Below are 72,089 nucleotides of genomic sequence, written 5' to 3'. Positions count from 1 at the left end.
GTATATTGATTGCTATTGTTCATGTAATAATCATAAAATTAATTAGAAATTAGATAACTTGTATATCAGCTTGGGCCAAGATTTAAAAAAAAAGTAAATAGTATACATGTTTTTTTAAAACAGTCACTGATTTAATTTTACGATTTACTTCATTTTTTTTTTTTTTTATCTTATACTGCGAAGACCTACATCTGAATGTGCAACCCCCATCATTCATCGTATTATAAAAACGAACACTTGAAGACCACTTTAGATACGGCCTTCAAACACGAACTTAAACTACTGGTTAACCGGTTAACCGGTCGAACGATTATCCGAGTAACCGGTTAGTCAAAACTATATGATTTGACAACACTAATTTTTGAAAATATTTTTTTTGGAGTGGATCGGTATTAATAGATATTGTTAGTGTGGTAATGTGGTATGGTTATTATTTTTTTTCTTGTCGTTCATTTTCGCTTATGAGTGTTGTTTTTAAAGTATAAAAAAGAAGATGTGGTATGATTGCCAATGAGAAAACTGTCCACAAGAGACCAAAATTGCACAGACATTAACAACTATAGGTCACCGCACGGCCTTCAACAATGAACAAAGCCCATACCGCATAGTCAACTATAAAAGGCCCCAATGAGACAATGTGTCTTTGAGTGTCTACATGCTTTTTTTATTTTTTTTAACGTAGCTTGCTATGAAACCAGATTTAATCAAACATTAGGGACTTCCTGTTATGAAAATTTCTCGGAGTTCGGTATTTTTGGTAAATTACTTTTTAATTCACAATTTTGACCATAGGGAAATGCCTTTACCAAGTCAGTAAGATGACATTGTTTTTTTTCAATTCGGATTTTGCTATGTGTTAAGAGGTTTTCCGTTTTGAATTTAACATTTAGTTCAATTTTCTTATAAACACAGTACAATATAACAAGCTTTTTCATTTCATGAATGCTTCAGATAGTCTCAACAGATTCTTTTACTGGCGGTATTAAATATACACAGAACAATCAAAAACACTATGGATAAAACAGTTAAATATACATTTCATGGCGATTATTCTGTATTCGTATGACCAGAGAAAACAACACAGATGACTCCGAGTGCCTGAAATTCCTTATTAGCTAATTAGACTTTATAACTGCTTGTATCTCAATAAGCTTATTTAGGTATAGTGTATTACTGTTGGGACAATAAACTAATCATACACACCAGGATTAAAACGTTGTACGCCAGACGCTATTTTCGTCTACAAAAGACTCACCAGTGACTTTAGAATTAAAAGAGGTAAAAAGGCCCATAAAATGTTTAAGATCATTGGGGACCTAATTATCCGAAAGGTGTTGCCAAAAAAAAAAAACTTATGTATTCCTGTAGACAAGTTATAGCACTTTTATAGACAATTCTATAAGCTCTAACTCAAAATATGGTCAATCTTATGTTAAGGGGATTTATATTTCAGTTTGAAAGCTGCAAACATACTATAAATATATTTTTATGGTTATCAACTGGTCCAAATCACTACTTTATTATTAGATTTTTAACCTAAATTTTTGTCTCATGTATTCTCACACCCATAACTTACTATTTTATGCATACCATATAAAGAAAATAATTTGGTATGTAAAAAAACATGCAAGTTGTACACTAGTTACTGTATTAAATGAAAATTGATATCGCCGGACCATATACATGTTATAATTCACATTACAAAAGAAAACGAAGTTAATTAAAATCGTAAAAAATGTCGTTGAAACAGAAAATACCACATTTCTAGAGCTATAGTGAACAGTTTTGCACACATATTTACATTTTGGTGTAAAATTGATTCCTATTACATTGTGGTGCGGCCACAGTTAGAAATAAATCAATCAATTAATAAAAACTTATAAACGTTCGACTTATCGTTCAATGTACATTTAGCGTCATTGAAGAGACATGTATAGCCGAAACTCTTATTTGGCACCGTTAATGTTTTACTGGGTCAATTATGTATAAACTCATCATAGATATCAGGATTAAAACAAAATATTTGCGCCACACGCGGGTTTCGTCGCCAAAGGACTCAAATCCCCAAAAAGTTAGTTTAAAGCACAAATTTGAAGACCATTGAGGATAAAAAAATCTAAACAGTTTGACAAATACATCTAAGATTATCTATTTTTGAGATAGAAAAGCCTTGGTATTTCAAAAATTCAATCTTTTGTTTAAAATTGATTTATTATTATGATCATATCAATGATAACTTTTGTCAACACATAATTGCTGACTCTGCGTGTTGGCTATTATAATCTTAAAGAGAATCAACAGCTCAGTAGGCAGTATCTCGGTAGTGGCATGAACCTACGGATTAAGATTTGTTGTTACAATAATTTGAAAGTTATTTCAATTAAAGGAACATATCTCTTTCTTGAAAATACTGGACCGATTTACCATTTTTTATGTTTAGTTTTTCGAATATTTTTTTATCTCGTGCATGACTGAAGAGACATTTATCGTCGATTTGCGGCTCTGGTCCAGTAACATTTTTACTGTTAACGTTATAAGCCTATCAAACAAAATCATTCTGAAACACAACGGGGAAAACTAGAACTCGTTAATTATCAGAATTACTGTTTTATTTTAAAAGTTAAATGAATGGTTTTAAAGAAAAATGTCTTTAAAATCTATTTTGACACAAGATTGATGTTTCACAAAAATGAGGAATAAAGGTAGAAACTTAAAATTGCATTTTATTGGGTAATTACCAGCGCTCCTTCAGATCATGCTTTCAGATAAAAATATTGGACTCCAATTTAACACCTGGATAATTCTTTTAACCCATGTAGGATTGATTACCTTCCTTTACTTCCGTTGTAGACTTCCCCGTAATAAACCCTTACACTTTCCCCTTTATGTCTGGAGTGCAAACCCTCTTACATGTAAGGCACATGACATATGTATGGTCGGTGACCATAGATACATTAAAAACCTAAAAACATAATTACAAGGATACGCTCAATCATTTTCTACTGTTTTATCTTTTTTTTCTTTGCATGTCATTATTTCATTGCAAATTTTTACACTTACACATAATCAAATACATAAATCTTCTACACATAACACAGGATTCCCGGGCATGCCCCCCTTTTTTTAATAAACATTTTTTTTTTTAACTTATTGACACATTTGTTATGTGTTGTTGATCTTATACATCAGATTTTACAATGACAGGAGTTAATATATCCTTTTCCCCTCTTTGTCGAACAATATTAGAGTGTAAATAAGTGAAATGATAAATAAAATCAAAACTTGGAAAAAAATGTCGTAAATATCTTGAATGTGCTAAATAACACAAGGACGAGACAGAACTAGTGCACATTTAGGTTCATAAATATACTTAGCTTGTATTATCATGTTTTTGGTATGTTAAAATATTGCTCTCTAGTGCCACCTTTGTAACTGTTCATACTAAAATATAGCAACACCATTATATCGGAACAAATTTGATGCATCAAAATGTGCCATTAGAGATTTATTTCTTCTCAGTGAAGCTATTAGTATAACTACATTTCTCGTTGCATTTGGCCATTATTTTAGACCTATCTTCATCATGAACGGACGACGTATAACACTATGCCTTTTATGTTGATGAAAATGAAAACCGAAAGTGTTGTCGAGCTTTATGACCAAAATGGCTCGAAAATAATAGTCATTTCATCTAAGGTCAACTTTGTCTGATAATTTTCTTATAATTTATAAAGGAGTAGGTTCAGTAAGAACCATTTTTTACCCCAAAATATAGCAGTTTTACAAAATTGTGAAATTGTAATCTTTCAGCTTTTTGTTTGAAAGTAGAATGCTTCTGCTACATAAATATAGGCTGTTTTGACAATATAATGTACTTATATCGGGTACTAGCATCATTAAGTCATGCTAAAATACTGAAGTCTTCACAATTTTAGCGTTTTAGTTAAATTTTAGACGGTTTCCGTCTCAAATGAAAGTGGTCGCATTCGTGTTCATTCATTATATTGAAACGTAAGTTGTATTTGATGATAATGCATAACATATATAAAGGTTGATGATGAACACGCTTGCGGCCACTTTCATTTTTGACAAAAAACATATGAAAAGTGACGTTTTTTTGCATAATTGAGACATTTTTCATCTTAAGATTGAATCGGAACGTTTTTAATGACTAAATCAGTTATAACCTTTCAGAAAATATAATCAAATCAATTGAAATAGACACTTAAGTGTTTAAAAAGTGTCTTAAAACTTTCGTTGATGAACCTGAAATTTGAGGCCGAAATCGGCCATTACCAGACCTAATATAGATTGATACTTTAAGAAAGATTTGTTATAAATCATGCAAGGACCAAAGTTTTGAATACTGAGTTGATGATACAGAGCTATATGACCAACAAGAAGCTAAAATAATAGCCGAAGTTAAGGGTATAATTAATAGCTAGACATTTGATTTTAGTTGTTTTTGGCTTTGAGATAGCTCTCATGATCAGGTATGTACTTTTGTGTTTTTGATCGTTAATTTTGTGCATTGTGTGAATCTTACGAGGTAAGCCATTTCAACTGATTTTTTTATGTTTGTTCGATCGACAAATTCAGTATCAATGATTTTATAAACAACTTTTACCTTTTTATATTTCATCATCACAAAATGAAAAATGAAAGCATCATTACACCCACGTTTAATTATTTGAAAAATATTATGTCATTAAAATGACGACAGCACTCAAACTATTTCAATTCCTTTTCGATTTTTGATATCCACGAGAACGATAATCTTTTTTATAATAGGCGTGTTCTAATGTCACCTTTGTTAAACCAGCTTTTCTGCGAATACATTGTTTATTAAACATGTCTTTCAATATAACGAAAGCAGTGATTCGTGTACTTTGTAGTAACCTCATTTAGATCAGAAATCAATAAAAAAAAGTCGGGGAGAAGTAACTTAAACTAAGGAATGCAGTTCTGAAGATATAGAAGAAAGGAAAGGTCAAGTTCTAAAATTTGTGTTAGACATTGCCAATAATTGTCTGGTAGACTCAAGTGAATAAAATATAGGAAAAATTAAGAGTTGTTATTTTCTTTGACATTGACAATGACGAGGGAAAATGTAGGATATTTTGAATATATAAATTTCTAAATACATTTTTATAAGAAATAATAATAAAAATAAACGATGGAATAAATATTTTTGTAAAAAAAAAATCACTAAATGAGAAATACATTCATCTGTAACTTTATGTAGGTCACCGTCAGAACCTTTACTTCGTTTACAAATCTATGAGTGAGCAAGCAAGAAAATGTTCACATACATTAATAATTGGAGATATAAACTTCCCATATCTAAATTGACTGTGAAAAAAATTGGGATATCAAAGAGTCAGATGACTGCAACACATTGCTTCCAAGATAAATATTTACACCTTCATGTTACAAAACCAACAAGATTGATGGGACTGGACACATTGTACCTCTTATATACCTTATATTCACAAATGAGGAAAACGTCTGGTATCTTTCACCCCTCTTTTATCAGTGATAATGAGTTCCTTTGATTGACACATGAAAAATGAAAATGATTGAAAATAGACAATAGAACAAGAATATGATGTGATAGAGGCACCTATTCAGACTTAAATAAAGAAATAACAGAGATTAAATAAGAGGAACCAATGAACCAAAAGTCAATATCAACGAGAACTGGACTGAATTGCATAAGAAAATATCAGGAAGGGAGAAAAGGTATTCCCTGTTAGAAAAACAAGAACTTCATCTCAAAGGAGGAGTGGCATCTATATGAAAAAAATCACACATTTGAAAAAAATTAAGAAGAAACATACTTTTATGTAAGTTATGAAATATCTACATACTCAGGCTGATATTGAAAAAGACAAGGTTGAAATCCTAGCAGTATTTATCGCAAGTGGTTTTACTAAATAACCCGAATAGGAGGCTCCTACGTTATGGATGAGAGACGCTCAGAATCAAATGCTACAAATCAGTATAAAGAAAATTTATTTAAGATAAAGAGGGTTCTAAAAGTTTATAAACCACCAGGACCAGATAGATTATACCCTACACTACTGAAATATCTAGCCAAAGATATATCAGTACTCTAATGTCTAATATCTATCAATCAGGAAGTGCCAGCACAAGTCTTCGCTGTTGGAAAGAAATTCAAATACAATTTTTCAAAAAGGCCTAAATAGTATTACCGGTACCTATATAAATGTGAGCCTACCGTCTGTTGTATACTAAGTAATTGAACCATAAGTTTGTGAATACATTTGAAAAATTTGAAAATCCACTAATTTTAACTGTTCAAATTTTATTAGGAGCAATATCCCTATAATTGTAAAAATGCCACAGACAACTGTTAGCATACCTTGTACTTTTTGTTAGCTATTATTCGTGGGTTTCTCTGTCCTATATGTTTTTTCATTTATTTGTACAAATGTATTGTAGTCCTGTCATGTAATGTTGTCATTTTAATGTTATATTTAACATTGCCATAAAAGCGGGAGGCTTGGCATGCCACAAAACCAGGTTTAACCCACCATTTATTTTCTTAAAATGTCCTGTACCAAGTCAGAAACATGTTACATTTTAATGTGGTGCTTTTGTTGTGTCGTAGTTCTCCTCTTATATTTGATACGTTTCCCTCAGTTTTTGTTTGTAACCCGGATTTGTTTTTTTTTCTCTCAATCGGTTTATAAATTTCGAACAGCGGTAAACTACTGTTGCCTTTATTTAGCAAATATTTTATGTGAAAAATCTGTGTGATGTTATAACATGGAACACAGGAAAGTATTTGCCACTGTATCATATAAATAAATATTGGACAGTAAATTCAGTATTTAGATGGATAAATAGTCTCTTAATCGACAGTATACAACATATTACAATATATAACATTACTTCATTAACCTCACATATACCTCAATTATTTTTGTTCGATCTTTTTTTCTGAATGACTAACCTTACCGTTTGGACATTTTTGCAAATGATGCTAACACAATAAGTCAAACAGATGAAATGGTACTAAATTTACAAACTTACAAATAACAATTATATTACAAAAAGTTAATGAAGAAAATAATATCAGAGTAACTATTCTTTTTGCTCATTCTTTGAAGTTTATTTTGATTTTAATTTTGGTATCTATTTTTCTTTGTCATAGTGTTGTCATTTTAGTTCCGACTTTGGGTTTTGAATGTTCCTTTGAGATATTTGTCTCTTTCTATTTGACTACAAATTAAATTTTGGGAAAACACATCAGTGAAAATGTAAATAAGTCAGATTCTATGTGTTCACTACTGATAAAGACGTTTTATTATTTGGATAAATATATCTTGGTGCTTTTCAGAAATCACAGTATGAACACACTTATAATTTGCAAGCTCAGTGTGTTATTAAGGCAATGTTGATGTGATTGAGATTGTGCTGCAACAAACAGTTCGTGGTCCGTTCTTAAACTCTGCTGATTTTTTTAAAATTGAAACATCAACATGGATTTTAGCAACTAAACATTTAAGTTCTGGGTGTTATTTACAGGATGAATACAATTAATATATATAGTGTCGGTATGGAATTTATTTGAACTTAATTGTTTCTAAAGCTCGTACAAATAGTTTATATATAGTAACATCACTAACAGTAAATGCGTTCTGTTGCATGCTTAGTACATACTGAATGAACCAAGCATTGATAATTAAGGACTTTAACATTATTATCTTCTCTAATGAAAAAATGTAGATGTCAAGACTGATGAAGGGGAATCAAGTGGCTTTGTTCCGGTTACAGCTAGTTTAACGACCAAACAAGCGTGAAATTAAATTTTGTTTTTTATTTTTTAATTTGGTCATAATAATCATAATCTTGTATTAGATAACGATGTTTAATGGGTAAAAAAAGGTTTATAACAAATTTGATATATTACTTTCTTGATGGATATACTATTAATATCAAGTAAAATGCGTGCCTAAACTATTTTAGCAATTTGAGATAACATGTTCAACAAATTATTGTTATGAACGCAACGACTTAAATGAGGGACGAAAGATACCAGAGTGACAGTCAAGCGATTCCACGAAATTATTAATTTTCGGTATTTTTTTTTAATATTTAGCTTCCCTTAGTACAGTACTTAATAGAGATGCATGTTTTACATTGTTCATAAGGAAACTGCTATATGGTTTTGTGTTTTATGCTCTTGTCGGTTGTTTTTGCGGTGTCACGCCACATGAACACATGGGTTTTCTTTCCCATCCCAGTTTTGTTCATAACATAATAAGGCGGTGGAAAGGAGTATTGGATCATGTGAATGAGGGGTTGGAAGCGGGAGTCAATGATTGGATCCGGGGAATAGGTGGAGTCAAAATTAGGACATGCCAAAGAAAAAAGAATTAAGCATTTTTTACCTTGGAGTTAAAAAGAGAGAATTGGGAGTAGTGATGAAGGAATTGGAACAATTAGGGAGTAGGATATGCGGTAGGGAAATATAAATGAAGGACCCCCTGTCCACCCTCTCATAAAACGTTAAGTAACGATGTTTGATGGGGAAAAAAGTTTAACAATTTTGACATATTACCGTTTGATGGATTTTATATTTATATCAAGCTTAAAACGTGCCTAAAATATTTTATTCAACTAATGTTTCCTAAATTATACATATGAACACTTCCTTCCTGAAAAAAAAGCAGTCTGGTAATGACAAATCAAGTTCCGGAAGTCATCTACTCCTACACAAGGCACTCTTGTCCTAATTTTTTTAATAAGAGTACTGTGTACCATATTTATAATTAAGTTAAGATGCATATTTATGCACATGTAAATTTTGGCTAAATTATAAAAAAAAAAATCAGCTAAAGGTCTTTCTTGTACAACATTCTTCGTAAGTTGAATAAAAAAAACAAATTCAAAAACTCTATTTAAGTCAGAGTAGGACTACTTGTGACACCTTGAGAACTCGTGATATGTGTCGTATGTTATAATGTAACTATTTAACATAAAGGTTATTGTATTGTATGGTATTGCGTTATTCTTCATTCATCAATATTGCTGGAAACCAGATGTTATTAGCGGCAAACTTTTTTTAAGAATTAGCGTCTCCAAAAACAATCATTAACGCATGACAGACAAAAAGATGATTGTCGTGTGAATATTATTCCCGGAATGTTTTGTTGCTTATAATTTCTATCCAATTTCATGATAAGATGACATTTCTACATTTTTTGGGTCTAATGCTTGTTTGACGTCGAGTCGAAGAGGATTCATGTTGCTCATAAAAGGGTATACGTGCTATATGTTCATGAGACAATCCACCAACAACTGTTGACATAAAAAAAGTCACTTGACAAAAGGGCAAACGATATGACGGATAGAGATGTATGGAAATATTACTGAATCCAACAACACATGGTCGACAAAAAGACTTCTTGAGGTCACACAATCGAAAAGTGCACCGTAAGACAAAATCTTCTAGCGTCTACACAATTTGTGAAAAACATGACATTAAAATGTTTGTATTGTCTCTTTTATGCTGTGGGATATATCGAAATTAAACATGTATCAAATGCCTGTCCCTAACTGTTCCTACAATTTCGTCAGTGTTTACAGATGATAGCTACAAAATGTTGACAACTGTCATACAAGTTGAAGGTTTACCAAGCTATAAAACCTGGTTTAACCCACAATTTTCTTTGGGACGTGCCTGTACCAAGTCAGGAGTATGGGAGTTGTTTTTCAATTATTCTGGTTATTGAAAGCGGTTGATTATGTCGGTTTAAGCCGTATTTGGCACAACTTTTTTGAATTTTGAATCCTCAGTGCTCTTCGGTTTTGTACTTGTTAGGCTTTATAAATATTATGATATGGGCGTCGCTGATGGGTCTTGTGTAGACGAAACGCGAGAGTGGATTATAATCCTGGTACCTTTGATAAATATTTACGGACTTTCCCTTTTGAATTAAAGTTCGGTAATATGTTGTACTTTTCTATACATCTAATATTTTCTATCATTATACAATTATCTTACCTTTTTTTTACAGTGATATCTCTTCATCATTATTTCACTTTCAGGCAAAGCTGTGGTTAAGCCTATCCATTACCATTGTCCATTTCAACCCCATTTGTCACTGGTTTACCGTCAAAGATTTTGGGAATGCCTTGTAATTATTTGATTTATCATAACTTAATTTTTATTAAAGGTAATATAAAATAGGTAATTGGATATTGTTGGTGTGAATTTGCAATTTCGTGGAAAAAATATAGGTTAATCAATCGATTATTATCTTAGTTATTAAAATGACGCTCACGTCTTGGATAGATTATGACAACAAAAATGATAGATGATATTTTTATTGAAATAGAAGACTTCTAAAACAGGATAGTGAATTAAGAAAGGTACAAAGAGTTCAAACTTATTATCGAGATATACTTATATAAAAAAAAAATAAGGAGATGCATGCTTGTGTATCATTTTCAATGAGACCAATTATCCACAAAAGTTCAAATGAAGGTCACCATATGACCTCACCATATGACCTTCAACAATGTGAAAACTCATATCATTTAATCGGCCCCGACATGAAAAATGGGAACGATTCAAATGAGAAAACTGACGGCATAATTAAGTGTCGTAGTGCACCTGTCTCGTTTTGATTTGTCTTCCTCGTATATATAGTCTCCTTTAATCTCGATATGCATTTTTATTTTCTCTGTCATCGATAAATCATGTTATGAAATTATTTTAGAAATTTTAATCTTAAAAGATACTTTTTTTTAACTCTTTTTCCCAACCTCAGAGCTCGTAGATGAATACTTTTACGCAAAACATAAAATGCAACCATATCTTTTGCTTACAATAATTATTTAGTATGGATTCCTAAAACAATAACTTGGTTAGTAAAAACGTAAGCAATTTTTATGACAAATAAGAAACAAAGAAGCAAATCTTTAAAAAGATCTCAAACAAATAGAATTGAGAATGGAAATGGGGAATGTGTCAAAGATACAACAACCCGACCATGCATAGAAAAAATAATAGCAGAAGGTCACCAACAGGTCTTCAATGTAGCGAGAAATTCCCGCACCCGGAGGCGTCCTTCAACTGGCCCCTAAACAAATATATACAAGTTCAGTGATAATGAACGCCATACTAATTTCCAAATTGTATACAAGAAACTAAAAAGAAACTAAAGTTCCCAGGGATGTCTGGTTATGATTGTAATGCTATTCTCATGGCTGTTTCTCTTTAGATCTGATAAAGACTTTTAAAGTCTCTTTTTAATAAGTCGCACCCCGTCTATGCCAAAGTTACAATACTAAATCAGTACTTAATAGGTACATAATGTATCCATTTCATCTGTATATTGTATCACCCAAATAATAGGTCGATAATCGACAAAAATCACCTTTTTAGCGGTTCTCTGGCTTTTTTTCTTACATATTTCTCGTAAGCATTTTATTCCCAACAAAGTTGTTCAGGTACTTTCAATTTTTAGTAGATACTTAAATGATGCATAAAGTAGCATAAAACAGAAATATGTTAAACTATTTAATCCCACTTCAAGGTTGTTATTGTAAAGTTAACTTCGCGATCCATCTTTTTTACTGTCCATTTCAACCTTACATTTCTTTGGTTTATTTTTTCACAATGGACTTTTCGTGCATTTGCAATCGCGAACATTAATCTTACATAGAGAGCAATGTGTATAGGCCATCATTCTATTTTTGTTTTCTAGAATGAGAGAATAAATATAGAATTCTGCCAATGCATTATATAATTAGTTATTCAAGGATATGTGGAGTAAAGGAAAGTAAGTTGAATATATAAGAGTATGTCGAATTTCAATGTTACCACTTTTATGTAATAGTTCAAAAGATAGAAAAACGTGTAACCATAACCGGACACGAGGGGAGGATCCAGGATTTTCGAAGGGACGTTATTCCATTAAATGGATTAGATATTATAAAAAAAGTGGACGATTTTATGCAAAAAGTCATAACTGATGATGAAAAATGATATGATAAATAAAATTGACATTATTCTGATTCCCAATCTTCTTCTTTTCGCTTTCTTCTTAATGACTTAAGCTTAACGGGAAAAAACAGTACATAATAGTTGACTGGTATTTAGACGAGGATCGAATCCATGATATGACCTCCCGCACTCTAGTTATGCACAACTAGAACAGAGAGGTGGTTAAACTTTTTATTATTATTATTATTACATAGCTTTTATGTAGCGCCTATCTAATAAACATAATACTCTAAGCGCTGAACATATAAAATTGAAGGAAAATATATATCACAATGCATACAATAATAGCAATTATATATATATAAATATATATACATAAGTACGTCTGAGTCAGTGACAACCCTACAATAGATGTATCCATCGGATCACCATCAATGATGGTGATACATGGCTGTGTACATAATGTATATACAACTCGTCTGAACATCAACCCAACAATGTTAGATCTGTAAATTTGCTTTCGCAAATTTTTGGTTCTTACCTATATATATATATATATATATATATATAAACGAGTCTAAATTGAAAACTACGTTCAAACCTATGATTGCGTTGGATAAAAACCGCAATTTTTATACGTGTGCATGTTAAACAAATTTCGTTGAAGAAGGGTCTAAAACAGCACAAACAACATTTTCCAAAAGACCAAAAAAGTGAAAAAGTATATTTAAACAAAACGCATTTGACTAACAAGTCGAACAACTGATGTTCTTTAACCCTGCTGACTGCCATTGGCGATTGCCAAATAAAATTGATCACAAGATGTAACAAAATGGATCTTAAAATAAATATATATATATGAACATAAGAATAAAACAGAAATTAAATAGAATAATGATGTAAATTAAGAGCATTGAAAGGGGAAATATATATCACAATGAATACCATAAAACATATTAAATATAACAGTCAATAAAAAAAAATAATGATGAAAATTATAAGTATTTACATTCCAGTAAAACACAGAGAAAAGATAAATAAAACTTTAATATATTATATAATTATATATCAAATGACTGCTTACTTTTTGTTTTTAAGCATGCATGTTATTATCGACAGAAAACGTTTTGTGGAGACTGAAATTTTTTAGTAATCATCTTTATATCACTCTGAGTGCGCATGTACTAACTATTTTGCGATGGACGTTTGGCGGCCGCTAATCAATCAACATCCCATTTGTGGAAATGATTTTTCCCTTTTGTGATTGAGTACCTTATAAATCTTGGTAAATATAAACAAATTTTGAGAGAAGCTCATAATATAAAATCATTTATAACTTTTTACCAGTATCTGTCATAATTATACACTCTACTTCTGATAGACAATTAAAGATGATCCTTGTTTAAAAATGATGAATTAACTTGAATAAAAAATATGACTAAAACAAAACATTGTATGTGTGATCTACCGACCACTGACTTTTAATGACACAAAAATAACTTTTAACATTGAAATAAGTGTGCGGTTCTAACTTTCTAACTAAAAAATCATTACCGAGACCAATGTGGCTTTTATCAGCCGTTATGACACACATTGCAATGCAAACAAAAATAGATACTTTGTTCAATCAAATTATATGTTAAGACTATGTGATAATTGCATTCTGACCGCTGATTGTTTTAATGTTTTAAAACCCAATAAATCTCTCAATAATTTGAAACACCCATTTCCTATTGAGTTTAATGTGAGCTGCTACATGTAACACAACTTCATGTTCGCTTTGTTTTGTTTAATATAATATCTAGGGTTCAGCTATGTACATGTAATTACAAATCGAATGCATATTTTCTGTAGTTTTATTGGCGTGTAAAGACATTCAGACAGTAAATATATCATTTGAAAAAAACCTGGATCCGCAATGATTACTCATGTTAAAAAATGTTACGTTAAATAGAGCAATACGAATCCTAATATAATGCGTCTATATAATGCATCTCATGGGACGTTTAATCTGTGAAAAGGCATGAACAAGGGTTGAATGACGGAATTTTGTGTTTGGCTAAGGAACAAAATGCCATGGTCATTTGTTTTAACAGTAAAAACTGCTATATCAAGTTAGATAACAATTTTAGTTTAAACGTTATATTGGAAGTTTTCATGAAAACAACATACTAAACGAGTTATACATAGACGGATTCAAATAGAGGTCGGACACCCTCTATTCTGATATCAATAAAATTATACCCGAGTGGTTAAATATACTGCATTCTTATAAAATGTTAATGAACAATACAAATACAAATACAAAGTTTTTTATTGTCAATTATGACGCCCAATAATTTGAGCAGTACAATTAAGTTCAATTTCATACAAGTGATTACATATTGATTACATTGATTATTTAACAATTAAACAAAGTCAAGTCTTTTTCACCCGAATAACTTCTGCAGAAAAGGTGAATATATACATATATAGTTATACAATATAATATAAATGGACAAACTACCGGCGACTAAACTGTATCTAGAATTGAGTTTCTCTCTTTGAATAAAGTACACAATAATTAAACTTACTTTTTTAATTATAACATTATCCTTTGATGACATTAACCATATTAATTTTGATTTATTTGGGAGGCTTTTAAAGTTTTTGTTAATCTTATTTAAATAATCTATATATTCAGATCTTTTATTTTCTAAAACAGGACACTGAAGAAGAAAATGAATTTCATCTTCAACTTCAGTGTTACATAATTTACATATTCTATCCTCCACCCGAAGCCCCACATATCTGCCTCTTTCAATTTCTAATTTATGTGAACTGACTTTAAACTTAGTGAGCAGTCGCCCTTTATCCTCATCTAAAATTAATAAGTATTTTTCCATATAAATACTTTCATTAAATAATCTGTAAGTTCTTAGTTTATTTCCATGCTGTTTATTTTGTCTATCAATTTAAAGTTCAGATTTCCAAATACAAGAATATTTCTGTTTTAATTTCCGGTGAATTAGTGATTTTAAATTTTTAACAAGTTTAAGATCTATATCAAGATATTTCATAAGAATAGCAATATTTAATATATATTTATAATATCTAAACATATTTAAAATTACTTCAAGAAATAAGGGAAATCTTCCCATTTCACCCAATACAGCTATATTTGTAGATTTTTTACCTAAACCCAAAATTTACAGAATTTGACATGAATACTTTCTTGTTTCACGTCCTTGCATAGTTTAAAAAGATTATGTTCATTTTTATTTTGTTTATTTATTACTGAAGATCCCCATATTTCACTCCCATATAACAACACAGGTTTCACAGTATGATCAAATATATGTGAAAGTGTGTTAATTTTAGGTTAATATAAGTTAAAACTTTTTTTATATTTAAATAAAGCTTTCAGTCCCCTTTTATATAAATCATCTTTAGCCTCTGTAAAGCTTCCACTTGCGCTCACATAAATTCCTAAATATTTATAGCCCCTAGAAAGAACAAAGAAAGCCAAATAAGTGTATTCATAATAATAAATACACATGTTTTGAACTATATAGTTAAAATAAAGACACCAAAAGGACATTTAAGCTCATAAGTCGAAAATAAACTGACAACGACATGATTAAGATAAAAATCAAACAAACAGACAATCACCACCACGTAAAACGCAACATACAAATCCAAAGATTGAAAAACACAGACCCCACCAAAATATGTAGATGATCTCAAGTGTTTCGGATGGATAAGCAAATCCTGCTTCACATGTGACACATTCATCATGTTACATATGTTAGTACAAATCTGATAAAAAGGCTAATTAGGTGGGTCACGTCAAAAAATTGAAGCCGTAAATGATTTTCAATCAATTGAGAAAATTATGTAATAAAAGTAAATATCAAATATAAAGAAATTTTTAACAACTATAAAATCTAACTGTAATGTGCTGAGAAGTTACGTGACATTAGTATGGTCTAATTTTATAAATTATATAAAACTACTTTAAAAATATATTATAAAAGAGGGACGAAAGATACCAAAGGGACAGTCAAACTCGTAAATCTAAAACAAACTGACAACGCCATGGCTATAAATAGTATAGTAGTTGATTGCATGAAATAGTCAAGAACTTTTCCCCGCCCGACTTCACCATAATATGAAATAGAATGTACTCTTAGCTTCAAAATTCCGGAAATGTATGATTTAAAAATCAGACACATACTAACCTTTTTAAAGAAAAGATCCATTAACTTAAAGATGATTTATGGCCGAGAGACAGGTCATCCAAAATCCATCTAACAAACTTTCTGTTAAAATGAAAACGATTATAACTATTATTTATAAGTTAATACCATGCATGGTAGAAGGGTCAATTTGGGTCTTTATATGATACAGAAATTCTTCAGCTACAGCGTAAAACTGATTTTTAAATTGAAAAAAAAAGCAGGAAGGCAAAGAGTCAATATTCTGCAAATGTATAATGTGATTGCCAAAAACCATGACAAATAAAACAAGCATGCAAAATCCAATTATTACAACCATTTACCATCGGGCCTCATATTATGATTTGACATAAATTAAAATCAGTAGAATATTAGCATAAGCTAATTCCATCTTTGATGACCTAGATTCCGCGCCAGTGATATATGGATGAAAAATAAAAATGCTATAAAACTATCGGTATGATGAGGTTTTATAATTAATCAAGACCTTAATGCAACTGTCAACATGACAGACAGATTTCCAAGAAAAGACGTTTGGAAAATAATCAATTAAATATCCACATTTAGATGTTTATAGAGAGAAAGGCCTTTAGATTTTGTTCTGATTTACTTTTCGTCCATCCCTTTTTGTTTCTTCTGCTGACTTTTAGTATATTACAACAGATGTCAATAACATAGTTACTGCGACTTTTTAAATATCCTCAAACTTATTACTCCTCTCCTTCTATAACAAAATTCCGACTAAATTTATCTTTTTAAATGTTCGGTACATCCAAGGAAGCGTAGTTCAACTTTGATCACATCAATCCGGTAACATATGTTCTTCTTCACTATTTATAATGCGGTAGGTTGGTGTGATCGCATATCCTCTAAAAGTATTATTGATTGGTGTAATAGACCCTAGCTAGTGGTGCAAAATGTGGGGATATTGAAATGTAGATTTTGCACATTTTTCAAAATGTCTTTAAGAGTTACTTTGTGAATGACAGTGTTATCGTACCGGTATTTTCAGGTTAAGCAGGTACTTAAAAACATCTCTTATTCGGTTGTAGTGAAAAGTTTAAAGTATTTTTGGCAAATCCAATTAACACGTTTAATATAAAACAAACTAAGAAGGTGTGGTATAATTATGACACGCTTGTTAACCTCGGTGTTACATAGGAATGGTATCAGGGGAACTAGCTGACTAATGTCGACGACGATGTTGCCAAGATTTTATATCACTCTTAAATGTTCTCATAGTGACTGACTCTTGTGCAAAGTAACATTTTTAATTCCATTTCAGTATAGGAAATTATCTTTTATAATCTAGTAATATGTGTGTACAGTTTCAACTCAGATTAACAACTGCCCAAGCATAATTATTTCTTTCTCAATTCCCACGATCGCAACTTTACCTTTTTAACTCTAACACGTGTTTCTTTAAATTCTCACTCATATCTAGGTCTTACCAACTTTACTCTAAAGTGCACTCGCCACAATTGCCAATGATTTGCCATATTTCAAACCGGGTCACAAAAACGTGCATTTGAATTAAATAAGAACTCAATTTATGACCAAAAAAAATAATGAAAAAGATATATAATCGAAAAATAAAAATTGAATAACCGTTATACAGGCCCCCGACTTGCAACATGCACATATAAAATGTGGTATGTTGAACATGTTCGTAGGCGTTTTGTCCTTCCAATAACCAGGAGCAGTGATGATATAGAACATCATAAGTTTTCACTGTAAATATATAACCAATAGGGCTTTACTATTCCGATTGGCACGAAGCACAACACTAGCCCAACTTACATAAAAACAAAATACACGAAGTACTGATCTATGAGAACTCGCAGTTGTTGGAAAGTAGTTTAAAGCCAATAAAAACAGATAAATAAATAATGTTTTTCTCAGACTTAATTATTGAACACACCCATGATATTACCATCAAACATTTCATATTGTGACAATAGCACGTGTCCATGTCCATCATTGTTTTTTGAATTTCAGAAAAGATTTTCTATTTTTTTGGAATGATGGCAATGATTTTTGCGAATTCGTATTGTATAATGATTTTTGCTGTTTCGGGTTCAGAATGAGCACAGTTTTATTTGATATATAATACATCGTACACGTAATTTCATCTCTATTTTTTGAGATATGAATTACATGTAATCATGTAAACTCCTTCTATTCATTTCCATTGTTGTTGGAAGTTTTTGCTTCTCATTGTATTTATTTTTTCTACATCCTGAGATATTTATCACCCCTGTAAAACAGAAAAGGTTTTTTAGGGGAAAAAATGTACATAACATTGTCGGCAATAACGCCTTTGAAGTTTACTCTTAATTTATTCACAATTCCACTGTACTTATAAATACAAAATACGTTTGTTTCTGTTTCTGGTTAAAACTAGCTTTAAGTATTTTATACAATGTATAGGTTACATATTGTAAATTACGGGGTTTAATTTCTTCTTTGCACATGAATTAAGTGTCCTTAAACAACTAAAATGTGATTCGGAAGGGATCCATATGTTGATCAAAATATTTTTCTTAAAAAAAATCTCTCAAAATCAGTATTATTGCAGAAATATTAAGACTTTTACATCTATTTAGAGCAAAGGTAATTCTTTTATAGTGTAGTTTATATATTTGGTCTACATAATAGACGCATGGTTTTAGGGGTGGAAATTATGTCATTATGACATAGTTTAGTTAAGCCTCGGTAAAACCTTAAAGCCTCGGTCACACCTTACCGGATAGCTCGAACGGATGCCGAACGGATAATCTTTTTGAATCCGTTCATGTCAGTTAGTCGTCCGTTCTTATCCGTTAGACGTTTATGCATATCCTTTTGATGTCCGTTTAGCGGACGTTTTATCCGTCGACGTCCGTTCTGTCCGGAGGAAAATGTTTACCGTGTTCAAAACTTTGAATGGACGTTCAATGGATTAAGTGTCCGTTGACAGTCCAATAGTCTTCCGTTTTGTACGGTTCTCGTTCGTTTCTATGAAATTGGTACCGATCTGCCAACATAATCATCACATTGAAATTTACCAGGGCCAAGAAATGAACTTGTTGCTCTGATTTGTAATTAATCAAGTCCATTGAAAGCTGTTATGCCTTATACACTAGAAGCATGATCTGTTATAGGGGTGGTGATACATTCTAATAGTTAAGTGTGCGAGTCGAAAACCATACCATCTGACTTGAAAAGCTTAATATGTACCAATGATATAAAAGCACGTCTACCTATTGTTAAGACTTCTTTTACACCAACGGAGTAATGGAAAGCTTTATCCATTGTAAAAACCAGGTATTCATATTAGGGTGTGCAATTTACTGTTTCGCTTAGCTTAAAACAATAGTCACTGAAATACTTTTTTGGTGTGTATAAGATTGGTATGATCATTGTCCATTTTCAAAATCTATTGTCTTAATCAAGTACACCGAAAATGTATTATTTAATAATCAAACAAAAGGGAGAAGGTTTGGTACCATTAAAACGTTTAATCCCGCTGAAAATGTTTGCACCTGTCCTAAGTCAGGAATCTGATGTACAGAATTTGTTGTTTGTTTATGTGATTTATACGTGTTTCTCGTTTTTGGTTTTTTAGTTAGATTAGACCGTTAGTTTTCCCGTTTGAATGGTTTTACACAAGTAACTTTGGGGCCCTTCATAGCTTTTTGTTCGGTGTGAGCCAAGGCTCCGTGTTGAAGGCCATACATTGATCAACAATGGTTTAATTTTATAAATTGTTATTTGTATGGAGAGTTGTCTCATTGGCACTCACTCCAGATCTTCCTATATCTAAATACTTACTTCTGTTAAAGAATAGATCTATTAAGATGATTTATGGGCAAGAGACAGGTCATCCAACATTCATCTAACAAAACTTCTATATCTGTTAAAATGAAAACGATTATACCTGTCATTTATCTAATCATAGATGTAATTGGTATTACATCTATTAGTTTAAGTTACCATGGATGTTACAAGGGACAAATTTGGGTCTTTATATGCTACGGAAACTCTACAACTACAGCGATAAAACTGTTTCCTGCTTTTTGTTTTGAGGCTGATGTTGAGAAAAAACTTCATGGGAACAGTATATGTGATTGCCATAACTCATGAAAAAACCAAGCAATCACAATCAAATTACTGCAACCAATAACCCTTTGAAGATCATCGGGCCTCATATTATGATTTGACATGAATTAAAATCAGTATAATATTAGCATGAGCTAATTCCATCATTGATGAACAAGATTCTGCGCCAATAATATATGGACGAAAAATAAAAATGCAATAAAACTATTGGAATGGTAATCAATCACGACCAATTAAACTGTCAACCAATTTCCAAGAAAAGAAATTTGGAAAATAGTCGATTAAATATTCATATTTAGCATATTATGTATACGGAAAAAAGGTCTTTATACATGTTTAATTACTGTTTTTTTTTGTGTCCGCCACTTTTTGTTTCGTTTGCTGATGTTTTGTTTCAAGAATTGTCGATAACATATTTTCAATCACGACCTAAATGCAACTGTCAACAGATTTCCAAGAAAAGAAATTTGGAAAATAATCGATTAAATATTCATATTTAGCATATTATGTATAAGGAAAAAAGGTCTTTATACATGTAAGGTTTTTTTTTGTCCGCCGATTTTTTTTGTTTCAAGAAATTGTCGATAACATATTTTCTGCGCCTTTTCGATATCATTCAACACTAAACGTTCGGTACACCCAATGAAACGTAAATCCATTTTGATCACAGCGATCTGGTGACATTTATTATTTATAATACGGTAAGTTGGTGTGATCGCATTTCCCCTGACATTAATATAGATTTGTCTGATAGAACCAAGTAGTGCAAAATGTTTGGATTTTGAAATGTAGATTTGGCACATTTGGTCAAAATGTCTCATACAAGTTACCTCTAGGAATGCATGTGTAAACCAGTGTAATCGTACCTGTATTTTCAATTTTAAGCAGACGATTAATAAGGGCTCTGATTCCGTTATATAGGAAAGCGTGTAGTATTTTTGGCGATTCTAACTTTTGCGTTTAATATAAAAAAAAAAAAAAGGAACTGGGGTATGATTGCCATTGGTTTCAAACTGGTTGAAATGACGCACATTTGAATTAAACAATAAATCAACTTATGCCAAAATGATAAAGGAAAAGATATATAACCGAATAATAACGACTGAATTACCGTTATACAGGCCCCTGACTTCTATAGCATATTTAGAATGTGGTATGTTGGACATTTTTTTAAGCGTTTTCCCTACCCATAACCACGGACAGTAATGTTATAAGATTTCATTGAGAAAATAAGCAATAGGACTTTACTCTTCCGATTGGCACGAATCATGAAACCAGCTCATCTAACATAAAAACAAAATACGCGTAGTACTGATCTATCAGAACTTGCGGTTAATGGAAGGTAAGTCAAATCCAATAACAAATTGCGAATAAAGTTTTCCTCAGACATTTAGTAGTCGACACACCCATGCTATCACCATCAAATATTTTATTTTAAAACAGTAGCATCATTGTTTTTTGAATTTCTGAAAAGATATTTCTTTATGTGGAATGATGAATCATTGATAGTCATGATATCTACGGATTTGTACTGCCTAATGTTTTTGCTGTTTCTGGTTTCATATTGACCTGACCTGTCACAGCATAGTTTTATTTGATGTATAATACATAATCGTACATGTTATAATAATTCTTTTTTTTTTTCGATATGAATTAAACCATGTTAACTCCTTCTATGGATTTCATTGTTGTGGGAAGTTTCTGCTTCTTGTTGTATTATTTTTTGTGTTCTTCATCGTGATGTATTTATTGCTAGTGTAAAACAAAATAGGTTTCACAAATTGTTTAGAGAAAGATTGTAAATGACATTGTCGGCAATTACGGCTTTGAAGTCTAATCTGATTTACTCACTATTCCACTGTATTTATAATAAGGTTTTTTTTTTGGTTCAGGTTCAAACTAGCTTCATATATCTTATACAATATATGGGCATTGCGACATATTGTAAACTACGTGCGCACATTTAATTCATTTGTGCATGATATGATTGTCCTTAAAATGGTAAAATGTGTAACTGAAAAAGTCCATTTATTGTTTTAACCTTTATAAGTTTCGTTGCACACATCTCAAGACTTTGATTATATTTTTAGAGTTACTCTTTTTGAGTCTTTGATTTGTTGTAGTGAACATAAACTGTCTACATTACAGGTGAGTGGTAGTCGTAGGAGCTTAAATGGCTGCGAGTTTGTCACTCGAGAGAAATAAAGTCTGTGAGTACATGGATGGGTTTAAGGGTGAAAATTACTATGACATTGTTTGGTTAACCTATTATGTATAAAGTTGTCACATGTTTAGACGTATATGATGAAGTTTGACGGCATGGTAAGATGTATATGATAAAGTGTGACGGCATGGTTAGACGTAAATGATTAAATGTGACGGCATTGTTAGAATATATTCATCTTTTACGATAGCCAAAGCATAGCATATCTGAATTTTACATCATCTCCTTGCCGATAAGTCGAAAACACACTGACAATTAATACCTTACCACAAACTCAACAAACGACATAAAGACAAACAAAATAACAAACACCACAACACATAAAACTAAAGACTGAGCAACAAAAATTCGAGCTGATCAAAAAAGTACACAATCTACAATTCCTAATTGTATATCTTTTTTCTGTTTATGTATTAGCGATGATAAAGTTTCATAATTAGTATATGCCTTTGGAATCCATCACATTGGAATTTGCATGAATTTACCAGCTCCCAGAAACGAATTGATTGCTTTGATATAAAATTTATCAAGTTCACCGAAGGTTTTTATGACTTATACACTGCCTGTTAATTTTCTTAAATGTTTGAGAGATTATGCACTTGACAAAAACATTTTCTTCAATATACAGACTTGTCAGTATTATTTGTGATGTAGCTCTTTTTCGTCTTTTTAAACCAGTAAGATAGGAACCTTTACATGAAGAAAATATGAAATTCCTTCCTGTTCACTTTACCAATAGAGAAATTGATGCGATCTACATCTTCAACGTTCTACATCACAAGGAGGTAACATCTAAAATGTCTATTTATTTTCAAAATAAGTCTGTTCCTATTATATCCTACAGTTACACCAAAAACCATGTGGACATTGATAATACATTAAAAAACCTCTGACATGTGACTGGTCTCACTCGTCTGTCTCATAATTACAGCCTTTCTGGCCATGTTATAACTGGGGATCTAAACATAATTCAACATTAAAATCTCCGAAAGGTGATTTCTCATGGTCTTAAGTTTAGAGAACCCGAACACATCAAAATAACTATGGATTCCATTGAGACTACACCAGAGCATGGACTAAACGAGAAAAAGTTGAACTGGACACTTTGTCAGAATGGGTCAAAACTATCAGGTCTCTGATAAAACGTCGCATTCATAAGTTGAAAAATTGTGTGAATGACCGACAAAAGTCCGTTTTCAGAGACAAAGACGTGAAATGTCTAGTATGCTGTTGTTCCTGCCGACAAAGCTTCAAATAATATTGTCTTTGTATGTAAATCGTAATACTACGAATGTCTTGTAAGAGAATAAGGAATAAATGAGCACTCTGGTCATCCCACCTACAAAGACAAATCATTTGACAAAAATGAGATTTTGGCAAATCATACGTCATTCATGGCTTCAATGAAATTTACATTGAACAACAAATCGGAGGACTTACCTTGTTTGTATTGGATACCTAAGCTTCACAAAATTCCGTACAAACAACGGTACATTACCGGCTCATTTGCATATGACATTAAAGATTTGTCCATTAGATTTACTGAAACTCTGACCGCAGTCAAAGAGGGTATTTACCATATGTGGATTAAAACTTTGGTTTTCAACCCTGCATACCACCATCTCATGTGAAAATGAAAAAGTGCCTGAAAGAAATAATCCACAATGCCTTTCAACATAACAATAGAGCTTACGCTATAAATTTATAACTTTGGGATATCATCAGGCATATTTTGTTAATAGTGAGCAAAAGGGTAAAACATGCTACACAGAGGAATAAGTGATGTGTATGTTGGATTTTCTTATTGACAATTAATTTGTTGAATTTGGAAGTAGACTTTTTCAATAAATTGTTGGCATTCCTATGAGATACAACTGTGCGCCTCTCTTTGCCGACCTCTTCTTATTGTTTATATGAATCGGAGTTCCTTCAGACACATGTCAAAAACAAGAATATCAAAGAAGACAGATTATTTAATGTCACTTTCAGATAATTGATGATGTTCTTTCCATTAACAATACGAACTTTTCTGATTGGGTTCCATTAATATATCCGCAGAACTAGAAATTAAAGAAATTACAGACACGACTTCCTCCGCTTAATTTTTAGTCTTATATCTCGAATTTGACATACAGAGTCATCACAGTACCAGAATATATTACAAACGAGACGATTTTAATTTTGAAATTATAAATCCCCCCTTTGGTAGCAAAATACCTACTTCACCTGCATATGGGACATACATTTCCCAACTTATTCGATATTCAAGAGCTTGTAGCTCTTACTCAGACTTAGAAAAACATCACCAATGTATGAGCAGAAATTTTATGAACCAGGGGTATGTGAAGTAATGTCTCGCCCTTTTTCTAACAAGTTCATCGGAAGGTACAAAGACCTTGTTGATAAATATTCAGTATCAACTTCACAAATTATACATAAAGGTCTTGATGTATATATTCTGCATATTGACGTTGTTTATCATTTTAAATACGTGTTATATTGTTCTTTTACTTGCCTTTGTTCAAATATTCATGTTACTTTTACTGTTTGGTCTGTTTTGATGTGATGTCCATTTGACATGGCTCGATACTTTTACCTTTGTAGACGAAACGCGTGTTTGGCGTATTAAATTATAATTCTGGTACCTTTGATTACTAATTATACATCCCGTCAATGTGTTTGTATTATCTTTTTTTTTACTGATGTGTTTTGTTAATGCGACTTTATATGTTTCTTTAGTTCTCATAACGTGACTCTGTATAAGATCATAATACAAGATGTATAAAATGTTGTGTGTCTGTTGTGTCGTAGTTCTACTCTTATATTTGATGTGTTTTCCTCAGTTTGAATTTGTAACCCGAATTCGTTTTTCGTCTCTCAATTGATATATGAATTTCGAACAGCGGTATACTACGGTTGCCTTTATTTCTGTACTTTAAAAGATCCCGACATTTTGTTATTGTTTTAGTATATGTCATTTATTGCTCTATTATAAATTTGATAAAACTTTGAACGACAAATGACAAAATTAGTTTACTTGTGTATTGGTTTTAACCATATATGGATTCTTAAAAATTCTAAAGAACTTCTAATATTGAACAGCAAAAATTCTTTCTATGTGACGTTTATAATTTTTGACGCCAAATAGTTATCAAAGGTACCAGGATTATAATTTAGTACGCCAGACGCGCGTTTCGTCTATATAAGACTCATCAGTGACGCTCAAATCAAAATATTTATAAAGCCAAACAAGTAAAAAGTTGAAGAGCATTGAGGATCCAAAATTCCAAAAAATTGTGCCAAATACGGCTAAGGTAATCTATGCCTGGAATAAGAAAATTCTTAGTTTTTCGAAAAAATCAAAGTTTAGTAAACAGGAAATTTATAAAAATGACCACATTATTGATATTCATGTCAACACCGAAGTGTTGACTACTGGGCTGGCGATACCCTCGGGGACGAAACGTCCACCAGCAGTGGCATCGACCCAGTGGTGTAAATAGTTATCAAAGGTACCAGGATTATAATTTAGTACGCCAGACGCGCGTTTCGTCTATATAAGACTCATCAGTGACGCTTAAATCAAAATATTTATAAAACACGCGAAATAATGCATGTGTTTTTTTTAATTTGATAGATGCATTTTGTGCTTTTTGTAAATGTTTGTTTGTCTTGAAATTGTAACACAGTGATAACTGCTGTAACCATATTTTGACTATTTTACCGATTATGTCTGTTCTGTTTACGCACGCTATTTTTTTTTTACAGAAACTGATAAGGCGAGCCTTGCGTGATATACCGGTGACAAACAAAAACAAGTTTGAACCAGACAATAAGGTTGTTTATGTTACTACAGTTGTCGATGTAGATTTTATGAAATATCTTCTTGTTTAAATTTCTATTTTTTTTTGGAAATTTATATAATGCTTTTTTGTTAGCGTTTATAATTTGTTAAATAACATGGCTGGTTGTTTTTGTTAGATGCTTTTTGTGCTTCTTTGTTAATTTTTTGTTGTTGTTCTAATGAGATTGTGACACAGTGATGACTGCTATACCACTATTTTAACAATTTTACCTAGTATATCTGTTTTATTTACGCATCGTTGTAAAAATAACTGAATTTGAAGCGATTGTCATTCAAATGAGAGGTTTAGCGCCATAAAACCAGGTTTTTATCCACCATTTTCTATATTTAAAAATGCCTGTACTAAGTCAGGAATATGACAGTTGTTATCCGTTCGTCTGATGTGTTTTGTCATTTGATTTTGCCATTTCATTAGGATTTTTCCGTTTTGACTTTTCCTCGGAGTTCAGTATTTTTGTGATTTTACTTTTTATACACCAGAACTATATGTTTTCATTAGAGTAGTGGTATAGCATATAAGGCGAAATTTATACTATCTTACTTAAAACTTAGATCCAAATGATCGGAGAGTAAGTCTATTTTTATGTTAAGACTGTGTGCACAATAACTGAATAATCCAAAGTTTCTTCAGTATAAATTCAAGTTATCAATATTACGATGTGTAGTCTACTGTTTCACCAAGAATGGAACAGTCGTCGCTATACGCACCAGAGATGCTTGTCTGACGAGAAAGACATCAGTCTGATCAATGTTTACTTTTAAAGTATATTTGGACAGTTAACAAGTACAAGAAGAGCAATTGTAACCCGTTAACGGTGCTAGAAAGTATAATGTCATTTAATTACAACAGAAAGTAAAGTGTCATCCACACGAAACAGAAAGTATAATGTCATCCACATACAACAGACAGGAGCTTCTCAGCAGAATAAAAGAAGTAATTATTACTAGTCATTCAACTACACGTTGTAATATATAGATGATGTCCTCTAACTTAATTTTTCAAACTTTGGCGACTATGTTGAACGAATCTTTCCCATTGGACTTCAAATAAATGATAGCACAAATACAGTAATGTCTGCCTAATCTAACAATTGACAACGATAGTCTGTTTAGAATCAACTCTTACTTTTATCAAGATTTCAGTTACCTTCCGAAATATCTTTTTTCACTCCCGGATTACATAAGGGTTCGTCTTGCTCAATCTTTAGTTTTATGAAGATCACTCCCGGATTACATAAGGGCTTGTTTTGCTCAATCTTTAGTTTTATGAAGATCACTCCCGGATTACATAAGGGCTCGTCTTGCTCAATCTTTAGTTTTATGAAGATCACTCCCGGATTACATAAGGGTTCGTCTTGCGCGATATTTAGTTTTATGAAGATCCCTCCCGGATAACATAAGGGCTCGTCTTGCGCGATATTTAGTTTTATGAAGATCACTCCCGGATTACATAAGGACTCGTCTTGTATAATTTTAGTTTTATGAAGATCACTCCCGGGTTACATAAGGGAAAGGCTTGTTTTGCTCAATCTTTAGTTTCGTATGTAGTGTTTTGTAGACTTTTCACAGACTGTTTATGACGTTGAATGTGTATTAGTTTTTACTTTAATCTGTAAACAAATTATTTATGTATTAGTTGTTATTGGATTTGAACTAGCATAAAGTAACTGCGAGGATTCCTTGGACATTACTATAAGTTAATATGCTTCGCTACTGAACCCCTACGGATCCATAGAGAGTTTTATTCACCCTCTATAGATAGAGTTAGATGATTAACAAACTAAAATAAATAGATGATGTCACCATTAACGCACCATGAACCTCCTATGAAATTAACTTACACATGACAGCGTTAAACCAATCACAGCGTGATAATTTACCCGCGGTGCGATAATTTGCATTATATGTTGGTTGTTTCTATTCGTCGTGGCGATCAGATGAGTTAAGTCATTGCCAATTAGATTATACAGTTTGATCTGCTGCACTAAGTTAGATGGTCGAGAGACTCACAATTAAGTTAACTCGCCACATTCTGTATGTGTCTGTCCCAACTCAGGAGCCTGCTATTCGGAGGAAGTCGTTGTTAACTGTTTGTTATATATGTTTCTCACTTTTATTGTAAGTCATTAATCAGGCAGTTTCGGGGTTTTTTTTGTGTTTTTTTTGGCGTTTGAATTTTTTGTGGCTGCACGGCGACTTTAAATTGCTAATAAACATAAGTCATTTTCAATTTGTTGGATATTTTTCTCATTGGCAAACATAAAACACCGCCTTGTTTTAAATTGTCTTATCGGATTTGTTTTTAAGGCCCCTTACTATCTTCCACTCCTTTATAACGAAATTAATAAGGCGAGATCGAGCAACTTTTTTAGATTGCATTCCGAGATATACTGGTATTCTGTGACAAACGCAAACAAGTTTGAACCAGACTATAAGTTGTTGGGTTTTTGTTTTATGTTACACGAGTTTGCTATGCAGATATAAAAAAATCTTCTTGTTTAAATTTCTATTGTTTTTGTAAATTTATGTAATTGCTTTTTTGTAAGCGATTAATATATTTTTTAAACCGTATGGCTGCTCAAATTATGATACTTTATTAAGATGTTTCTTTGGATGATTTATTGTTTAATACAAGCAATCATGCTATATATTAACCTTTTTTGCTTATTGTATTATATTGTTTTTGTGTGTCGGCTACAGATCTAGAGAGTATGTTATTTGTAGTATACATGTACCGACTATAAATAAAGGTTCCACGTCTATGTCTACGTCTATGTCCTATTCTTAGATGCAAAAATTAGTTGCATCATTAAACAATATATATCACAGCACAATCAGTTATTCTACGTGTTTAATAAACTAGAAACTTTAAAATTGAGTTACATATTTAGACCTAAGTAGTTGATTTTTGTAGTTTTTTTGTTTGGTTGTACATGTATGTAATAAAAGGAATATTTAATTTGACATCTTTCTTTTTTCTTTCTTTCTTTATATTTATTAAAAGAATCAATGTTTATATATAGCTAGTCATATAAACGAATAATGACTTGTCATATTATTAACACTTTTACCAAAATTTATAGAAAATTAAACATTTATACAATGAATGTTGGTGCATATAGTGATTGGCATTAGGCTATTTTGATAAAAAAAATCTTTACAAATCATGTATCGAAGTGAACTTGAAAATAAAGATACTAACTACACAGATAAATCTGCTTCATATTTAGACCTTTTTCACGAAATGACTACTGATGGTAGGTTGAATACCAAAATTTATGACAAACGTGATGATTTTAATTTTCCTCTAGTCATCTTTCCATTTCTGTGTATCAACATCCCAGCAGCACCAGCATATTGAGTATATGTATCTCAATTGATACGTTACTCTAGAGCTAGCTCAAAGTACGTTGATTTTGTTGAAAGAGGAATACTGCGTTCTCAAAAAAGTTACTAAGACAGGGCTATGAATCAATCAAATTAATGTCATCACTCGAGATATTTTACGGTCACCATCATGAGCTGATTGGCCATTATGACAAAAGTGTGTCAGAAATCATATATGATATGCTTCCTCAGTCATTATAACCTTCCATTATTAACGAACTTAACAAAGAAATAATACGACGGGTGCCGTATACGGTTCAGAAAATGCTTACCCTTCCGGAGCACCTGATTTCGCGCCCGGTTTTCAGTGGAGTTCGTGTTGTTTTTTAATTATTATTTATAATGTTGATGTAAATGTCCTTTGGTTTTGTGAGTCTTTGTTTACTCCTTGGTTTTGATTGTTATTGTCTGTAACAAATTGTTTACCTTAACTATTTATACGTACAAATAAGGAGACCTGATATGATTGCAATTGCCAAGAGAAAACTCACCACCAAATGACTTAGAAATATACAATAAAAGGTAAAAAACGGCCTCCTATATTATAAAACAGAATAGTTTTTTAACCCATTCTAATTTGCAACTGTCTTTAAAGATTTTTACAATTCTATTGGGGTTTTTCAGTGTGAAGTTACGACATATTTGTTTTGAGTAATGATTCCTTCATTGAATTTTTTTTTTTATTTTTGAAAAAAAAACATCCTTCTGGAATAGTTTTGAACACATTAACCTTTTCATTTTTAATGTTAAATTTTACAATTTTAGTCATAAATTTCAACATATCTGTTATGAGTCATGTTTCATCTTTTTATTTAAGACATTGGGTTTTTTTTAAACTGGCGTTAACATTACAAAAAGATTTCAAAAGACATTCTGATTGTGTGACGTCACTTTCTTTTTTTTTTTTTTTCCAATAACCTTATTGAATTTCTACAAATTCTTTGCTTATCATAGTGGTAAACTAATGTTCTTATTTTTTTTTAAGAAAATTGTTATCTAGCTAAATGTTCACATAAACTGTACACATAGAAATTCTGCATTGAATTGAGTGAAACCTCCAAATACAAAAGTACAAAAGCCTATTAATATCGATATTATTAAAGTAAAAGATAATGTTTCACACTGATCTAAATTTAAAGTTCCTATAAAGAAATATGTTACGTTGCTAAAACCTTAAACAACATACATATTGAAAAAAACATCCTGGTAAATATCGTATCATGAAGAACTGACATTAAAAACAATTTTGATGGTCTAAAATCTCGAACTATGGAAAAGTTCAACGTAATGAAAATAGATAATGTAAACAAACGAGAACTGTCGAGTGGAAAGGGGAAGAGAGGATTGCATAGCTTCTATGCGATTGATCCTTTCGATTTATTCCAGTAATATACAGGGGCGGACAATTTTAAGGAAGTGCTAACTCATAAAGTCCTCCTTTAATACATTAACCCGTTTTATTGGAAAAACCATCCTGCTATAAATGTATACAGTTATTTTTGTTGTCTGTTCCAAACATCAAAGAGCTTAACAATCTAGTTCATACCTTTATTTAGATAACAAGACTCGTTATTCATACATCTTCTTATATCTATTTATTATAATGTTCATATTCATTATTCATATAATATTTGTTGCCATTCTCCGCTGAAGGTTCAATTATTCAATTTTGTTTGTTGTAATGCAACACATGAGTAAATGAATATTGATGCTATTATATTAATGTATACTAGTCAACAAAAGAAACGATACAAGACTTTTTCTTCAAATTAAAGACAAGTTTTCCGTTCATTGGACCAATATTGAAGGTAGTAATACTTATTCATTATGGAAATATAAATCCGTTAAAAAAAATTTTTTTTTGCTTTTGTGCCAACCTCTCATTTAAAGGTTAAGACAGTGTTTGCCATCAATTTGTTTTTAAAAATCATACAGTTTCTTCGTTTATTTGTTAAGCAAAGTTTGGTCCCACGAGAAATCGTTAAAATGTATACATTATCAACTGATTTACCATAGACAGTATGTGTAAAGTGATATTCAAAAAGCGGTAGCAATCTAAAAACTAATCCGAAAGGTTCCACATTTACTGTGTGCTATTTTCATATCTAAAGCATTGATATGAGACGAAAATCAAAAAAAAATTGTTTGCATTTTTTGAAATTTCAAAAAACATTTTTTTTCCCAAAAATTTGAAAAATCAATATTTCAACCCATTAGTTACATCATGAACATAACTTGATTATCATATTGAATATTTTTAAACAAATTTGATATTTAATTGAGTGCTTAGAAAATTATGTGTAGATTTTTTCCCCCATTTTCCGCAAAACTAATGTGCACCCTTTGATCATTTACACTGAATTTAGATACTTTCCGACAAGTTTTGATTTTCATTATCACATGTGCATACATTGCAAATGAAAGCTTTTTAAAATAGTGTATCTCATTTTGTTTTATATTAAATACTTTTTGATAAATTTAAATCAAAGTCGTGTATCGTTTCTTTTGTTGACTAGTATATATGTAAATTTTGTAAAAAAAACATTTGTAAAGTTTGTAAAAAATAAAAGTAAAATCTTTAATTATAATATTATTTATTAGCCTAATTGCAACACTCACATGCATACACCGAAAACTAACCGTATCAAGAGTATGATATTAAAAGGCATCTAGGCCATCATTATTTTAAGAAGAAGCTCGTATGGTTAAATACACATTATGAATATGTATTTCATTCATACCGATACAAAAAATCGACAATTTGTCAAAATACTTGAGTTGCCAGTTATACGAAATGAATGAAATAGTATGTGGTATTTTACTTATAAAACAAACCATTCGTAGTTCATATTCTTTAAAACTTCAAAGCAGATTCACATCAGTTTAAGCATTGTTGTTAAAAAGGGAAATAAAAACAAAACTTCAGGTAAAATTTCAACACATGACTCATTATAATATCTTATCATGTGACTTAATAGTAAAAATATAATTACAATCTGTGACATAAATCTATTTAAAGTACAAAAAACACCAAGAACAAGGCGAGCAAAATGTATATTGTCTGATCCTGTCTGGATATGGGTAGTACATGGATTTACATCTATTTACCTTAAATCAAAACTGTGTCATTCAAATCATCAAACGCACCTTTTAATTGACATAGTTGACAAAATGACACTTTTAGAGCAAATTATGATGGCGAGAGGGATGATTTTCTGACAGACAGTATAACCAGAGGCTTTTTTTATACACATTCACAGCTGATACAAACAAATAACAGGTATCCCTTTATTAATCTTTAACACAGAACGCAGAAAAATATTTAGCTACATATAGGGTATAACTAAATAAATGTTTAAACAATTTGATTGCATGTGGAAATTTTCTTCAGTCACATTCGGTTGTGTATGGCTTCTGTAGAATGTCTTGCAATGCAAAATACATAATTTAGATTCAGAAATATCGACCAAAAAAAAATATAAATTTAATATTTTGTAAAAAAAACATAATTATGAAACATACAGTATAAATAATACGCAACAAATGACTTGGTTATAATCGTAGTAGAATAAATGGTAGAACCAATGTAATGTGCGTATATGCCTTGTACTCATTAATACGGGGAAATGGATTATTTTAAAGAAAAAAATGGTATCAATTTTAAATCTAGACATTTATATTCATAATATAACACTTTATCATAATTTTGTCACAAATTGTTGAATTGCCATAATAAGTAATTCTAAACTAAGTACATTTTTAACAAGACGTGTAAGAAAGTATGCAAATTTATCTCGGTTTCAGATACATTGTACTTAGTTCATTCATCACATGCTTCTTCGTAATGTTTTACCCCAAATAATTTTCAGACACTTGTGTCTTTAATTTTTGTGCTATTTTCACATCTCCTAAGCGGTGTGATATTTTTTTTTTCCTCTTTCTGAGTGAAACATCTGTTCTCCGGACATGATTGGTCTAAACTAATTATGACGATATATTTTTTATTATTTCTTATAAATTTCCTATTGTGACGTCCTGAACAAAGACGTCACACAAAAAGGACACATTTTCTGCAAATTTATAAAAAATATTAGTCATTTCTTATAATTTAATTATAAATTTCATTTCAAATTGGAGTATACTATGAAAAACGTTGATGACGTCACAGTCACATGACAAAAATCTTTTATTTTCTGAAATAATGACAGAAAATAAAAGATATGAATGCATTATTTTTTATCCGATTTTCATTTATAGTTCAACGATTATGCTGTATGCGAAATTTTACAATAACCCATGGCATAGCCAAATTACTGTTCCTTGACTTTGATTAATAATTTAATTTTGGATGCAATACGACTTCTGATTGGATGACGTTGTTTGGTTTATCGGCTCATAGACATAATTTTGTCATGTGACTGTGACGTCATCAACGTTTTTCATGATTTACTCCAATCTAAAATGGAATTTATATTTAAATTATAAGAAATGACTGTAATATTTTTTCTGTCTATTCGAAATAACATAAAACATGTGATGCACACTTTAAAATAACCTTCTCCACGGGTTATTCAGTGTGCACCACATGTTTTATGTTATTTCTTCATGCTTTACTTATCTTGTTGAAGGATTTAACTACAAGTATCACAAAGTTAACATTAGCGCTGATCCATGTAAAATAATGAGATGAAGGTCTAATTAACCCTACCAAATAGACTATTTTATGCAATCACTCAATACATGGAATGTAGTATATCTATTCATTATAGCATATAAGACACATACATGACTATGAAACATAATCATTAAATAATAAACCACGAAAAAGAGATCAAGATCAGATGAAAATAAGTATAAATGACCTATTGATTAAAGTATTTATTAATCTGAAAAACCATGAAAACTAACATTTAGAAATGAACCATAAAATGATATCAAAGTCAGATATAGCCTGCAAGTCAGCCATGCACACCTTACAATAATTCCTTATAGTACCTAAGATACGGACTCCTTGACCATGAACATCTAACCTTGATCACTGATCCATGAAATGGAGGTCAGTTGAACTGTGTGGGAGGGATATGAAGACATCAAAATGACCCCATATACCAATTATAGTTATCCTATAATAACTTATATATACATATACTTTTCAAAGCTTTATATTTCAGAAAGCCTGGATGCTTTTTACCTCGTATTCAGATATCTTATGTCTCGAAGCTTCCGACTGTCATATGTCCATTGTCCTTGATATCATTTTTCTGTTTACGTGACGCTTAGACAAATAAGTCGTCTTTTGTCATCCAAAATAATGTCTTCGTCTCACTTTTGAACAGCGTTATGCTACTGTTGCCTTTATATATAATGATTATTGGCATGACAAAAGACTACATATTTGAAACAGGAAAATGAGGTCAAGGACAATGAACACATGATAATCGGAAATCTCGTTATATAAGATATCTGAATACGAGTTTTAAAGCATCTAGGCCTTCTGAAATATAAAGCTTTTAAAATTAAACAAATAGTAACATTGCCGCACCGGTTAGTAGTACATATGTTTCGTATTCTATGACTTTAATTAATTCATAAAATTTCCATTAAAAGCACATTCATTGTAATATCCTTTTAAATTGATGGAATTCTTCTGACCATTTATAAAGTATCAACTTATGGCATGCACAAATCATAACAAAAAGTATAGAAAAGGATCCGTCGGACAACCTTGTAGTATCCCATGATTCGTAAATAATTCCTCATAGATCTCTTCACTACAATTCAGTGATCTGTTGCTGCAATATAAACTAGATAACTTTTATAAAAAATAAAAAATAAATTTTATACTTAAATTGCATGCGTCCGACACATTTTTATAGATTTACCTTCATCAGGAACGATCAAAGTTGAATTTTTAAAAGCCAAAAATTTATTTTCTCTTGTTAAAATGATAATATGTTTTAACACCCCTGAAAAGTGAAAGAAAAGTCAAATGACCAGTAAATAAATCCATGTTGTCGTTGCAAGCAGTCATAATTTCCTACGATTTGTAACTATAGACTAAACTATAACATAGAGAAAAATAATTGTCATGCTCGTGTGTTTCTAGTAACACATATTTGAAAGAATAGTCGTTACATTCAGATTTCCTTCCGCTGATCAACCCCTTTACCAGACTTATTCAAATATTGTGGTTACACATTTTTATCTGATCAATGTTTCCCTCTAAAACTAAATACCATAATACATTCGCTTTATAGTTGTTTGAGAAAGGTAATTTTAGCGTTGACATTCATGTTTATGCATGTAAATAAATCTTGTCCACGGTCTCTACCTTTGACAAGAGTGATGATAGATTAGTTCTTTGTCACAGGTGAGCGCCTGGAACAGTCTTGGTCGATTGTCCCGGTAGAGTGTAGGCATAATGCAATAAGTAGAATTTTTACTTTAAAAAATTCCAAAATACATGGTTTAAAAACAGTTTCGGGAACTTAATTAGTGGAGTTACTGTTTGTTAGGTAAGTGTTAATTAGAATAATATCCGTTGTATAACATCTTCATAATTACATATTACTAGTTGTGTCCCCTGGATAAGTGTAACGATTTAGAGAACAGGAAAATTTCTGGATACACAAAATAGAACAAATAAGATAAAACGGAATAAATTCATGCATACAAAATGATCATTTTAAAAATAATTTTAAGCAGATATAATTTCCATACATCAGCAGTTTTAGAAATCAAAGTGGTATCTTTCAATATGCTCATTGCTGTTAGTTTAATATATACAGAACATAACGTTTATATTCAGTATATTAAATACATATACATTGTATATGAATTATTACTATTACTCAAGGCTTAGGCAGAAATTAAAAAGCATTATGATTTAAAAAAAAAAAAGGGTATGTCAATTGAGCATGTGGGAAGCCATTAGAGTACAAATTATTATTATTTCTATAGCATATAAATTTGTTTATACTTTGGTCAATATTTTGATAGTTTATTGTTTTAATTTCTTAAACATGTATAATTGTATGAGTCAATATATTTATTTACTGATTTAACAATAAACACATGCACGAGATAAGTAACATAATAAATCCGAAACAAACGAAAACTTATATACAGATGTATTCTATTTTAAATTGATGGAATTCAAATTGTAAGGAAAAGACTACACAGATTTGTTATCATTATAATATAATTCATCTTATTGAATTAATGCATCTTTCATAGTTGACTACGTGATATGTTAGACTGCATATATAAAGGTTAAAAAACACCAACCACAATAAGTCATTGAAAACCATAAAATCACTAAATGATTTTATTATCTGTTAAATGAATATATAGTCTACAACTTTGACATTGACAATTTAACATGGTAAGCTGTATCGATATTAGTCATTGGTATAGAGTTTAGATCTATAAAAAGTTTTGTTTAACATGAAGGTCGACTTGTTTTCGAGACCTAACATCAAACATGATTTTAAAGTAGAATACAACAACAGTAGTCCCTCGTACAATATTTCAAGCCTAAAAAGAGTTCATTTACCAGAAAACACACACAAATTGATCTCGGTTTCTACTGGTTTCATATACTTTGAGGCATTCAAACATGTTTGTCGGGTTGTTGTCTTTTTGAAACATTCCCTATTTCCATTCCCAATTTTATTGTAAACGTATTTCGTAATTTTTTTAGTGCATCTGTTATTTTAAAAATGAAGAGACGTTACATTGTATGTTCAATACATGTGGCAAATCTTGACCCTCTGTCCATCAAAGGGAAGGTTTATGTTTACATAATTCCAATTAAGGAATAGGTCAGGGCCCATATGCATACAGCTACAAAGTAAAGATTTGTCCCCGAACGGACGGATTTTTCTGCATGTCCTACGATAACTTAGTACTACGATTGGATATATCAACTTAGTAGCTAAATGCATACGTGGTTATATGACTCACAATTTTAAAAAAATACAACCGAACTGTATCTTTTAGGTTTTTTTTACTTTTTCGACGGAGGATCCTTTTATTTTTATTATAACTTTATTATTTTAATTCTAAACAAACCATAAATAAAATTGAGAATGGAAATAGGGAATGTGCCAAAGAGACAACAACCAAACCATAGAGCAGACAACAGCAGAAGGTCACCTACAGGTCTTCACTGCAACGAGAAATTTCCACATTCGGATGTACATTTAAATAGTATATATATTAAATTTCAAAAACAAGGTTGGAAATATCAAATTAAAATCTAGTTTTATTTTGCTGATTATCTAGACTAGAAAGACAATTATTATAGTGCAATATGAACAAGAAATATGCATGTCATTTGTATATCCTTAGGGATAATGTCCACAGTGGTTTGTTAACAATAAGACATTTGTTGCACATGTAATACAGATATGTAAACTTGTCATTCTCTGGTATCAATCAATACAAAATACACATGTGTAAAACTGCCTTTTGTGCTTGTTTAAATTTTTTTATTTTAGTTTGTCACGTAGGTCATAAATAACCCACAAAACAAATCGAATTAACACCTAAAGGACGTAATTAGATTTTTCTGGTTTGAAAATAAAAATACCTCTACAGTTTTATACACTCTGTGATTAACGAAAATTCTATGAACTATATACTAAAAAGAGAAATTAAAGAATTATGCAAGATGTTCTTTCTTGGGGTCTTGAGGAATGTTATGTTCTGTATGAATTCTGTTTCATATGAGTACAAAAACAAGTCACCAATAGGGTAGCACAATTAGTCCCCAGTGGAATATCGAATGTCTGTTGAAATATCAGTCCACCAAAATCAACAAATAAATTGTCGATGAAAATAATATTATCTTGATACAGTTGAGACTGTGTTTGGTGGTGGGTATTTCAAAATACACGTGTTGTGCACGCTTATATGTTTGTTTGCGTTTGTTTATCTACGTCTCGATATTGATGCTGTTTAACTGCTTGTTCCCGGAGGTGCCAACAGCCTTTTAAGAACTGCAACGGTACATGATATATAACATACCTGATTCTAATCCTCTGTTTATCAATTTAAAAGTTATTCAGAACTCTATGAAAAAACTGATCGTGTGTGTGTTTTAGTTATTTATTCAGGCCCTGTTGATCGGAAAGCTCTTAAAGTAATCAAGTATTTACAAATACTTCTCTTTTCAATTTTGAGGGTTGAGTGTTCCTACTGAAGATAAATCGTGACTATTTTTAACTCACCATTTTCATAAGTGTATTTTTCATTTCGTATAACATAATTTGGTATCCTTAATTTTAATTTATTATATCTAAAAGAAAATAACCTACGAAGTACATTTAAAAATTTGTTTCAATTTGTTCTGATTTTAGGGTTGATTCGCTTTTTTTGTCCTTTATTTTTCTTTTTTGTCGTCTTGTACCTGTTTCAGCTGACATCGGTAGATGCTTTTAACTTTGACATATCGGCGACAATAATATGTTCCTTTTTTTCGAATAAACTTCAATATATTTTAGAATAAAAAACATGTTTAAGATATTTTGAAAAGTTACGAAATACATGTAGCAGATTAAAAATAAATCTGTAAGTATAGATGAAATACTTTATTTAAAAAATGACCTAAACCTGACGATATGATAGGCTTATGAGTTACTTTTTTAAAATCAAAACTTTCTATCAATTGATCTTTAACATAGCATTCATTACCGTGACCTCAGTCGGCAATAATGACGTGAAGAGACTTAGTTCAAAGGTCATATAAACATTATGATCTGATATTCTTGATAACAGAAACAACTACGTTTACATGCAAAACATATGTAAGTTGTCGTGTAAAGAATACTTGATCATATTGGAATATATTGCCTTGTTAATAATAAGTAAAAATCAACCAGCACTTCTTAAGACGACCGTCATAACAGTTCTATTCTTAGATGCAAGATATGTAGTTTTTGCGCTTAACGTTAATGACCTGACTGTCCATGTCAATATATTACCCCCCCCCCCCCCCCCCCCCCCCCTTTTCCTATACATTGTGTATATTTACAGTATTATTTAAGATTCGCACGTTGGAACTTGAATTTGCCAAAACAGGATTCAATTTAACACTCGACCATCAAAATTATCAGTAAAAATATTTTCAAAGTGAAAGGGGCTTAAATATTTTCAATGTAAACATCATAGTGGATGATATTCATGTAATGATTAATATCTGGATAATTATAGATTTTGAATGAAATGCTGATAGCAGCATCTGTAAAACTGTAATTACAATTTGCACATAGGAACATCAATTTACCAAATTAGAATTCAGATTCAGATTAACACACGATAACCATAATTGTTATTGACAGATTTTGAAGTAAAAGGAACTTCCTGATGTTCAATTTTAAAAATCAGTTAAAATGCAAAAACAAAAGATTAAAGACACTGTTTTTACTGCACATTTAAAAGTGGACAATACACAATTCATGATTAATAGTTTTTGAATTTATCATTTTGTCTTTCTCAGTTTGAAATATTAAACGCATACAAAAGATTGTATATTTTAAAAGTTTCAGGCTTATTATTTTTTATTTCCATGTTATTTTTACATGAAAAGATTTGAAGATGTATATGTAACATTAACATGTGTTTTCTGATTTATGTCATAAATTAAAAGTCACTTGATGTTTTATGTAAACCATAAATTGTATCTGCACTAAGAAAAGTGCGTTTTTCTCCTAAACTAGGCAAGAAAAAAAAGTTTTTGAACTAAGTAAAGTACGTTTTTCTCCTAAACTAGGCAAGAAAAATGTTTCTGCACTAAGAAAAGTATGTTTTTCTCCTAAACTAGACAAGAAAAAATTGTTTCTGTACTTAGTAAATTTCATTTTTCTCCAAAACTAGGCAACACAGATTGTGTCTGCACCAAGTAAAAGGAGTATTTCCCCTAAAGTAGGCAAGGCAAAAAATTCTACACTAAGTAATTAACGTATTTCTCCAAAACTAGGCAACACAGATTGTTTCTGCACCAAGTAAAGTACGTATTTCTCCTAAACTAGGCAACACAGATTGTTTCTATACCAAGTAAAATACGTATTTCTTCTCAACTAGGCAACACAGATTGTGTCTGTACCAAGTAAAGTACGTATTTCTCTTAAACTAGATAACATTGATTGTTCCTGCACTAAATAAATGACGTTTTTCACCAAAACTAGGCAACACAGATTGTTTCTGCACCAAGTAAAGTACGTATTTCTCCTAAATTAGGCAACACAGATTGTTTCTGCACCAAGTAAAGTACGTATTTCTCCTAAACTAGGCAACACAGATTGTTTCTATACCAAGTAAAGTACGTATTTCTCCTAAACTAGGCAACACAGATTGTGTCTGCACCAAGTAAAGTACGTATTTCTCTTAAACTAGATAACATTGATTGTTCCTGCACTAAATAAATGACGTTTTTCACCAAAACTAGGCAACACGGATTGTGTCTGTACCAAGTAAAGTAAGTATTTCTCCTAAACTAGGCAACACAGATTGTTTCTGCACCAAGTAAAGTACGTATTTCTCCTAAATTAGGCAACACAGATTGTTTCTGCACCAAGTAAAGTACGTATTTTTCCTAAACTAGGCAACACAGATTGTTTCTATACCAAGTAAAGTACGTATTTCTCCTAAACTAGGCAACACAGATTGTGTCTGCACCAAGTAAAGTACGTATTTCTCTTAAACTAGATAACATTGATTGTTCCTGCACTAAATAAATGACGTTTTTCACCAAAACTAGGCAACACGGATTGTGTCTGTACCAAGTAAAGTAAGTATTTCTCCTAAACTAGGCAACACAGATTGTGTCTGCACCAAGTAAAGTACGTATTTCTCCTAAACTAGGCAACACAGATTGTGTCTGCACCAAGTAAAGTACGTATTTCTCCTAAACTAGGTAACGCAGATTGTTTCTGCACTAAATAAAGTACGTTTTTCTACAAAACTAGGCAACACATGTTGTGTCTGCACCAAGTAAAGTACGTTTTTCTCCTAAACTAGGCAACACAGATTGTTTCTGCACCTAGTAAATGACGTTTCTCTGCTAACTAGGCAGCAAAAAAACATTTCTGCACTAGGTAAAGGAATTTCTCTACCAACTATAGATAACAAAATTATGTCTGCACTAGGATAAGGATGTTTGTCTCCTAAACTAGGCAACAATACCCGTTTCTGCACTAAGATAAGGACGTTTCTCTGCTAACTTTGCAAGTAGAAATGTTTCTGCATTAAGTAAAGGTCTTTTCTCCCTAAATTCGGCAACACGAATTGTTACTGCACCAAGTAAAAGACGTTTCTCTGATGAACTAGGCAACACACAATGAATACTGTTATTCTTTTTCAGTATTCAGTATTTATGTAAACCATCAATAGTGTCTGTCTTCAGTAAAGGCAATTTCTCATAAAGCAGGCAACACAAGTTATTTAGGCACTTAGTTCACGAGATCCCCCTCCTAAACTAGTTAAGTAAACATATTTCTGTACTTAGAAAATAACGTTTATCTGCTAAACTATCCAACTAAATTGCTTCTGTACTCCGTAAAGGACGTCTTTCTAGGCAACAACAATTTTGCTGTAGGCAACAAAACTACAAAGCAGAACTGCACTAAGTAATCTAAAGTGTATGCCCCTGCGAAACTAGGCAACTAAAAAAGTATCAGCAATAAGTAAAGAACATTTCTCTCTTTAACTAGGGAACACAATTGTTATTGCACTAAGTAATGGTCAGGACATTTGCGGTTGCTTAACTAGGCAACATGAATTGTAACTGCACTAAGTAAAAAATGTGTCATTGCTAAACTAGGCAATATTTATCCTTTTTAAATGTTTCTTTAAACAATTTAATGTATCGTTTTTGTTCGTTGTCGTTGGATTTGTTTTGGGTCTCATTGACGAATATCTGACACCATCAGTTACGGTATTCATTGTTCGTAGTTGGTTGATATACAAATGTATTTTTATAGAATCATAAGACTTCTAAATAATCTTTAATATTTAAAGTTCGAAGAAGGAACAGCTTTTGTTAACAATCATTATCTCGTTTGTTTTCGTGTTCAGTATCAAGAAGGGTCATATGTACTCTAGCTTTAAATTTGTCCCAGTCTCATTATACTTGTACCGGCTTTGATCAAAGATTGCGACAGGATCATAGGCTATGGATTGTTAGTGTAGTATCATGGAATATATGTTTACAAAGAAAAATAACACTTCACAAGTTTGGTAGGGTCGAGCGCTTTTCTTCATTAACCTTCGGCAAGGATCAAAACCATTTAAATGTTTGAATGCTAAGGATGTATAAATAATTGAAGATATGTTTTATATATGAGCAAAAGGATATAAAAAGTTAAGCCACAGTCAAATATGGCCAACTTATTCTGATGGATTTATAGCATAAGTTTCTTTTTGATTAATCAGCTCATCTGCTGATCTGTAAAGTTGTGAAATATGGTCTCATTTGGAATGAGTCTGGATTCGAATGCAAGAGGATGCATGAGTATCAGGAGACTCACCCGTATCGACGCACACTGTCTGGTCTTCATTTGGATATCATATATACGATTTTCTCTGGGTTTTTGTTTTGTCTTGGTTTTTATATAAAAAAGGGATTTGCAAGATTTGAAGATCGGACAACTTCAGTTAAATTCGTCTTTTTCTTATTTATGCATTATGATATATATAAATTTGAACTTTAATGTGTCAGTGCATCGGAAGCCTATCTGACTGGCTTTTCTATTCATTTCGGGGATGGATGTAGGGGTTGTGTAAATATAATCAGACAATGTACTTTTAATTGTATAGTGTTACATGTAGCTATAGTTGGTTATTTATAGGGCGTAGATCTTTATAATAATGAAAAAAAAGTATATATTTTGTATTTTGTTAACTATTGAAAGGCCAAAGATGTATAATGATTTTAACATATCCTGATATATACAAGGTGGTAATTAATTAAAAAATCTTAATTGTACTGGACAGACAGGTACAAAACCTGGGGAGAAAATAGGGGGAAATGTCAAAACACTATATTTGATATATAATTCGTGAGAAGAAAATAGGGGGAAATGTCAAAACATTATATTATCTAATTAGACAATAAAAACTGTTCAACTGAAAAACACTTCTGATAAAGATGAAGAAATATGTAATTGTTTGCTTGCTTTTTTTGATTGATCTAGTCTCCTTTTGGTTTTTACACCACGGAAATGCATACATCATTACGATTTAACATGTAATTTAGGTTTCTAAAAGCATGAAATTAAACATCTGACCTGCTATTTCTTCGAGGAATATAAGAGGTAGGAAAATTTTAAATCTTTTATTCATATATTTTTTATACCACATCGCATTCTCACAAATTGTCAATTTATTGATTCTGTTCAACAAACCAACAAGGAAAACACAAATTTTGTTAGACTCTGGACGAATTAGAGCTTGACACATATTGTTTAGACATCTGTGTTCTGTTGAAGATTATATTTGTAAGTTTCACCCTAGAAATGTCTTTTGTTCATTATTATGTTGGGTTGCTGTCTCATTGACGTTTACCATATATCTCCTTTTTCATATAAGATCATTACACTAACATTTTGCATCGTTTATGGTCTTACAGTCATGTTGTCTCACGTTTCATTACATTTGTTTTGCATTTTTTTTGCATTTGGCTTAATAGGCATAAAGCAGTAGCATTACTGTAAAAATAATCAATAAAACGTTTATATAAATAAAAATTCAGTCACAGATGATATCTGAAATTCATGTCATTTTAACCTTTGAACTATTTTAATTCATACAATTTTTCACTATAAGATGGAGATTTACAAGGAATATGTTAGTATGTCGTTGGTGCCATAGAATAAAGTTAAATTCATAGACTTACGATAAACGCCAGACAAATATTTTCACGAATTTTAAATCTAGTTTTGAAAAGAAATACGGGAGAATAAAAGATGCACAATTTTTAATGCACATTATTTATTTAAAGAATGCAACAAACATTTCAAATAGAGTGCTCCCTATGGAATCGATAACAATCTTTTATAAGTAAAATTTTCGATTTAAATACGGGAAATTCACTATACGCGAAATTTCGATTTTAACTCAACCATTGATAAACAATACAAACCTGGGTAAAATCTCCATTAAACTACCCCTGAAAACCAGGGCGTATTCCATGGTCCGACGGGCGGCCGATTTTGGGATGTTTCACTTTACTGCCTTTGTGAATGGTTACAGAAAAAAATAGGTTAAGGATTTAAATAGAAATGTTTTTAACACATTATAATTTATGGTTATGGTATCAGTTTTTCTCTTACGATTGATGATAGATGATTCGAACTGACACAGATGTATAATGCATGATTATGTATAAATTATGCACCATAATAGATGTGATTATGGCATGTTATATATCAGTTATGTAATGGTTGAACGAATTGGCGGTTTCAACCATCAAAAATGCAACACGAACTTGTTAAAATTAGCAGGAAAAGCGTTTGCATGGTGTCGATATGGTGTGAAATCGCATTGTGTGTAATGATGAAATAACGTGTTCAACCATCCAGAATGCAGTACAAGCTTATTCAGACCAGCCATAGCATTTTCATGGTGATTATATGCTGTGAAATCGCATTGTTCAATGATAAATTAGCGGTTTCAAACATTAAAATTGCAGCATGAGCTTGTTAAAACTAGGAAAAGCGTTTGCAAAGTGTAGATATGGTGTGACAAGGCATTGTGTAATGCTGAAATAACGGTTTCGACCATCCAAAATGCAGTACAAGCTTGTTCCGACCAGCCAAAGCATTCGCATGGTGTAGCTATAGTGTGTCATGGAACTTTGTACTAATCCGTTAATCGTTTCAACCATAAAAAAACCACTGTTACGAGCTTGAAAATACCAGCCAAAGCGTTTGCATGTTGTACACGTGGTGTGACATGGTAATAACTAAATGAAATGAGTATGGTATTGTCGTGCTTAATTTGTCCACCCGGTAAAATCCGCATGTACAACCATGACATTGAGCTCAGTGAATTAAAATAGCGCTTGGAGAAAATTACCTTCGTGTACTCCATTGTTCTGTCTTTTCTTTAAAATATTGTTAAACATAAAAAGCAAGAAATAAGTCATATGCATAAAGACAGTAGGAATCATTTTGGAAAAAAAACATTATACGAAGGAGATGCAGTCCGAAAACTAAATATTTACTCGATGAATCTGAACAATCATCGGTTGCTCAATTTTTATTCGCGTTTATGCTGTTGTCAAAAAGTTATAAACTCGTATACATAAAGCAAAACAATGTATCTTTGTTACCCTTATTTTTCTGCTTATGGAAAAGAAATCGGCCATTCATTAAAAGATGTCTATTATTTTTAAATTGTTTTAATACATTAAATAAAAGGTGTTATTATTTTCAATTTGATTTAAAATGTTTTGATACTCCCTAATTACACTCTATTATGGCTACGGAAGGTACGGCAGGGTCTGTCTACCCGATTACTATTTAAAACAATTATTTTGCTATTGTTTACAGAACAATATTTTCTGCCGTTCCCTTTTCCATCGCAAGTAGATTTGATATCGTTTACAGCAAACTGTAGTCCAACGTTCAATCCCTTTTCTATTGCATTTTAGCATTAACTATTTTTTATATCTTTCACGACAGATTGTTGTCGGTAAATTCATTAGTCATGTTTGAGTTTGTACGTCACATGTTCAATACACTGTTAGTCACTATTCTGCTGTAGATGGAAGATTGACAACAAGCGATTGCACATTCATAAAGATTAAGGAGTGTCTATGTTTTGTCTTCTGTACTATTATTTGTCTGTTGATTTTTTTATTTTAGCCATGGCTTTGTCAGTTTATTTTCAATCTATGAGTTTGACAGTCCTTCTAGTAACTTTCGTCCCTATTTTATTCATGATTATCACAAAAAGCTCATATTAAGCATTCTTTTCTTTTTGTATTCTTCAAAACGAAACTTTTTCTCCGTATCTTTCCAACATCATGATACAAACTACTCCAAAGTGGTTTCATGTACATGTATTCAAAATATTGTTTCAATAATGAATGGTATCTGATGGTGATCTTCTTGCACGATTTTATATTCCATTTTCCTTCCTTTTTTTCTTCTTATCAAACAATAGATCAATACCATAAGACTGTAAGGAACAAACAAGATGGATTTGATAAGAACTCCCCTTTTCGAAAACTTTAATTGTTAAAATTTGAAAAATACACAAAAGTAAGCCAAAGTTGTTATATTATTCTGGACGAAGAAGCTCACATTCTAGAAATCATAACAATATTCATTTAAACTTTGGTGGATAGTTGTCTCATTGGAAATCATACTCCTTATTCTATATCAAAATATTAAACTGGAACCAATTTTCTCGAACAGCTTTACTCAGGCACACCTAAGTAACACCAGATGGCCACATTTATTATTCTAAAAAAATATTCTCACACCAATTGATATTTTTTCTCATTTGCATTTATAGTCTAAATGACAAAAATATATCAAACTCGTATCATGTGACACACCAAAGACAATTTGACGAGCACTTTATTCTTTGATTTGACTTTAGACATAGAGGAGATCTACCTTCTCGTACGGAATGTAGCAAAAAGTACTGTGTCACGTGATATCACATGTCCTTGCTAAATCATCGTTATAAATGTTAGTAGTGTAACACTGTCTACTGCGAGTTTTTTGCCATTTTTTTGTCTAGTATTATTGTAAATATTTGTGTTTGTATGATTAATAAATTATTTGTTATTGTTTATTTCTTGAAAAAATAACAAGATTAACGTAGGCGTTGATCATCGTACACTTTTCCAAATATTTAAACAAAAATACAAGAATATAAAATGTCCTCTAACTTTAAAACTAAATATACATGGAATTTCAAAACAATGTGAGTTACATTCAAGGGAACCTATAAAATATCCGTAAAACACCCATTGCACCAATAATTCAGGTTTTTATGTCATTGAATATCCTGCAAAAAATACACTTTGGCTGAAAATTACGGATGTCAAAAAATTAAACTAAGTGGAAAAATCTTCAATGATTTTAGATCATGAAAATCATGAAAATACATGTAACCTTAAGTATTACAAAAATTCAGGGTTTTGAACACAAAACATTTGGTACATCAGTACTGTCTATGCATTAATTATCATCATCTAATTTCAGTTCTTCTAATAATGTTTTTAAAAAAAATCAAATACTTAGTCGGTCTTAAGATTTATTACACTTGGTTGGTTATGACCTACAAATTCTTTAAATCTAAGCGTGCGTTTAACCTTTAATTTACGTTCCAGTACCTTCGGATTAATATCTTCTTACGTTAGAATTAATTGACGAAGGAAAATGAAATGAATATAAAAATGCAAGTAGTTCACATGATACTTAAAAATTGTGATAAATAAGCAATCTTACCGTTATTGACAACAAAAAATGTCTGTACCAATGAAAAGAGTGTAATTAAAAGAAGATTAATCTTTCATCGTGATGGATGGTTATACTTTATCTTGGGGCGTCTTCGTAATGGCATCACACCATTTTGTTGTTTAAGGGGATAAAATGTTAACAATTAAGTACATCCATTTTTCATTATCTTATATTTCCTATCATAATCAATATAAACTTAGGAGATACCTTTCTTTATTATAATGAATATACATGTATATAATTTTAAATTACAATATGCTCAAAATCGTTATCAGAGCAAATTATTTCATAAAGTTAGTAAATATTTTTTACCTGCAATTTTAATAATCAAGGACACAGCGGACAACCCTGTATAGCAGATTTTTATATTGACGAAAAGTTGTGAAAAAGAGGGGTGGTTTTTTTTTCCATTTATTGACAAATATGTCAAACATTTTAGATGATTTCAAAATGGTAGATTTTAATAATCAATATGGTATAACAGGTAGAGTTACACTTCATACGTGCTCATTGCAGTATGTTCGACATTACATTTGTAAAATAACCTCTCTTGGCATATAATGTCAGTATTATATATTTCAGATTTTAAATATGTTCAGCTGTGAACTAGTTTTTAAAAGATTTTGTCCCCAAAAAACACACAGAAACAAAACCCACTCAGTGACTGAAAAATAATGACCCGAGTGTCTCAAAATAGACCAAGGACGACAATTTAAAGATTTTGCAAAATTTTAATTCATAAGTCGTAACAAGTACTTGTAGTTATTACTATTCAATGAAATACACATGTTATTTATTTCAGTAAGCAAGAAATTAATGATACTTTTAAACAACATGGCATCCACGTAGAAATATGAATGAACCTGTATTACATGTTTAAACTGAATGCATATATATATATATAGCATGTAGCCGGTTCGGTTCTAAGTTGAGTTTATTTTATTCCGATAGCCTTTGTGAATACAATGGTATACAGAAAATATTGGCAACAAAGTTACCCTCGAACAGAAAAATAATGAAACATGAGGTTAATAATAGAAATATTTATGTACCGGATTGGCTTTAATATAAAATGTTTGGTAGCAAAGTAATATTTTGACGAAATAATGTTCCCTTTTCAAATTTGAATAGAACAACTTTCTGTCATGTACAACACATGGTAGTTTAGTGGTGTAAAGATTCAGAATCATGACTAGGTGTTGATCGTTTTATTACAGTTCTCAAGTGCTATGAAGTTCGCAAATCTCTCTGTCAAAGAGTGTGAATTCATCATATAAATTTCCGCATAACTTCTTTTAGAGTGTTTCGGAGTACTGACCCCACCCAACCCCCTGCCCTAGCCCGCAAAAAAGGTTTTAAGTTGGGCTAGTATTTGCTCAATCAAAAGTTTTCTGTACATTTGACTTGTAGACTGTTGTTAGTGTTGACATCGAATTTCCGTATTTATTTTGGCTTTGTTATCTGTTTTTCGTCGGCTTATGCTTTAAGATTGCCTTTGTGGTATATTCTTCATTTTTCCAAGTGAATATATTTACTAAAAATAGCTAACTATATATTCAGTTCATGTAAAAACAGGAATTTTTCAATGAACTTAACATTGTTACATGTAGTTGGAGAGATCTGTGTAAATCATTTTTCAATGAATGAAATATATAGTAATAAAAACTTAATGCATTGAAAAACTAAGCATGCAGATAGAAAGTTTCATTCTTGAATATGTTTTTGTCAGTAAAAATTCTCAAAGGTGAACTATAAATATATCTGTCATAACCAACTCTTGTTAGCAACGTTTAATTAATAAAACCTTCACAAGCTTTTTGTAAAATATGACACACAAGGTGTTAAAATTAAATAATACTGAGATTAGACTGAGGTTCAAGGTTTATTATTAAATCAAAATTTTGTTGAAATTAATAAAAAAAAAAAAATGACTTTTAGATTTCTGACACCTTTTAGGCAAATCATCAATGAATCATTAATAGAAAAACACATTGTAACACGTAACATAATCGTCCATATATATCAAGGTCATTGATACGGACACGTTTGTAAAAAAAAACACGAATTTTAACAGACCAATTGCTACAAAACTGAAATCCTTCGTTGGTATTCAATGTCGTTAAACTCACTGTCAACATAAATAGGCATTTTTGTTCAAGAATAGCCACAAAATCATTTTGATATTTAATGGCAATAGGTGTTTACTAGTTTCTTGGTTGTGGGTATCCTTCAGTTGCTGTCCCCATGATCTAACATCCCCACTTCTCTTTTATTCATACAAATGCGATTCATATAAGACAAATATTTAAAGGAATACTTGTAACCAATCATATCATTCTTTTCTTTAATAAACAAATTTTTCTGAAATGTGTTTTCTAGTACATGCTATAGTTAACTATGTGAGATTTATCACGATCCCGAAAGGAAATGTATAGTGTCGTATGGTATGTAACGGCAATGTCAAACAACAGTTCACTACATATTTGTAATAAATATGTTATGTTGTATAACTATTCTTCCGATTTTATGAAAAAAAGTTTCTAAGAAACAGAAGAATGCGTGTTCTATTGTGATACATAATACTTTTAATTTTTTTTTCTTTTCAATTATATATGATTTTATTCTAAACCTTGGTTTTTAAGAAAAAATGGTCACAATTTTATTTCCGTATTTGGAAAGTCTGAGGTCAATTAGAACACCATTACTCCAAATTTAATCAAATGTATAATTCTTCATTCCCTTCAACGTTAATAGAAATGTCATGATTAACAAGATAGGTCAAATAAATAAAAATAAGGAGATGTGGTATGATTTTCAATGAGACAAATATCCACCAGAGTTCAAATTACGAAAATGATAGCAATTATAGGTCAAATGTTGACCTTAAGAGTACCAGATTGCCATACAACCATGCATGGCTCAAACTTATTTATAACTTTATGCAAAACAATACAAAAATAAACGGAAAGAACTTATAACTTATGAAGTGTTATATAGTTATCTATCAAATTATAATTATTATAAATGATGATAAACAATTACGTTCCTTGAATACAAATACAGACATCGTTCTTTAATTTTGGACAGTTTTGATAATCCATCACGATTTTAACAAGAATGTACCTCATTTCTAGAAACTTGAACATCCATTTTACCTTGTATTTTGTTTCAGGCCAGACTTGTTAAATATTAAAATTAATATTTTCTGTGTCATACTTAAGTTTATGTTACACTGATTTCTTTTCTTGTAACCTTTGGTTAAAGAAGTGTGGCAGACTTTAATTTAAATTTTAAGTGATTCAGTAAATTTTTTTAAACATCTAATCAACCTTGAAGACATATGATTCAATAAACATCACCGAGGCGGAAGCGAATAATGTTTCAAATCAAATCAAAAGAAACGTTAAAAAAAAGCAATTTTACGTCACAATTATTGAAAGTTGTAATTTGAAGGGTTTTTTTTCTGTCATATTTAAAATCTGCTTTCCCGTTTTTACTTTGACTTGCAGTGTCTATCTAAATAAGCTCTATATTGTTATTTCCACAAAAACAAAAATCGGATATTTTTTACGACAAATGATTCATATCATATCATTATATCAAAATAGATGTTAGCAGCTAATAAATGTTGTTTTTCGGATATTGTATGTAGAAATTAGATAACATAGACGTCACACACTATTGGAACATGACATATTTGGTTAATCAATACATACATGTAAGAAGCTTCCATAAACTAGTTTCGATAAATAATAACGGAATGCATCATATTTATTGGAAAAGCATGTAGTCATTAGTAAGAAAACACCATTACATCTTAGAGGACGAAATATAAAGGTACATGAAATGATTTTAGATGCTAAGTTTTGAACTTGGTGCATTAAAAGCTAATTTAAAAGAGTCTAGTACCCTTATTGTTATGGGTTACAGAAAACATAAAAACAACATCTCAGTTATGTGAATATGATGCAGTTCTCAGTATGTCAAATTATTTATGTATTACAAATTTTGATTCCTTTTTATTCGTGTAAATCATTATATAATGTTTGTCTAAGTGAATTTACGAAAATAAGTCATAAATCACAAGTAGAGTTCACCGGTACTTTCAATGCGAATTCTGTTAATATATGTTTTGTGATTTTTAATGTTTAAACATCTTATAACGTATGCGTGTACCTTACCGTTCTCTTCAATGTATTGTAGATTATTGTAAGTCTATTCGTTCTTTTTCATTACGTTTTGGTTTTCGACCTTTCAGTTTTCTTACCACTTGGCATCTCCACCAAACTTGTCACGGCAACTGAGATATATCAATTTTTATTTTAAGAAATGATGAATATTATTAAGAAATTATTTATTTTTCATGCTTCATGTATAAAGTCGAGAATAGGTCATGGTTTTAAAGCATACGTGTGTTCGTCCAACTGGAACAAAATTCCGGAGAAATTTGTTGATGTTCAAATATAGCTAAATGATGCATTTAAAATAGTAAAAACAGGAAAAGGTTTCCCAACACGTGTTTCAAGAATGATGTTTATCAGGTACGCTACAGATTGAAATGTTTGCTACCATGTTTATAGTTGGTTTAAGCGAGTAAAACCATGAAGAGACAACTTTAAAAATTACTCAAAACACATTTTCTAAAGAATGTGGGATTTTATTTATTTTAATAAAGACATGTAAAATCTTCGATGATGTAAACTTATTAAAACATGTGGTTATAGCTAAATTGAACCACACTTCAAATTCTTTTTACAAATATGACCTTAGGATATCAATAAATGTGCTAAATCATTAAATTAATCGACTTTCGAATAAGCATTTGTAATCTTGAAGAAAGGGAAATTTTTACATTTTGAATGGTCAATCAGAACTTGCTTTCAACGGAATTTCCCATAAAGGTAAACATAAAAAGAGAAAATTAAACTTATCGATTATGCTTGTCGGTGAAAAATATCATAACCTCCTTATATTTTATTTCTTGTAAAGGATAAAAAAAAAAAAGTAGAGAAGAAACATTTAAGCAGTTGTACTGTCATCATCAAGTTCAAAGAATTACAATATAAAGTCATTGATGAAATAATGAACTCGTAATAACCCTCATCAACTTTGCGGTTTTTTTTTCTACATTGTAAGTTATGCTCTTGCATGTATTACTGTATTTTGGTGTTATCCTAAGATTCTTACCTCTATTATTTGTATTACTTTATCTTAATCTTCTGTATACCATTATTACAACCAAGATAAATTAAATAAAAGACATATATTATATACTAGCAGATCTAAATTATAAAAGTACTTTGCATAAACTTGTAAACAATTTTCACAGTTTACATGTCTTAAGATTTTTTTAAAATTTATCCTGGGTGAAAAATGTCTAGTTCATCTGGGTCAAAACCAAATTAGTACAACTTGTTAACTTATAAAATTAAATAGCGTATTAACGGACTAACAACATACTTATACAAAATGCTATGAAAGCCACATTAATTTATTACAGTAATGAATACACATTTAAAAAAAAAAATGTTACAACTATTTGTTTGTTATACCTAACAAAATATGTAATTCGAGCAAACATATCTAAATATTCGGTATATTTTTATAGAAATATTGGTGTATATACAATCTAAGAATACAAATAATGCCGACAAAACATTATTTGATATACAAAAATGCATTCGAAACATTATTTTAATGTGAATTTAGTCACATTTGTGGTTGCACCAACCTAATCTATAATTTTAAACAACAGCAATAATACTTATTATTTTGTTTGAATTTTTCTTTCGTACCATTCTTTTTGTAGTCATGTCTAAGTATCATCGTAAACATATAATAAATTATATAACATTTTATTATAATTGTTTTGGAAAGTGCACAAAGATTACATTGATATTTCCTATCAGTATGTAACAGTTATACAAACAATGTTTGTATAACTATGTTCGCATGTTTATTTATTTGTTTGTATATTTTTTTCTGTTAAAAAGTATACATCCCAAAAGTTATTCATGTATAATTTATGTTGTATCGTTTGACACCTTTCTTTGTAATTAATGTGTGGTATTATGAAAGATCAATGATGTCATCAAAACAAAAGACAATAAATATCCCACAATTATACCTGGTGTTATGATAGATGTCTTAACAGACTATAATACCTGCAGTGCACGTATGCAAAAAGTCAACTTTAATACATACAATCTAAACCTTCCAAGCAATTGGTTAATTGATGCTTGCCTATCGCCACCTAGGCCAAAGATATAATAGTTATGAGTACCGTTTTTGATAGTAAGGAAGATTTTTTTCAAACGCTCTGCATACGATAGTGATCGTGTATAATGTTTCCCAGTCTTGTGTGTCGGTCCGTCTGTCCGTCCAAACGTCCTTCTATCTGTCCCATATCAGGTTCATTCTTTCAGTTTAATTAAAAGGAAGAAGAAAGTTTTGACTTAAGATGTTTTGTGTCACACTATTTTGAAAGTTATTACACAGGCTATATTTTAATTTTGTCCCAAATTACACGGTTCATCAACATGGAAATGCGAAGTTATTTCGATAAAGTTCTGTTTCAGCTCCATTGATTGCAAACTGAATTCGTAAAATCAATGCACTTTCCGAGGGCGTCATTCCCTAAGCTCAAGCAATGTTAAGGACTAAATTTAACAAAAAATGATCACTATGGAAAAGTTTTAAATCAATTATTGTTTGTTTTTTTCTCAATTCGAAAATACAATCGGTCTGCGTCATGAGACGTCGCTTTATAGAATCAACTAATTAAGTATTAGTGAATTGATTATAACTGTATTTTACTCTTTAAAATTTCAACTTGATTTTTATCTCATTGTATCTCATTTATGAGGAATTAAAGATATGAATGAATGAATGACTTTCCAGTGACTACTTGGTTTATGTACTTGTCAAATATTTTCAGTTGCACACCAACTGTTTTTTTTTAATATATATTGGTTTAAGAAATTGACAATTGAAATCAATGATGCAAATGATAGTTTTGTTGGATTAAAGAATAATCACAAACCAATAACCCATACCTCTCCTTTCAATATTGATTCTGCTGAGTCATTACCTTATTCCCGGAGTCATAATGACAATGAATAACGTGGACTTATCCTGAAAATTCCCCTTCGAAATGTGGTAAATTTTCCGATACATCTTTACATACCGTTACTTGTCTTCAAGGCGTGTGGTCAGTTTTTGTGCGACAATACAATGTAATTTTCAAAATATTATATAATGCTTTGCAAATTTGCACGATTTATTATTTCATGTCCGTGGTTAAGTACTATTCGATCATTATTTTCCCATCTTACTCGCAAGCTTTGGAGAGGATCCCCTCATTCGATCTTGTTTAGAGTACGTTCCAACTTGTCTTTATCAATAAAATAACACATGAAATATTTGTTAAAATGACTAGGAAAATTTGGGCTTTGCACTCGCTATGTTTAATGTTCTACAGGATTGCTTGCATTAACTATACGGACAACTTCTTTACACGTTCTTTGCAAATTAAAGCCAAATGCTTGTCTGAAAACTTGAACTTTTTATTTTCTTAAACGTTTTTGACTGACACCCACTAAACGACTGACAGTACATACAAAATTATAAATATTTGTAACTAATTTGCTTGCTTGTTTGTCACTAATTTGTTTGTTTGTTTGTCACTAATTTTGTTTTGTTTTATTTACAGACGATGCCTTCACTCTATAGAATCTTATTTTTACTACTGGGACTTTTTCCATTATATCGACTACAGTTTAGATCTACAAATTCCAATAATAATCTAAATGCTAATTTTGTGCAATGGATGAATGGACTATTTTATCTACCACCGGATGGACAATTACGTGTACGAAAGGAATATAGAACTTTAACAGATACAGAGCGTAATGATTTTCACAGAGCTCTTGTTATGTTAAAAAGAGACCGAGTAAGTATATGATGACAAAGTCACAGTGGCGTGTCCAGGTGGGACCCCCTTTTTGGACGTTTAATGCATTTGAATTGGAGCTTATAGTTGGAAACCACCTTTTTTTAAAACGCCCCTGAGTGATAAAACTTAACATGTACCTTTCGAAATAATTCAAAACATAATATCCAAGGGCAAACATGCAATAAATTATACCAGATGTTCTTTTTCAAGAAAAATAATTTTAAGCATAAAGACAGCCATTGTGATACTAGTAATTAAACTGAATATCAGTTCAAAACAGCAAAATATTTCATCTGTTTATTGCTAATAACGCCTCCTCACATTTGATAGATCTTTCTTTTTTCTGAAGGTTTAAATCTAAATTTCTGTAGATTTGTTTTATGTCTTTGCCAACGAGTGGTTATACGATGTATAATCTAATTAAAACTAGTCAACACTGAGGTTGTGAGTTCGAACCCCACTCGCACGGGTTCACTCGAATCCATTCTTGATTGACTAGGATTGTCAGTTTTCCTATCGTAGGTCTGTGGTTTTCTCAAGGCACTCCAGCTTCCCCACCAATGAAAACTGGCCGCCACGAAATAGCCCAGTGGTTGTCTTATTTCACCTATAAAAACTGGCCACCACGAAATTGCCCAAAAGCGGTGCTTAAAATTGGCGTTAAAACAGATAATAAATCTAAATAAAATTGTAAAATTTTACTTCTAAATATCATCTTTTTAAGTTCAAATATGATTCAATTCTCTGAGACAGTTGAAATATTCAAGATGATATGTTTGTTAATTAAACTTTGTGTCTTTCACCCTAATGGCGCATTAGTGTGCAAATTCATTACCATCAAATTGACTCAACCTCTTTAGTTTTATTATTGATATATCAGAATATCTCCCAGAATAACAAAAAAATTATAGGAAAAAATAAACAATAAACAAATCATGACAAAGTAATAAATTAGTATCATATCGTGTGTACATAAGAACAGGATGCAATATAGTTAACAATCGAAATGACAAACGAAGACTACCGATGATATGTGACCCAATATAAACATAAATGTTATAAAAAAAGGTTGACAGAAAAACACATGCAAAAGTAAACTGTCGAATATTTTAGGTCTGTTCGAAATCATGTCGTATACTAGGAAATATGTAAATAATCGATGTATTTATAAAGTAATGATTCCAACTAAGGGTCAAATTAAATGTTGCGTGCATTACAAGGACCCAACTGATGCCGAATTGTTGGCTTGCCAGACAATAATTTAGAACCGATATCTTTTTTTAAGCCTCCTCTAAACAAAATTGAACAATTTTATAAATCGTGCCTTTCACACCTTCAGGTTGAGTTCATATTGCTTCTAAAGGAATAACTGACAAGGTCCTCTAAAAATCATTTAGTTTAGTGCTTTGTCGGCAGAAACTATTTTGTAAATACTTCGAATAGCTATTGTAAAAAAAGGATCACAAAGAAGACGTGATCAAATCGTCCGTTGATATTTTAATTATCTTCAGGCCACAATTCTTAAGCTGTTTTAACGACTAAACAGACATACTGATAACTGTTGAATTTGTCTGGTTAATACATATCACACATGTCGGTCAGAATGATTGATCACGTGCAATGTAATAAAACTACGAGAGAAAGAAAAAGTTAATTCTGTTTTATCAAGTTTGTATACCGTTTAAATTTATATCATTCGTATATATAGCAATAAAAAAGTCTAGACAAAATTGATACAAGGTTAAAGAAGTCAAATATAAATGTAGGTAAACTCGTCAGTGGAACCAGGCTTTTAAAATATGTACGATAGGCGTGTGTTTTGACTACAAATGATCCAATACTGACCCTCGAATAAAAAAAATAAAACGGCCAAATAAAGCACGAAGTTGTAGAACAGTTAGAACCCAAAATTCCAAAAGGTTTAAGCAAATACATCAAAGGTAATCTATTCTTTGGGTTGCAAATCCTTTTTATTTCGAAGAATTCGAAGTTTTGTTACCAGGGTTGCGTTCAATATCGTAGAAGATAAACAGGGCTACGTAGATCTACGTAGATTTATGACTTTTGAACGTGTAGCTAGCCTAGCTGCTATGAATATCTATTTAGCAGCTAGGCTAGCTACACGTGCAATAGTCATAAATATACGTAGATCTACGTAGCCCTATTTAGCTGCTACGATAGTGAACGCAACCGAGTTGATATAACAAATTTATGACCATATCAATGATAATTCATGTCAATACAGATGTACTCAACTATCGTGATACGTGATCGGCCTACTAACCAAACCTTACAATATTAAAGTCAACATTGGAAGTAAAATTTATTACAATTGGGTTGTTTTTATGTATCAGATTATTACAATCGTCTGATTAGGACTGATTGTTAATTTCCGTCTTGTAGACTTTAATGTTTCCAAAATGTTTGCTATTTCCGCCAAGTTTTACTGATATATCATAAAATATCAATACTTTCTGTAGTTAACACATAATAGTATAATAAAAGAAATTCCTGTGTCTTATAAATAAAGAGAACGAACAGAAGAAGAGGTATAAGGTCGACCATATTCAAAGAACGGAAATAAACTTCTGAACTGTTTTGTATCCCTTTTTTAGTTTTATATCCCAAACGAAAGTTTGTTAGGCCTCATGGATACTTAATCTTTACGAGAGAAAAAATTAGCGGAAGAACCAAGGGTAAATTTCAAAACTCTAAAGAAGAGACAACCACATAGCAAATAATTTGTCTCACAAAATCACACATAAAGAAAACACTAAAGAAAACCCAACACAAACCCCGGTCCAGCAAACAAGTGGGGGTGATCTCATGAATCGTACATAGATAATGTTCTACTACAAATGTAGTAAGATCCGTTGTCTTACTCGTGGCAAATTAATATTCGGTGACGAGTTTCGCTCGGAGATGGCCTAATCTAGGAAAAAAGGAAAGGATTGATTAAATATAATCAAACCATATCATTTGAATCTGTGACACAATTTTTTTTAAACAGTGAACCTAAATACAGTGACTGAAAATCCATAAACTGGAAATAAGATGAACAAAAGATAAAAAGGAAGATATGGACATTCTTTCCGAGTAGATTCCGACTTTTTGGTCTAATTTTCCATCGTGAATTTTCCTTCCAGCAATGCTTGCACATGCAGAATATTTCTGCCAAGTCTATACGATAGTCCAGACCTTGTGTTTTCTATTATTGTTTTTTTTTATAAAGGACTACCACTTACAAGGGAGAAATTACAACAAAATCTATCTAGTAGTAGAGTTGAAAATATTCTTTTGACATTTTAACGGACGCCATTGTGATTTTGTTCAAGGTTATGGATTATCTATGTCACAGATGACCACATATATGTATATAGTTATCAAAGGTACCAGGATTATAATTTAGTACACCAGACGCGCATTTCGTCTACCTAAGACTCATCAGTGACACTCATATCAAAATATTTATAAAGCCAGACAATTACAAGGTTGAAGAGCATTGAGGATCCAAAATTCCAAAACGTTGTGCCAAATACGACTAAGGTAATCTATGCCTGGGATAAGAACATTTTTAGTTTTTCGAAAATTTCAAAGTTTTGTAAACAGGAAATTTATAAAATTGACCACATTATTGATATTCATGTCAACACCGAAATGTTGACTACTGGGCTGGTGATACCCTCGGGGACGAAACGTCCACCAGCGTATATATGTGTCGTAACTATAATCTCGCTTTGTCCTTCATTATGATATATCCGAATGCGACTAATTACCTGGGGCCTGGTTTTCGTAAGTATCTTATGACTGAGACATGTCTTATGATGGTCTTAGAAACTTTTCATTTCATTTTTATATTTATCACATTTTAATCATTATTTAAAAGTAATTAGAAAATAATTTTCACTTACGACAGTCATAAGAGCATCAAAGCTATGACTCTGTTGAGACAGCTTTGATTTACATCCTATGAAATATCTTATGATAGTCATAAGATGATCATGAAATATGTCCTAAGATATATCTTATGACATATCTTATGATATTTTCGAAAACAAGGCCCCTGGTTTGTACTTGCATGATCAAGATAAAAGGTGTAACATGTTAGCCCTAGTTTGGTTTGAACTTGTGTTGCTTTGCTTTAATTTTGAGTAATATACTTTGTACTGTTATATTATGTTATTCACAAAAGCAGTTTTTGCTACAAATAATTAATATCTATCCTAATTCGTGTGCATATCTAAGAAAATGTGTTGGTTCATAATACAAGTACATGTAGTTCAATGTCCTGGTTCCTTAAGAAGACACGTATTGTTGTTGATGACAGACCCAAACATGGTTGAGTAGTTTATGAGTTGAACATTTCATTCGTTTGAATGTCTAATTAATAATTCTATTGATACTTTCAGTGAAAGATTTTTAATTAACACAAATGTCCTCATTTAGTTTAGTTGGAGACATGCCTTATAACCATTCACTGATAGGTATAACTATTACAGGGGCTATAGTTGAATGAACTGCCCATAATGTTGTAAACTCATCATTGTTGACTTCATTCGCTACTGGTACGAATTCGAATCATCTGTTTTTGTTAAAGAAAGAATGTGACAATTTTATTGATAGTTTCCATCAATAATGTTCAATAATGTGATTATATTCTTATGTAATGTTTACTTTACATACTAAAGGAACAACAAATACATCGGGCTTAAATTTTCAATTTTGTCATTTTCGTAAACAAACTCAAAAGTTATTTCGGTTTCAAGAAAAATAATTAGTTATATTTCTAATAATAGTTTCATTTTTTTCTAACAGTTTAGTTTTTATAGGATTTATAAGATGTGGAAGTATAACGAGCAACATATTAAGTATACTGCTGTTTAAAAGTCATAAATCGATTGGGAGAATACAAACACAGGTTACAAACTAATTTTAAAAGCCGAGCGAAACACAGCAACTTGAAAACGTACAAACATAAAAAAAAAAAACCTCCACTGTCTTTTTCCCCCTACTTTTAACGTCAAAATTTTGTTTCATATATTTCTATATATATATCTGATCCTATTATGGATAGTTTCATTGATAAGGTACTCTAGTTTAATAGGGCCATCTGTATATGTACTTCTGTTGATGTTATTTTCTTTCGAAAATAGTGTTTACAACTTATCTGAATGTAAAGTTTTCGTATAGGAAAAAGGTCTTTAATACATAAAAGGAAAATAATAACTGCATTTAAATGAATAGTAGTTGCACAAATCATATTTTAAAGTAAATCCAGCAGCAGATAAGATAATGCAAAATAATTTTTAAATACTAGAAAAGGACATTTTTCTTTTGATACAAATCTTGAATTTTTCGGTTAATCGTGTCTGATAAAGGTAAATCCAGAAAGGCGCGTCGACGACACAAAATAAATGAAATGTTCTATTAAATTACAGTTACTTTTTAAAATGATTTCACAATGATCATGTGATGATGTGTTTACAGTCTCCTCCTTCTGAATATAACCTTGTATAAGACACACGTATATTATGAGAGTGCCTTTGTTAGGTGGTATTTGAGAATTCCTTCCAATTGATTGAAATTTAAAGTCCTTTCTTAAGATGAAATGGTTTGAAATGCAGGTACACATACCACTATTGTAACCGCAGTTGGTGAGATGATTAAATCATGTCTGATTAACATATTTCTTAACCTGTGAATTGACACCCTTTATTACTCTTGCATGACTTGTCAAACAGTTGTTTATATATATCAATAAAAGATCTTGTCAAAATCACCATTGTTAATAGCGGTCTTTCGTTGAATAAAAATGACAAGAATATGTAACCTGTAACTCTTTACATTCTAGTACATTAGTAGACATTGTCTGACTCGTTCGTCCAAACTATGCCCTTTCTTTTTAACTTTCATGCGGTTGAATTTGATGTTTAATCGCATCTCAAATTGTCATGGTTTTTTTAATCTTTAGGTTGTTATTTTGTTGAAGGATGTCGCACATTGTTTCTCGTATTTTTGCCAGGGCATTGTCAATTTAAAGATTAGAAAGGAAATGGGGAATGTGTCAGAGCGACAACAACGCGACCATAGAGCAGCCGAAGGCAATCAATAGGTCTTCAATATAGCGAGACCGCACCATTAGGCGTCCTTCAGCTTGCCCCTTAAAAAATATGTTTACTAATTTGTTTTCGACTTATGAGTTTAATCATTCCTTTAATTTTTTTTGCTTCTCATTTATTAATATGGATTCTCATTTATCAATATGACTTGTAAGTTATAATATGGCTTCTCATTTATTAATATAGCTTCTAAGTTATTAATATAGCTTCTAAGTTATTAATATGGCTTCTCATTTATTAATATAGCTTCTAAGTTATTGTTATCTAAAAGTTTGTTTCTATGTGTGTTGATTTTTGTTTGTTTGTGTTGCACTTCAGTGTTTTGTTGTTTCGTTGCTTTCCTCTACAAGTTGATGTGTTTCTCTCTGTTTTAGTTTGTAACACGGATTTGTTTTCTCTGAATCGATTTATCACTTTTGAACAGCGGTATGCTACTGTTGCATTTATTTATTTATATGTACATTGTATATTGCAATTTATGTCCTACTAGTTTGCTTTATTTTTCCTGCATAACTAATTCGTTTACGCATACATGTCAGAATTGTTTAGATATATGAGTCTCTTTAAAAAAAGCTCATCTGTTAAGAAACTGTGATCTGCATATTGCTTTTTGAAATAATAGCCATAAATATTTAACCTAAACATTACAAAACCATAAATATTTTAAACTGACATTAAAAAAAGTAAAAATCTAAATACGTTTTCAAATTAAACTTTACCCTATATTTTTTGTAAAAAAACTTACTAAAATTTAAAGAAACCTTTAGTTTGAAGTTAAGGGATAATCAGACTCTCGCAATTTGTACAAAACACTGCTCTGATTTTAACAAAGATTTCTCGGAAAAAGGACTTATTAAACTTATGAGTGCTGATAAACTAAAATGTCATGGTAAATATAAAAACAGAAAATACTTTGAAGTTGAACAACATGAGTTATTAAAACCCGATATAGAAAAACAAAAGACAAGCGAACCCCACAAAACAAATCCTAGAATTACACTTCTCTCTATCAATCGCTGACTCTCGCACAACAATAACTACTGTTGTCTTTATCTATCACCAGTTATGTACTTACCAAGATTAACATGATGGGTCACACATGTGGTACTGGATTTGTCGTGATTCGGTTTTTTTTCAAGTTTTGAGTTGTCAGATTTTTCTTACTGAAGAGCATTCAATGTCGTTTTTTTAGTCTTACGTCTATTTTTGTAGAATGGGAAAACTTAATATTGGTGCGGGCAGTCATAAAAAGTAGTACCACAGTCAACACAAACTGGCTGTGCTAAAATAATTTAACACCTTCTAAACTATACTTTGTATCGTTAACTGTTTGTATTATTTTTAAACAGCTTTTAAATTACATTCATGCGTTGAAATAGTTATAAATGTAGTGAATAAGAATTAGTTATATAATTTCAACGCAGACAAAGCAGAGATTTATTAAACATGCAATATTGATATTAAATCAAAGTGGAAGAAACTTATGTCTGGACTTCCTTTTATTATATCGGGGTTACGAACTTAAAGATCTTTCTTACTCTTTATCAATTTTGAAGCTTTGTATAATCATTTACTTTGTTAAAATAGACCCATGATGGATAACGTTTCGTTTACCAAAGACTCATCATATGACATAAAATATTCGATAACCAAGCTAACATTACTTCGTGTTGACATATATTCAATCATAATAACAAATCAATAGTATCATCAGCGAAATGTGTGCTCTCAGACAAATGTCTCTTATATTTGATACGTTTCCCTCAGTTTTAGTTTGTAACCCGGATTTGTTTTTTCTCTATCAATTTATAAATTTTGAACAGCGGTATACTACTGTTGCCTTTATTTGCAACGTAAATTATGCGAATAAACAATATAATATGTAAAGAATATTATTAAAATTGACATTATTCTCTTTTTCTTTCTTTTAAGAGCATAACACCAAATAAATATGACGCCTTGGCTTCACTTCATCATCTTAACACTGCTGCTGGAGCTCACGGAGGACCAAATTTTCCTGGATGGCATAGAGTTTATCTTGTCTTGTAAGATTTATAACTATAATGCTATTCGAAAATAAATTAAAAAAAGTTTAATCAACTGTTTTTTTTTAATTAAATTATAGCTTTCAAAATTTCAAAACCGGTTATCAGTATTTACCTAAGAACCGTAAAGTTGACTAATGCATTTAGTAATCAAATCTAATTGCACCTTTTTATATTATGTAAATAAAATTTTCCTGATGCACTGCAAGAAATCTATATAAAATAGAATGGGACTTCTGAAAACTCCGCCGAACTCATGAATTATTTTGTTTATCTCATCCAATATTTAGGAGTCCGTGAATCTTGGTTAACTACAATCCTTGTAATAGATTCACGTAAAATATGTTGATGAATAATGAATATGTAAACTCCTTTAAACTACAACGGATGCATAAACTAACGTTTAACATATATATGTGATTCTTGATCTTATTTAGTCTCTTAAAAAAAGCAATAGGATGTTCATGAAAGTAATCGTCAATTTGAATAGGAAATGGAAACGGGATATGTGTCAAAGAGATAACCGACCAAAGAGTAGAAAATATTTCTGTATTTTGAAAGAATATATGAATGCCCAGAAACTTTTTGTTTATATTATCTGTGCGCAGTCAACCTAAATTTTGATACATATCATTTCATTAATATATATATTTCTATTTTTAGGATTGAAAATGCACTGAGAGAAAAAGTACCAAACGTAACATTGCCATACTGGGATAATACTCTGGATGCCAACCTACCTGACCCAAGACTAAGCATAACGTGGTCCCCTCTATTTTTGGGATCCTCAAGAGGAGTTGTACGAACAGGACCGTTTGCAGGATGGAATACACCCTATGGAGCTCTTCGTAGAAATGTCGGAACAGACAGAAGACTTATGTCCTCCACAGATTTAGGCTTGATTTTATCACGACGTTGGTTATGGGAAATCACTAATCCAAGCGCCTCTGATCAGTATAATCTGGAATTGCTCCACAATCATGTTCACGTTTACGTAGGCGAACAAATGAGCAGAATAGAATCAGCATCATATGATCCGGCGTTTTTTACTCATCATACATTTATCGACTGTCTATGGGAAGAATTTAGGGAAAGACAACGAGCAAGAGGCATTAACCCTGGGAGAGATTATCCTCGTATTGTAGGTGACAATCAACATCAGCCTCTTGTACCTATGGGACTTGGAAGACTTCTTGTAATTGATGGAATCAATGACATCTTTACACGCCGTATATACAAATGCGAGAAAAGACCAACGTGCGTACAGGGCACCAATCATTGTGGATCACAGTATCTCAGATGTAATTGGTCCAACCGCCAGTGTTTGCCTTTGATTATGGGAAGATCTGTAGCCCCACAACGAACAGCACGTCCGCAATGGTGGCAACGAAATGGTATCGCCAACCAAGTATTTGGCAAATAATTAGCATATTATTTTAAAGGAAATGGTGCCATTTATTTTTTTACTTTTGGAAACAAAACGATTTTTTTCGTTTAAATTGGAATTTGCAGAAATATTTTTACAGGAGATTCAAGTTTTCCATGAAATGGCAAAAATTGACATTAAGAACAGAATTAAATTACAAAAGTTGTCGGTGCGAAAAAGGCATATGAAAGCAGCCAATGCATTAAGAGACAAATGAAAAGTGCTATTTAACTGTTAAAATGTCATCCTCGAATGAGTATCATGTTAACATTTTAATACGTGGTATACTCATGGACTATATTTTTATTGTGTTTTGTTTACCATGAGATGGTTAAAGAAAATACAAACTGTAACTGCTTTTTTCCACATCATTGAACACTTTTTAATTGTGACAAGAAACGTAAGGGTTGCTTGTATATTATAATTTTTTTTTTTTTTTTTTTTTTTTTTTGCAAAACGGTGTTGTCAAGAATAGATATGCGAAATGCCGTTGAATGAAAATAAAATATTGTCATGATTGCTGTTCAAATACATACTAATAACTTGACAGTTGAATAGATTTATAATATATGGATATGAACAATACCTTACATACAGATTTTATATCTTGTTGTCAACTATCAAGTTTTTGTTCTCCCTTTTCCGTTTTTTGTTTGGTTTTATTAAATGATGATAAAACAAGATATCAGATATTCACCGTGTATATATTATTGATATCTGAAAGACCTGCATCGTTCTTCCAGATTAAAAGTATGCCTTTATTTCAAAATTTAGAAAGTCGATACCAAAAGAATGAAATATTATAGTTGAAAGGTTGGCTATTGGGCTGACTATACAAAAGTAAGAATGTCCTATTGACAATAGAGGGTAAAACAGAAATAAGAATATTTTGAGAGGAGACACATTGTTAAATCAAATTGTCATGTTTATTAAACTTTGGCAACCGATTTAAAATTGCCTCTTTTCGGTGGCCACTTAGCTTGTGTGTATTATTTTATTGTTTTATTTTTTATAAGCTCAGTTTTTTTTTATCATTGGTCGGAAACTTGATATTTCGAATCTTGATTATTTCAACGTTTAGAATATCGAATTTCTCATTTTCTATCTCAAAAGCACTCTCTCTTTTACAACTTTCAAACTTTCAAAGTAACGTTCTTAAAGTTATAAAGCTGCTAGTTTAGCTCACTTGGTAAAGCTTATATCCAAACATGTATGAATATATCCTCAGTCTTTATTTGACATATAACTTGATCCAAAAAGGAAGTCCCATTTCTCCATCTTTTTTGGATTTTTCTTTTATAATATTTCAATACATAGTTTATAAACGTCTATATACGAAAGATATTTAATTATAAAAACAATCAAATATTTTGATATATGTGTTTGTTAAATTACCTATATACTATGAACTTTTAGTAATTTCCCAGTCATTATTTGTTTAAACAAACCAACGTATAAGTATATGTATCCCTTCATTTAAAATCTAAATTATGTTGAATTTTAAAAATAAATGACTTTCTATCATTTGCAAGATCACCTATTAACAGTGTGTGAAACATAATGCAATATTTTGAATTATGAAACATTGGTATTCTTCTATTTAGCTATTAGTTTACCAGTTTTAACATACAATTAACAAAAGAGTTAACCTTAACCTGTTAATGTATGAATTCACAGAATGTTCGCAGAATTTGAATTTTCGAGTAGAAGTCACTGTCAGATCATTGATTTTGACTGTGAAATCGGGATAAATGTGTATTGTATTTTTAAAAAAAAATATTTTGAACAAACAAAATACTAACCATATCATTGCTTATGTTTTTAAACATTACACGTTTAAGATTTTCTCTTCCAAAAGACTGAAAAGCTCATTGACTATCATTTTTAAACACTTTAATCACTTGTTCATAACAAATAATCATGTTTAAATTTTCTAATGCAACCACAGACTTATTAAACGTACAGAAAAACTGGAATGAACATCTGATTAATACATTTGTTATTTGGTGACACAGAATAAGCACTTATCTGCATTTAACAATTGAAAATTCTGGTTCAAATTTCTAAAATTCCGTGATGATATATTAAAATGCAGATATTTTTTTTATGTGATACCATGATTTATTTGTATGAAATTGATGCATTAGTAGTTGTAAAAAGTATCTACACAAGTTATTGATTTAATTAAAGATATAAAATATTGACTAGAGTTTGGTAATTTATAACTTAAAACAAAGGACTTACAAGAACTTCAAAGTGAAGAAAAAAATCTAGTGGTGAAATTTCAATGATTCATATTTATATAGAAGCCTTGCACAATCTTACAGCTAAATTTGTAATGATCTAAACAGTAAAATTTTCAAACAGTCAAGGACAAAAAAGAATTATAGCACGTGATAAAAAAAAAATAAACAGTGTCAGTACCGAGGACCTTCAATTCCATAATGTATGATTTGTTAAGTTGATACGGAATATTTATCAACGAGGTCTAGGTATCTTCTTGTAAACGTTTCCAGAAAAAAAAGACAAGATGTTCTTTCACACAACCCTGTATCATTAACTTTCTGCTCGTACACTGGTGACGTTTATAAAGTCAAAGTATCAACTGTTAGCTTTTGAATACTGAATGGATTGGTAAATGCATATCGAATGGTGAAGTTGGTATACTGATGCCTATGTGGCAGATAATCGTCTCGTTTGACATGGATTAAACGTATTTAGATAAAACAAGTCGGTCAAGGCAAAGGTTTTAATTCAAACAGAAATGTGGTACATGTGGTACGCATTGACCGGGTGCTGCTATTTAGTTGTCTTGTTCGCGTAGATTTTAAATTTCTCAAGTGAGTTGATGTGCGCGTGTTCTGGCAGTCTTTGTGGTTTGGGTTTCGCTCAATTTATCTTTGATGGCAAATCTTAGAAGGACTATAAGATGAGCTCACAACTTTTTATACACGACATGATTTAAAACTTGATATCTTTAATAGATACCTGTCCAATGTTGAAGACCGTAGTTTGACCTTTAGATGTCCTTTATCATTTGATAGTCATTTGATTGCTGTCTGATTGACATATAACCTACATAATTTTTCTTCATCGTCATCATCATCATATTCTGTGTCAGTGAATTGGGTACTGTTTCTCTATCTTGGTTGATGAGTTCTGATCAACATACACATAGAGGAAGTATTTAACTTATTATCTATGTACCCTCCAGGATAAACTATATACCTTTCCCTGATTAACTAGTTTCATCTGGGTTTAATGAGCCGAATTGTATTGTTACTTCACTTTGTTTTCTTATGTTTTTAATTTGTGAGACAATTGATTGTGGGTTGCATTTTGTCTTTTTCAGTTGTGTCCGTTATCTCAGTATTCATTGTATTGCTTGAAATTTCAAATGGCTTGAAAATACCCTAATGTCGAGGATTCCAAAAGGATAAAAACGACACAGTGTTAATATGAAGTAAAATCACAAAATACTGAACTTAGAGGAAAATCAATATCTGTTTATATCCGTTTCTTTTTAATATATGTACAATTATTTGTGAAATTATTATTTGGAATTTTATGCTGGGTATATCGTACAATATCAGAACGTGAACATAAAATATAGAGTTGTAATATGAATTTCGATGATGAATTTGTCTAGCATTTCAACTGACGTAACTTGCTGTTATCGTTCAATATGATATCAGCCCCGATATTACATAATGTAAATATGTTTTTCCCTTTCTACAATACCTAGGTCTTATTTGTTTAACTTTTAAATCAATATATAATACTAAACATACATGCACGTTTGTCAATATTTTATAATAGACAACCATTCCAATGATGTTCCGTTCCTCGTCACGTTACGTACCATTAGCTGACAGGAATAAAACAAAGCAATCTTCATTTATTTGTGTTATTGCTTGTTTTACTTTGCTGTATGCATGTTTTATATTCGTACTTGAAAATATTAGTAAATAAGATTTCGAATTCATACTCCTTGAAAACAATTTGTTCTCATGTGGTCCTCTTGCTATTTGTGAAGGTTTCATATAAATCAATCAATCCATTCTTCGCACTGCAATTTGATAGACATATGAATAGAGAGACGGATATTCCTTTATATTCTCAACTTTTGTTAGCATTAAGCATATTTAAAATTATTGTTGGTTCCGTTAATTTAAGTATCATACTAGTCCAGTCAATCTAGCATAAATTTGACCCTTACCCGAAAGAAAATGCAACATAAGATTTTTAAGTTTTAATCTTTAGCATTATACCCCAAATATACACAGAAAAAAGTCCCTTAAAATCTGACTTGAGAAAGAGTAAATAAATCACCATTTAAAATTCGTATGGAGATTTGCACTGAAAAGGGAGATAACTCTTGCAAAAAGGTAGAAATATCAATAAAAATTGATACAAAATTATAACTTTACCAATTCTATTCATGAAATGTATTGATTCTTGAATTTGTAGAGGTCTTTAGAGTATGACAAACATATCTTTTCATATCTTTTATCAAGCTTTTATAATCTAGATTTCGTAATTCATTAGTTGACCATTAATTGTCTTTTTCAACATGTCAAGGTAAAGAATTTCAAATGTAATCAAAATAATTAAGCAAGTATTTTTCTTTTTGTGGTTTAAAGTTTCTTTAAATAAGTAAGTTACTGAGAAAATATAATATACAGATATAAACAATACCAAATTTTCACATTGTTTTTTTTTTAAATGGTAACAAAGCTTCAAATTTGCAATTTCTTGAATGATAAATGCATAAAAAAAACCTACCCATAACACTTCGGTTTTGTACATTTCAAGAACAGAAGATTATATAATGTAGTCAAATACAAACTTATAACCCCATCAAAGTATCATTCATTAACATAAATTTTAAGAAAAACAACCAAAAACTGACCAAAAAAAGACTTATTTTTGCAAGAGTTATCTTCCCTTCTAATGCTTATTTCCATAGGAAATTAAAAATGCTGATTTTGAGTTTTCCTCAAGTTAGATTTTATGGGACTTTTTTCTGTGTATATAAAGGGCATATTGCTATAGATCAGTACTTAAACTTTTCTGTTGCAATTAGTTTGAGGTTCAATCTGAGTTTGACTGGACTCTAATACGCTGAGAGAGAGAAGGAGCTATTAGTAAAATGCAGAACAGAAAAGCGAATTACTTTTGTCTATACTTTTTGGTGGTGTGTTTTACAATGTGATTTACGCTCATGGATAGCAACGTTGAATTTTTTGGAGTTTTGCATTCTGCACTTTTAGAAACAAAAAAGTTGTGCTATACTGAAAACTTATTTAAACCTTCAACTGAAGAATTACGTAACTGTGCAAACGTTTCTTTATCAATGGTTGAAGGTTGATATTATAATATTTTAAACAATTGATGCATGTTTTAAACTATAAGAAAGTACTCACAAATAATTTAAAACATAACGCGCTTTCTCAGTGTAGAAAGATTCAAAGTCTGCTATCATTATTTTTCTTAGCTGTGTTTATTATCCAGTAAAATACTAGTACAAAATAGCACACAACATATAAAAAGGCAATCAAACATACAAACAAACTTTTGCATTTTGCAATAAATAAAACAACTAACAATCAAACAAACAAAAACGAAACGAAACAAACCAAAATAAAATAAAACAGTACTTAAGTAATGATTTATATATATCTGTGCACATCAAGCTACATGGGATGATGTACTAAAAGTGGTACCCAACACTAAAATTAATTTGGCTCGTTTTATATTCATAAAACTTTTGTAATTTGATACGCCAGTCGCGCGTTTCGTCATCAATGACGCTCAGATCAAAATAGTTTGATGGAAGAATTTTGTTGGACTTACATTTATTTACACATTGTTTTACACGAAGCAACTTAGAACTTCATATGCTGTTTAGATACCTGTCTAATGTTGAAGATCGTTTTTTGACCCCAAAATGTATTTCATGAAGGTTTGTAAGTTTTTAATTTTCTTTGGATTTCGGATATTTTAATTTTTTTTTACTTTTGGGATCTTTTCTTTGTCATTTGGTTGTTGTCTGATTGCCAGTTACCTCACATTACTTTTCCTTCCCACTCATCATCAAATGCCATGTTAGTGGAAGTGTGACCTTCTTTTCTATCCAAGGTTAACGTTGTCTTTCTGGTACTGTTTTACATCTCAACCTTTTTATTTTATCAATATTGTATATATATTGTGTCATAAATCTAATTTATTTTCTTCATTTACTTGTTTTTGTTAATATGTGTTCTTGATTGAGTTAAGCCATTTGAAT

At 31.0% G+C, this 72,089-nt stretch overlaps 1 protein-coding gene across 2 annotated transcripts; it reads left to right on the top strand.

Annotated features, from left to right (window-relative positions):
• The first annotated feature begins 36,114 nt into the window (after positions 1 to 36,114).
• On the top strand, positions 36,115 to 68,004 carry LOC134721788 (putative tyrosinase-like protein tyr-1). Of its 2 annotated transcripts, none has more exons than XM_063585001.1 (4): positions 36,115 to 36,292; positions 55,968 to 56,207; positions 64,262 to 64,374; positions 65,038 to 68,004. In XM_063585001.1, the coding sequence occupies exons 2-4, from the start codon at positions 55,971 to 55,973 to the stop codon at positions 65,795 to 65,797; spliced, it is 1,110 nt and encodes a 369-aa protein (XP_063441071.1). In that variant the 5' UTR covers positions 36,115 to 36,292; positions 55,968 to 55,970; the 3' UTR covers positions 65,798 to 68,004. The 2 variants fall into 2 exon arrangements, with proteins under 2 accessions (XP_063441071.1, XP_063441072.1); XM_063585002.1 differs by lacking the exon at positions 36,115 to 36,292 and adding an exon at positions 51,968 to 52,093.
• The last annotated feature ends 4,085 nt before the right edge of the window (positions 68,005 to 72,089 follow it).

The sequence above is a fragment of the Mytilus trossulus genome, chromosome 6 (assembly GCF_036588685.1).
Source record: "Mytilus trossulus isolate FHL-02 chromosome 6, PNRI_Mtr1.1.1.hap1, whole genome shotgun sequence".
Taxonomy (NCBI): Eukaryota; Metazoa; Mollusca; class Bivalvia; order Mytilida; family Mytilidae; genus Mytilus; species Mytilus trossulus.
The sequence above is the reverse complement of the archived record's forward strand: the minus strand, read 5'-3'. Positions and strand labels throughout refer to the sequence as shown.

Excerpts from the sequence above, each read along its gene's own strand:
- LOC134721788 (XM_063585001.1), top strand. The coding sequence starts at position 55,971 with ATGCCTTCACTCTATAGAATCTTATTTTTACTACTGGGACTTTTTCCA. Across the intron at positions 56,208-64,261 it reads TTATGTTAAAAAGAGACCGA|AGCATAACACCAAATAAATA; the intron begins GTAAGTATATGA and ends CTTTCTTTTAAG. Across the intron at positions 64,375-65,037 it reads CATAGAGTTTATCTTGTCTT|GATTGAAAATGCACTGAGAG; the intron begins GTAAGATTTATA and ends TTCTATTTTTAG.